The following is a 72,089-nucleotide window of genomic DNA, read 5'->3' on the forward strand; positions in this document are numbered from 1 at the left end:
CTATGAATTAGCAGTGAAGGGATACCTTAGACTTCCAAGTCCAATGTTTAATCATATATTGCACAAATAATGAATGCCAACATTGGTGCACGTGTAGAAACCAAACAACGTGAAAGATGTTTAATAAAAATCTAAAAAGTTCCAACAACCAGAATTATGAATGGTAGAACCTTGACATAATTCAAGATTCTGGATTTTTGCCGCCTATCCTTATAAACATAATACAAAGAAACATGTACACAGAAAAGTGTAGGACTGGAAGAGATGCCTGCTTATGCATTCAAGGAATGCATCCAATATACATTAGTTTGAATACAGATGCCAGTCCAAAGGTGTATTTCCCTGGCCAGTACACTGCCATTCAATGAAACGTAGCAGTTTTCTGCTACGATGTATCAGAACAGATTTTTAGGTCAGCCATAATCAGATATTCCTCTTGTCCTTAAACGGAAAGAAGCAACAGCTAGAAACACTAATCCCTGGAAGACTCATCATGGTTCCCTGCCATGCTGCTGTCTAATCTAACAAATCCAACCTCTTTCTATTCAGTAGGGAAACTTTGACTATTTAAAGAAGGCAATTCCCTAAGCTGCAAGAGGCTAAGCTATTCCTTCATCTACTTCTGAAGCCACTATAAGAAGTTTACATAATGTTCTGCCAAGTAAGCCTATATGAACCAAGGCCCATAAAACAAGCAAACCAAAAAATACAATTAGATTTTTAATGTAACAAATAGTGAAAAAGATGTAAATTTCAACAGGAGTCACTAGAAATCTTGTAGACAGATAGTAGCCTATTGCTGTTTTTTCATAGGTGCCATTTACTTTTAAGAATGAGAGACCTACTTCTGTGAGAGGAGGTTTAACATTTTTTTATTTTTACAGCCACTACAGCCATATTGGAAATACCGCATTTCAATTAAAAAGCTAAGCCAAAATAGTTTACAGCAGAAACAAAAGCTACACATTTAAATACAATATGCTTGGGTAGGGGTGGAGAAGAAAAAGGCCCCTAGTCCCTTTTTGGATGGTGTTTCTGAAAGAATGTAAACAATGTTCTATTTTCTCTCAATGTTTCCTGGATTGGTTGTGGAGACAACCTTACACCAGGTGTAACCTGTATCTTGTAAGTCAAAAATACTGAAGGTCCCAAATCATGAGGTCTTTGCCAGATACCAATTCAGGAGTTTTCCTGTAAGTTTGCCTTTAGTATTTGTCTTCTGTTTGTGTTCTAGTACCATCATTCACAGGGTGCAAAAATCAAAACTACCCAATTGCCACCAAACATTATACATATCTATGCCATCTAAAGAAATGAGCAAGACTAACTCTCTCCGTTCAAGATTCATAATCAGTTCTTGAAAGCAGCTACTGCTACCCTTCCAAGAAGACAGTCTCTCACAAATCCTGCAAACTGTATAAATTATGCAAAATATCTAAATTGACGCATTTGCTTATTTTGCATAAATTCATCTGCTTCTGTTAGTAATGGGAAGTGTAAAAGAGCACATCCCTGAAACTTAGCCTCTGGATATACTGCAAAATCCCATGCATTGCACTCACAGTCTGAAAGTTTTCTGTGCAGCTGCAAGAGCTAGGAATTTCCTTTAAAACATGATTCACAGGAAGATGAAGTTTGAAATTCTGCAACCATAGGACAAGATTCAGCAAACTGCTCTTCGATATCTTTGAAATTACATTGTTATAGCTTATTTTAAGAGCATTTATTGTGGTTATTCTTTTAATTTTTTTTCAGAATCTTATTACAATAGCAAAGTTATCAACACAAGGCAAAGAGCATGTCACAACTTTTTAAAGCAAAGGGATTTATTGCTTTTGGCATGCACACATAGCATGTAAGCCCACATCTCATGTGCGGAACCAGTGTGTTGATTAGAGATGCAGGTACTCCTGAGGCATAAACACACATGATCTGAAACAGAAAGGACCTAGTCTCAATTTTTGGTGCCTGTGATAGGATCTGGCTGTGCTAATTTCACCCTTGTAGTCTTTACATTGTAGCCTTATACTTTGGCAACTAGATACCTTCTACTCTTTATTATGTTAAAATTGACTGGTCTATTACCATATTATATTTACAAATTTAGAAATGTAATTTTAAGCACGATAGCAGCTGTTTTTTGAAAAATCAAGTAACTGGATACATAGAAATGAATAATGTCTTTAAACTAAAATTAGTTTTGAGCAGGCCTGAATCAGCCCCATCCGTACATGCTGCAAGCCTTAGCATTTTGGGATGAATTAGTACTTTAAGAGAGCAATCCTATGTCCTAGACAGCTCTGGGGACCATCAGATTTTTCAGTTTCTGGGCTCCCTCCCCCCTTCCTCACCTCCTCATAGCCAGCGCAGTCCTCTCTGTGCTGGCTACATCTCCACCCTTGGAAACAGAGCACAGAAACAGGGAAAGGAGAGTGGTCCCAGGGGTAGGGAGGGAAGGAGAACACAAAAGCTGCATTATGCAGCTTCCTATGCGCTGTGCAGCCTCCCCCCTCCCACTCCAAAGCTCTCCAGCTAGACAGGCGACATCACCTGTCTAGCCAAAAATGCACAGTGGCTGGATCATGGACGCAAAGATCGCCTCCATGCTCTGGCCACCCTGCATTGGTTAACCGTCAGCCTCCGAGTTTAGAGACTGGTGACTATCTCCACAGGATTGCACCATAAGTGAAACTTTGCAAGCAAAACAAACAAAAATACTGAATCTAAGCTCATGTACATATATCAAACTGTACACCACTCAGTGAACTGCATAGTATCCATTGAATTCAAGATGACATTTTAGAGTTGTTTTTAAAAAAATTACCCTGAATGTATGAATTGGCTAGGATCTATAGCTCACTTTTAGAAGTTTACCATGATAAAGAATATTTTAACCTCAAAATGCATTGAGCATATCTATCTTTGATTGTGGATATTAAAATATCAATGCACTTTCAACAGTTTTCCACACCCAATTGCTCTCTTCTACCAAACCTCCACAATATTCCCACCAATACTTCTGATTCCTGCTGATCTACATGGCTTTAGTCCAGGACAGGCAGTTGCATAAGTCAATGTTTTCTACTTTTATTATATAGGCATACACAAACAGCTTGCCATGTGTATTTCAGTACATAAATACCTAGTTTGGCAGAAGTGGCCTTTAAGGGTTATTAAGATTTAAGTACTTTTTTCCTGTCTATACTTGGTGTATTGTCTTCCCATCTCATTTACTCAGATGAATAGAATACACACACTCCCTTATACCACCACCATTTTGGAAAACACATGTGAAGTCACCTCCATTCTTCTAACTTTCTCAATTAGTGAAGAAAAAGGCAGGGAAACCATACTTAATCCTTAAAAAAAATGAGCCCCTAAAAGTACATAATATAGCAAGCCTCTGTGCCAGTTCCCAGTATATTGTGGGTTCAGTATGCATAGGAAGCTGCTTTACACCAAGTCAGGCCATTGGTCCATCTAATTTCAGTATTGTCTACACGGAGAGGAAGCAGCTCTCCAGGGTTTCAGACATGTCTTTTCCAGCCCTACCTGAATATGACATCAGCTGAACCTGAGACCTTTGACATGCAAAGCAGGTGACCTGCCACTGAGCTTCACCCTCTCGCGTAATACGTTCCTGACCTTAGGTATTGAACACATGACCATGGCACTGTCCTCAGCAGAAAGACCAGAATTTTGGCTGATATTTTCCCCCTCCCCCCAGCCTTACAGTGTCAAGGTGGCAGGGAATACATGGAGCTTTGCATTTAAAGTTTCAAATTCTGCATGCTCAGCATTTGAAGTACAAGTACAGAAAAAAAACTGAATTGGTGGCACTATGGTGTGGAAGATAAAATCACTTTTTATGTTAGTTAGGGAGGAGCTAGCTCAACCCACCTTTGGCATCACAGATCAAAAAGTTCTTCTGACACCTAATAAAAGAGCATGCTTTTATGTTTAACACAGTTATTCCTATACATGGCATGGACCTGCTTCCTGTTAGATAATGGCAACAACACAAATTGTTTAAACACCTGCACCAACTTTGTACCAAGACTGAATTTAAAGAATCAAGTGCTGTTTTGGCTATCGCTGCTGCTAAGGCAGGGGTCGGCAACTTGTGGCTCTCCAGATACTTTGGCCTACAACTCCCATCATTTCTCATCATTGACTATGCTGTTTAAGGCTGATGGGAGTTGTAAGCCAAAACATCTGGAGGGCCACAAATTGTTCACCCTTGTGCTAATATAATCATTTATTCCAAGATCTTCAAAGAGTAGCAGCATGAAAACTGCATGTCCAGAGAGAGCATCTCTCCAGACATGCTTCCTAGCTCTAACGAACTCCTCAGACAGTAATTAAGACAAACACTAGTGTTACCTATTACTTTGTCTTCTTCCTATTGTCCTGGGCAGCAGCATCTGTACTCTGCACGCTTCTGGGTTTTAATCCAAAATCAAATTCCTCTTAAATTTTCATGGAACTCTCTGATATAAGATCTATTTACTATTAACTCCTTCTGCTTTCCAACCAAAGTGAACCATATAAACCTGTAATGCTGAGGCAAAACAGGACACCAAGAGGATATGGAACAGATCATTCAGTCTTAGGATTCCTTCCCCACCAATGATAGTTCAGTTGGAATCTGAGCAAGAGAGCACCTCCAGTACAGGCTACCTAAATTCAACTTGAGCCTCTGTCTCAAGTTGGCCAAAAGCAATAGCACCAAACCTATTGTAATGCTGCGTAATAAAGTACTGAAAAACAAAGGAGCGAAGAGTTAACATTCGAAGTTAGGGTTCACTAACCTCTTGCACTTAAGTATCCACTCAAAGTTGTATCCAATAAAAGTAGTCATCATCACATTGTACCTCATCCCTTTGTCCTACAATACCATCAAAATTGCAGAGCACTAATTTTTAAAGTGTCATTCTGGGTACCACTCATGAAAATAACTTTAATCTCAGCCACATACATTTTTCAAATACTTAAGATCTGCCTATTTATAGATTTAATGCAACAGAAGTTAATAAATTTCTTAAAAATATTTTATATTGTTAAAAGCTAAAATCTAAGTACCAACAGCAATTAAGACAAAGATATGCAATAATCTGCATAACATTTACAAAATATACTTAAGTCTTTAAAAAAATACCTTAAAGGTTTTTAATCTATAATACCTTTTTGGTGTCTCATCATTTCTCTGTATAAAGTAAAAACTATCCAAACCCTGTTTTCTTGTGCACAAGCAAAATGTTTAAAAACTGAAAGGATTAAGAACTTGCTTGCACTTCCTCAGTCTTTTCTAAGAATTCTCCTTTGTTGGCATCTTGTGTATGTTACTTTGGTGTTGAAAATAAATTCTGAAGCCAAGTGCTCATGCTCACATAGAAAAATAAATGAAGCGGGTAGATGACAACTGACTCAGGCACCTAGCATGATCACGATGCATGGGTATATTTACAACAGCAAGCATAATATAAAATATGGTCACAGACTAGGCTGTCTTAGTGACAATCTGCATCTATATTCATTAAACCGAATATACATCAGCAAAAGTGTTTAAGTGATCAATGAGTATGAATCTAAGAGAAGATGGATTAATTTGTCTACTAAAGGAAAGAGTTAGTTATTATGAACACTGTAAAAAAAAACATGATTGTAAAACAAAAATAAACCCACTTATAAATAACATTGAATTTTAGCATCTGACAATAACTTTAGTTTCACAAGCCATTTGGTGAATAAAGCAGTTTAACACAAGGTAACAGATAGCTCAAAAGTCCCATCACATCACATTTCATAAACACACATAACCACTCATAAATATTCCGGTGTAAAATAAAAGCCTGTCACAGAACAATATAGAAATACAAAGCAAGGTCATCATAAAAAAGCAGGTTCTGTTGTTTTAAGCAATGATTTTTCACAAGTGAGAACATCCTACATGCTAAGCCTCACTGCAAGGCTCTGTATTGTAAGGCTCTCTTGGGCTACTTCACCATGATCCCAAACACAATGAGTTACATTACATAATTCTCTGAAGAAGTAATACTTATTCTAATGGGTTGAAATGTTGGCTCGTCAAAGCAGCCTCCTAGGGAAAGTTCAAGATATTGCTTTTACTTTTAGTAAAAAGGTAACATATACAGGAAAGTCTACAGTACATCTGTCTAAGACAAGACAACTGCAACACAAGTATAAACATTAAGCAAAAAGGTGTCAGTAACATGGCTCAGTGCTGGTTGCTTCTTAAGTATTGAAAATTCTGCTCATGTTGAGAAGACTGACAAGTTTATTAGGATAAGGATTAGTGTCTTCTCCTAAATAAGAAAAAACTGATCAGATGAAACAATCACTTTAGTTTTACAAAAAAAAACCCTTTTTTTCAAGTATTTTTCTTCTTATCACAGTGAAAATGTAAGACCAAATGTATAAGTGAATGACTGGAAAGTTCCTTAGATGAGTAAAGGCAAAGTAGTAAATCAAAACATTTATAAAAATGCTTCAACGCATTTCCTTCATGTGGTATGAATAGAAAGGTTATTTGTAAAAAGTTAGAAAAATTAAAATAAATTACATATTTAAGTACACTTTCCCTTCAACATTTTGTATAAAACTTGGAATAGCATACCATTATCTGAATATACACAGAATAAAAATGCATTGGGTCCTGGCACCTCTATACAATGTTTTCTTGGTATAATGTTTCCTCCAGCTAGTCTAGGTTGGTGCTTACACCGGTCTTCAAAAGAATACCCAGTATACCCAGTCAGTATACCCAGCTAATTGGGACCCACTGTGGTTCTGTCCTCAGCTTCTCTGTAGCAGTTTGCAACTTTTCAAAGGCTTTGTCTAGATTGTCATTCACAATGATCAGATCAAAATAGTGGCTGTATGCTCTCTGGATCCGTGCACTCTCATCAACTGTTTTCTTCAAATCAGTGTCCTGTTAGAAGATTGACACACAAGTAAAACCATGATATAAAAAGTGAAGAAAACAGGATTTTCAAAACTTGGGTTATGTTTAAAATCTGGCTCTCTATGTTATAACTTAATTATGCAGAAGTCCCTAATGAGCTCAACCAGACCTACTTGCTAGCAAAATGTGCTAAAGACTTCAGCCTTATACATGCAACTATATAAGTACCAGAAAAAGTGCAAATAATTTTATCAGATGCAGCAAACAATGTTCTGTATTAGGTGAAGGTCTAAATCTTCATGATGCCCATAATTAGTATAAGCACTTGTTTACCATAGCCCTAAGCCAACAACCTTTGACATCTTTCTTTCAGGCAACACAACTGTCTTCAGATTACTGCAATCTGTTGTATGTAGAGTGCATTGGAAAACTCCAGAAACTTTAGTTAGTAATGTAGTAGCTGCATTTTGTACTTTCTGGGACCAGCTATATGGACCATATTACACCAATTCTTAAAACAGTTACATTGGCTGCTGGTCTGTTTCTAAGTACATTTTAAAGTGCTAGTGATAACTAAATCTGGATCCAACCCACTGTTTTTATTGCAGGGGTGGGCAACCTGTGGCCCTCTAGCACAAGTTGCCCGCCCCTGCTTTGCTGCATGCTACCCTGAGGGATTTTACTGAAGGGTGACACAGAAATTTGCAAACTGAATAAATAAGACAACCCAGAAAAGTCTCCGAGCTGTGTTATGATAAATTATTATTTATTATTGTTTAAAATATCTCTTGGCCACCTTTCAGGGTAGGAGCCCTCCCAGGGCTGTGTACAACAATAAAACACAAACAAAAAACAATGCGGTATTAAAAACAATAAAAGCAGTCAAAACAGCAACAAAACAGCAACAACTGCACATATATTGGGGGAAGTTGAGAGTAAAATAGTATATTTTCAGAGCCTTTTTAAAAGCCTGCAAGGATGGGGCTGTCAGACCCCTGATGGCAACTCATTGCAGAGGTGTGGGGTAACTGTGGAAAAGGCCCTCTCTTCTGTGGATGCCCACCTAACTGCTCTCACATGTGGGCAAACGAGAATGTGGGCCCCTTTTGCTGGTCTTAAAGTGTGGGCAGGGTGATATGGGTGAACTGGTAACAGAATGCATCTGTAAGTTTATATCCCTTTACAGTGACAAATGTATATACACCTTTCAGTTTCTTGTGAATGTAATTTGAGTTAAAATGGTGGTTTCACAGGTTATTCATTGCATTAAGTATATCCACACATTTTAAAAACATATTGGAAGGCAAACAAAAAAGAACTCTTAGCATCACGTAGGAAAGCCACCACCCACCTACCCCAAACTTCTAGAAGACAGGAGGCAGCTATAAAGGAAGAGTGTGAAATAAGGACCTGTAACAATGCCTGAAAAGATTAGAAAAGTGCAAGGTGTATAAAAACACAAACAAGGAAAGAAGAAAAAGTTATGAAAGTGGCCACTAGTATACAAGGTAGCATTAAATACAAATGTTCGTGTTGATGCAATGGGTCAGGTTTGGTCATAAATATTTTCCTTACTGTTAGAAGTTTGGTTGTTATTCCTGCATCCACCACCGCTTTGTGCATTGCACGCAGTGTCTCTAGTTCTGGAGCAGCAATAAATACAACATAGGGCATAAACTCTGATGTCCGCAATATTTTAAGTGCCTGGAGATAATAGAGAATTGGTTAGATTGCTCAACGTTTCGAATGTTAGGTAGAAAGCAACATTAGTGCAAACAACGTCATAACACTAAAAATAGGAAGCCTTTGCTAATATATAATAATTTCCGCCATTTAAAATATAAATTCATTCTTACTCAGCTCAAATGGATTAATGAGAAGCAACTGTTTCTGTAACGATAGCAAACTCCACAATGTACATTAAAAAGTATCTTATTTATTAAAAATATTTCTGCCCTTCCTTTCCATTAAACATACTTAAGGTGGCTTATAATGTAACACCTTTTAAAGAGACATATTAAAACAGTAATACACAAATGAAAGAGAGGAGCCAGCATTTAATTAACTAAAATGTCAGAGATATAATATCTCTCAATTCTGTCAGAGGAGGAAGGTCTCTGCACAGCAGTGGAATGCTATCAGAAAAGGAATGAGGTGGGCTTCTCTTGGATGAGAGCTCCAGTGCCCAGGCTTCCTCTAAGAACTCCATAAGACCTCCATGGAGGAAACACCCTCTAATAAATAACACACCAAATTCATTTGACCCCAGGGTTATTATGGCACATGCATGGCACCCACCAAATACCTGGAGATCACAAGAGGTATTGGCAAAGAAAGGCGGACAAAAATGCAGCATAGCTGTAGCAGTAAGGAAGGTTGGTTCTGGTGACAGGACCTCCTGTCACAATGGAGGTATAGGTACAAATCTAGCCAATCTGGTTTTCAACAGTCAATTTGGTTTTTCATCCAACGTTAGGATTCAGCGTGCAGCTCAAAGGTTCAGCATTAGTTGCAGCCCTCTAATAAAACCTCTCTAGTCCTGTTTTAATGAGATACAGGTTTTGCTACATTCTGGAGTCTGTTGTTCAGGAAATCTCTTCACTGTTCAAAATGGGATCATATTCACTCAATCTGTAAACTAAAGGCTCTCTCAAAGGTAATTTACCCTGTTTTGGTCAGCTGTACAATCTTTCCCCTTTGATGCTTTTATTGGGCTAAAGTATTACTGCAGCATACCTGTGGATTCACATCCAAGATGCACGTCCTTCCAGTCTGAACCACTTCAAGGATGGAATCTATTTTGGTGCCATAAAGGTTTCCTTCATATTCCCCATGCTCTAAGTATCTTCCACCTTTAATATCTGCTTCCATTTCAGCTCGTGACACAAACCCATATGCTTGTCCATCTTTTTCATCATCCCTTGGCTTCCGCGATGTAACTAAAGCCAATTTGATACACACACAAGTAACAAAAGACAGGTACTGCCATATGTGTATTTATATAATGGCATCTTAGAGAAAGACACAGCACGGAAAAGCACTTCATCCAATGGTGGTGGGGTATGGGTCAGTTCTCCAGTTTCCAAGCTACTGTACTTCTGGAAAACAGATTCTGGAGACAACCATTATGGTGGCAAATATTCCAAACGTATTTCCTTCTTACCCTACATCTATATTTTCCTGCCACCTATTCTAATCCCATCGTCATGCCAAAACAGAGGGTAGCATTGAATATTAGTCCTGCATAGAGTAGACCCAATGAAATGCAGTGACTAACATTGGATACTACTCAGAGTGAAAACTGCTCTTAAAAACCAGAAAGTGAACAGCAGTAAGAGTTTTGCAGTTTCAGAGCAGAAAAAGATAACAGAAGGGAGAAATTATCAGAGGAAGCAGGGCTGCAGTGAAAGTGAATTTAAAGCAAAGTTGCCATGAACTGACATTAAGACCTCACTTTATGGTTTCTAAAACCAATACTGTATACTCCATCATATCATTCTCAAGTTTAAAGCAAAGGCTGACACATCAAAAATCATCCAAAATGTTTTTCTAAGTACCCATTATTAAAACGTGTAAATCAACTTTTAAGCAGATAATTTTAAATTGGAACTACATTCATCCTTACGTAATATACAGCCCAATGTTTATTTAGAACTAATCCCACCGAGTTCAATGGGGCTTACTGCCAAGTGAGTGTGCTTTGGAGTGCAGCTGTTCATGTGCTTGCTGGCACTCTCTTACTGCAAAAACTAGTGCCACTCAGCAGTAGAAAAATGTTCTAGTTACAAAACATCAGGCAAGTTTATTCCTGGAATTTTAACTTGCAGTCACTTCAGCTTTCTTTTTGTATCACAATATGCAATATCTACCTGAGCCTCACAATGTCACAGAGGAGGAAAGGAAAATACCAGAACCCAAGAAGGAAGTTTAGGTTTAATGAATCAATGTCCATCCCCCAGAGAACAAACTGCTATAAAGAGAACAATGGCAACTTACATGGCACTGTGGTTCCAAACTTTGTGGGATTCAGTACAATAAATCTGTTTTTCAAACTTCTCCGACCCACTCCCTGGGCCCCTATTAACACCAGTGTTTTTCTTTGAAATGGAGGCATTTTGGCTACTTCTTCATATATCTGAATTTCATGACGGTCAAATTCTAGACACAAGAGTACAACATATTAAAAGCAAGGCAATGTAAGAATAATACAACATTTCAAAGCTGTATAGCACTGTCATCGTACTGGAGAATAAGGATACAGCTTTTTCCCCCTGTGAAAAACTTCCTTAAGGAAGCTAACAGTCTTGCTAGGCTCTTGGGGTATGCTGAGGCTCTTGAGGTATGCTGATGTTTCCCACTATGCATATGTTGAGCCAATATCTATGCATTCAGGGTCAGTGTGAAAGGGTCTCACTCCTCCACAAAAATTAGGAACTCTGATCACTCTAGGGTTTCAAATTGCATGGAGGAACCTATGCATGTAAGGGTCCTTTAAACTAATGCTGAATGCACAGACCCTGGGAGAAAGGGCGAGTGGGGGCAGCCCCACCCCCTCCATGTGTTTCACATACATGGGAGGAGGGGATACCTGCACATTGCTACAATAAGCGGATACTGACAAATACACTGTGTGGAATTACTAGTCTAGTCTTTACTGGAGTTTTTACTTTTATTCTTCATTCTATTCTTAGTGCACATATGCTAACACAATGGCTTTCAACTGCTGAGTTGGGATCTACAGATAGAATGCATGCTAAGTCCTAAGATGGATCAACCAAGTACCATCATTAGTTATACAGAAGAATTGTAGCAGCTGCAGTTTGTTAAATGGGGGTGAGGCTCCTGCCAGAATAAAAGTTACAGGAGCCCTGCCTTCCCTTTACATTACATCCAGGAGAGAAAGCAGATAGAAACACAGGAATAAAAAAAATTATGATTGGGTCCCCTCTGGAAATTCTAATATAAATTATAAATAAAAATTGGAAACAAAATGAAAATAAGGCAAAATTCAGAATGTCTGACTGTTCTGTTGTGATGTAACATTTAAGGCTGAAATTCAAATACCTGCATTTCTAGTTGTGAGATACATCATCTTTTTCTTCTTTTTACTACTTATTGTTCCACAAAAAGGACCTGAAGACAGATGAAACAATTTAGAAACGCCAGGTCCTAAGCATTCCATGGCAATTTTGTTAAATGTTAGTTCAGAATTTGTTTTCCACTTAATACTGCAGAATGGTGGTTTTCCACTTAACATTGCCCATTTACCAGCAGGTGGCAGAAAGGTCTCAAATTTGCAAGAGAGTAAACATTTTAATTCTTACTCTTTCTATCTTGGGTCAAATAATTTGTAACTGACAACACTGTTGAATCAACTCCATTCTTATAGACACAAAAGTGATGCAAAGAACTACGTTGTTGTGCACCTTACCTGAACTTTCCCAGTCCCGTCTAACAAATGCTTTCCTCTTTTCTTCTAAGAACTGGCTAGGAATAAGTCCTGCACTTCCTCCTTCTTTGACATGGCTAGCCTGTAATCAAATTAAACATGTATCATTTTGGCATCGACCCATGGTAAGAATCTAATTTAGCAAAGGACTTATTTAACATGCTATGGTTTGACTACATTAACATGTTTGGATGCAAAGCACTACAACACACTGCTAGTAGGTGACACCTGGAACATTCAAATTCAGTGCAGGTGTTAGAATAGCTGGGTTTCCCTAAAACAGTGACTGGATGTGTGCCCACCCCCACCCCCACCCCGCAAATAAGACTCACTCTTCAGTGAACATCCCCAGAGTATAGTGTTGATTCTCTATCACCAGTTCAGATATTTAAATTTTCATTTCATGGACTTATGTCTAGCATGAAGTGTGCACTTAAGTAGACTCAAGAGATTCATGAAGAGTTTTGCATCTTTTCAGCCAAATATAGACTGAATAGATTCTACATAGCTAAGATTTCCGATTACCTCTTAAATGCCCTAAGCAGCCTCCCTGAAGCAACTGCAATTGTTGTTATTTTGCAAACCAGAATGTCATCCTGCTGGATCAGACCAATGGTCCATCTAGTCCAGCATCCTGTTTTCCAAGAGACGCCTCTGGGAAGCCCACAAGGAGGGCATGAAAGCAATAGCCCTCTCCTACTGTACCCATTCAATGCCATACTGCCTTTGAACCTGGAGGCTGCACACAGACTCATCTTTCATGAATGTCTCTAATCCCCTTTTAAAGCCATCTAAGCTAGAGGCCATCACCACATCTTATGGTGGCAATTTTGTCTGTCTTGAATCTCTTTCCAATCATTGGATGATTCCAAGTGTGAGTATTATAAGAGAGGGAGAAGAACCTCTCTATTCATTTTCTCCACCCCATCTACCACAAGTCCAGATACTCCCATAGACTAACATGATTCAACTGTTGCATCCAAGTCAACGTAGATGTGTGCAATTTTATCCTCAAAGCACTTTGCAAATATGTCACAGCAGGCCTTCACGTGTTCTTTTAACATCACTATAGACAGGCCAGGCTGCAGAAGGCCTTAAACCACTCAGAAAAGCTCTACTGGAATGCACTGTGAGGATGCAATAGCGTTAAAAGAATCTGTATCTTTGCCAACATCACAGCCAGTGAGCAGACTTGATAATGAGCTCTGACTAGTGTTCAGTTGATTAACTGCAAGTCTTCATCTACTTGAACTCTAGCCATCTTCCTACTTCTTTCACCGTCCTCAGCTCCTGAAAACACCAAGGAGCTGACATGGCTCTGCTCAGTGGAAGAGGGTGCTTAGGAGTGATTGTGTGAACTAGCTGGGTCATGTTTGCATTCTACAGAGTGACCACTGAAACGAGTGCCAGCCATGCAATTAGAAACTCACCAAGAGCTCTCTGAAATCCTATGGAATCCAATGGTATTTGCCCACTCACCTAGTCTAGAGAGATTTGTTTTGAGTACTTTGGAGAACTCCTTTTTGGTTTTTACCACCCTGAATAGTTTGGTGTCATCTGCAAATTTGGTCACCTCAATGGTCACCCTAACTCCAAATAATTTATAACTAGTTGAAAAGCACTGGTCCCAGTACAGGTCCCTTGGGGTACCGCACATCTTAACTCTCTCCATTGTAAGAACTATCCATTTACTCCTATACTCTGCTTTCCATTTTTCAATCAGTTAATGATTTATAAGACCTGTTCGCTTATCTCATGACTGCTAAGTTTGCTTAGGAGTCTTTGATGAAGGACTCTATCAAAAGCTTTTTGGAAGTCCAAATATACAGTGTCTACCCCATCACCCCTATCCACAGGTTTGTTGCCACTCTCAAACAGCTCTAAAAGATTAGTGAAGCAGGACTTACCTTTGCAGAAGCCATGCTGATTCCTTTTCAGTAAGACTCGTTCCATATGCTTGACAAAATTATATTTAAAAGTGCTTTCCACCAATTTACCCGGAACAGAAAGCAACACAAAAGCATGACCATTTTCTCCAACTTCACTAAACTGTGCTCTTAAAAGATCACAGGTTTGATTTTTAAAACCCAGAAGTTAGATTCTATGACCCTACACTTTTCTCATATTGGCTGTATAAACTGGTGCCCAATTCAAATTCAGGGACTTATGTATGTTGCCAAAAGCCCATAAATAATGTCAAAATATGCAAATTACATAACTGCTGTAACCCAAGTAAATAAAATAAAGTCACAACATGAAACTCAGGTTATCTTGGTGTATTGTGGCAAGGGAAGGGGAGGAGGTGAGGAGAAATGGAGCAAAGTTGCAAATATTCCTGAACTACATGCAAATAAGGAGCAGAATTCCATGGAGAAATGGCTCTGCCACTTCCATTCCTCCTGAAATATCACTCAGCAGGATCCCCAGGCCAGTTCTACTGGAACATACAGGACAGAAAGCTAGGCATATTCCTATAAAAATAATCTAGCCATTCCTTTCCTATCCCACCTGTTGTGGCATGACCAGCAGGGAACCTAGAGGCATGAAATGTTTCCTGCCACAGGGCCAAGCTGTGGAGCTGGAATTTGGTGGGAACAAAGTTCTGCAAGAGATTTAGTTGACAATACATATTCCAGTATGACAAGGATGCATATTGTCGCCCTGCTTATTTAACTTATATGCAGAGTACATCATGAGAAACGCCGGGTTGGATGAATCACAGGTCGGAATTAAGATTGCCAGGAGAATTATCAACAACCTCAGATATGCAGACGATACCACCCTAATGGCAGAAAGCGAAGAGGATCGAAAGAGCCTCTTGTTGAGGGTGAAAGTGGAGAGTACAAAAGCTGGTTTGAAACTCAACATTAAAAAAACAAAGATCATGGCATCTGGCCCCATCACTTCCTGGCATATAGAAGGGGAAGAAATGGAAGCAGTGACAGATTTTACTTTCTTGGGCTCCAAGATCACCGCAGACGGTGACTGTAACCATGAAATTAAAAGACGCTTGCTCCTTGGGAGGAAAGCTATGGCAAACCTAGACAGCATAGTAAGAAGCAGAGACATCACCTTGCCAACAAAGGTCCGCATAATCAAAGCTATGGTTTTCCCAGTAGTAATGTATGGCTGTGAGACCTGGACTATAAGGAAGGCTGAGCACCGAAGAATTGATGCTTTCGAACTGTGGTGCTGGAGAAGACTCTTACGAGTCCCCTGGACTGCAAGGAGGTCAAATCAGTCCATCCTAAAGGAAATCAACCCTGAGTGCTCATTGGAAGGACAGATCCTGAAGCTGAAGCTCAAATATTTTGGCCACCTAATGCGAAGAGAAAACTCCCTGGAAAAGACCCTGATGCTGGGAAAGATTGAAGGCAAAAGGAGACAGCAGAGGATGAGATGGCTAGGTAGCATCACCAATGCAATGAATATAAACTTGAGCACACTCTGGGAGAGACTGGACAGGAAGGCCTGGCGTGCTATGGTCCATGGTGTCACGAGGAGTTGGACACGACTTAACAACTGAACAACATATTCCAGTATATGACAATACATATTCCAAAAAACTTGGAATCTTTTTTATTTGCCCTAATCTCTCCCAACAACCTTAGAGTACAGTTATATAGCAATTAAACCAGCCTAACTCGTGTGTACCAGTAGATTTTCTATTATGTTTTCATCCTACATTCAGACTGAACATCACAGCCCCAGCTTAGCTGGGGACACAAGGAATTAATTGGGAACAAATGTAAGATTCCTGCACTTACTATTCGGTTATTTTTCTTGAATTTAAAGTTCACTGTGACCATCTGGAATGGATGAATGGCTTGATCCAGTATGGCAATTTAAATTTTATGTAACAGTTCTGAACACTTAGGAATGTATACAGAAAATAACTTCCTCCAACTGAAGTCTGAAAATAATTCCTTATGACACCCAAACATAGGCAGATCAAGTTTTAAAAATATTGCAGTGAATATTTGAATAGGAAGATATTGTACAATGAGAAATAAGCAGTACATTAAGGCTTAGAAACTATGTCAGGTCAACACAGCTCCTGAAAATTTATGAAAAAGATTAATACTAGAGAGAGTATTTAAACTTTAAATTAAGTTTAACATTTTCTAACCTGCCACCAGTTCGGGTCTTCCCGATTTACAATCTGAAGAATTTCTCCTTTGGAAAACTTGAGCCCTGCTTCTTTGCATGGAATTAGGTTGTCATTATATGGATTATAGTCAAAGTGACACTTTACAAATACCTGAAACAGATAGTAAAAATAGCTTCAAATATTAGAATTCTAACAGTCTTACAAATGCTTAGTAAATTCACAAGCTGCTTACAGCTTAACCCCTTTACTTCACTAAAAAACAGACTATAGAGAATTTTTTTAAAAAAAGACAATTAAGATTCTGGCGGAGGTGAAAGTAGTGAGCACAACTGGGCCTGAATTATTGACATTAGTTTAGTACTGGTATAACAGTATTACCATAAAGTATGTTTTAAATATCTCAAAAAATTGGGGGGACTATGCTCTCAGAATGTTGTCAAGGACAGTGGAAACTGCTTAATTTTTATACAAGAAGAGTGCCAGGACTCAGGCCTGTGTGGGAGTTCATGCCATCTGCTATGAAAATAAATCATGCTCCTTAATTCTACATGTGGAAGAAAAGTTTGCAGGTGATCAGTTGCACTAGGAAATGTTCTATTTACATGCTCAGCTGAACTGACCTTACACTCTTTGCTCCACCTGTTCAGTCTCAGCAATTAATAGAGCTCAAGCAAAATGGTTTTTAGAAAAAGGTACAAAGTAGTCTTAGAGACCATTTGTAAATATAGTTAGATTTTTTTGAGTTTATGCAATTTGATTTATCCTAGTTTTACCAGAGCATATATGGCTGGCTCTATATTTTATGCTATATGTTTGTACTGTGTTTTATAAATGGAAGTTGACAGGAGCCTTTTGGACAAGTCATTGGGGTGAAAATCAGAACAAACAATTTTAAGCACCAGCCAAACAAACTTCACTGAAGAACTGTGAACACTTCAAATCTCTACCAACAGCTCACTTTTGCTTTAAAATCAATGACAAAGCTAATGCTTCCTAAATATTTAATCAATATACTTTATTCTGTGTGATTTAGAAGAAAATGTTCCTTCTGACTAAACAAGCAGATTCAGAAAATCCTCTTTTGGGAAAGAAAGACTCACTTTTTATGCAATGGGCTTTTCTTCTCTACTCTGCGTATTTGGGAACTAGACCAAAACTCAGTCAACCGCACAGTACTGGCTTGCAAACATTTTGTTAATACTGCGCAGACTTCAAATATTTTTCTACATCATGAGCTTATAAAACAAGAAGAAAATGTAATCCCAGACACAAAATACTAAATGAAGAATGTAGAAAAAAAAAATAAACCAAAAAAAAAAGAGGCACATATTTCCAGCTATAAAGTTCACATAGGTTATGTACATACTTGGAAAGCGGATATAAATTAGATACCAGTAAACAAAATGCTACTGCTAGTTGGACAGCCAAAACAAAACAAAACAAAACAATCTCTTCAGGAACTTAATGTAAAGCCCTCTTCTAGCCAGTAATGTGCAACTGCTGTAACACAGCTTCACAACATGGGAAGATTCTGAGTGAAAGAAAACCCTGACCGGGTTCACATGACACAACAACCCATCGTGGGTGACAAGCCACGGTAGGTTGTCATGTCGTCCAAACTCAGACCAATACCCGCAGGGCGGCTTGTGTGGGCAACAAGCCAACCCAACAACCCATGGCTTATTCTTGGGGTTGTACCCACGACAGGTTGGTATGTCACCCGAACCTGGACAAGCCAACCTATTGTGGGTTGTGGGCACTGGGCAGTGAGCCACTTGGCAAGGGCAGCAGAAACTGCTGAGCCTCTTGCAGTGCCCCTGGCCAGTGACGGCCCTTCCAACTGTGCCGAAACAGCATTTTGGAGGGGCTGTCATTGGCTCCCCTGGCTCCTGCCAGCCCCCCAGCCCCACTCTGATTGTGACGCTGGTCGTGGTTAGAGCCTTTTAAGAAAAAATCTTTTATTTGCACACTTTGCTAAAATAATTGTTTTGCATTTTTCTGGCCCAAGGGAATGTGTGCAAATGGCCCCCCTTTTCTTTTCTTTTTTTTAATTGGGTGTTCGGAGTTGCTCAAGTGTGCAACTTCAACTGCCAAAAATATACAGGCTTGCCTTGCCTAGAACCTTGTATGTTTGACAGGTAGTGGAAAGTGCTCATGATTACCCACTTAGCAAGGAGATCCCCAGGATTTAAAGGGTTGCCCCGAGCCTTGGGGGTGCCCTCCTCACAGTCCACTCCTCCCAGAGTTGGCAGCAACTCTTTTTCATAGAAAAGTGGGAGTGAAAAAGTGGGGTGCAATCACAGTAACTACATCTAGTTTGACAGCTGTCAAATCCCCAAGGATCAGGGCATGATTCTTTGAACCTTGCTAAGGGGGTGATCTATACCTCACTTCCCTACCTGTCAACTGTCAAACCAGCCTATATACAGTCTTGTCTGTTACCTTGTTTGACAGCTCAAACATACCAAGGCTCCAGGCAAGGCAAGCCTGTATATTTTTGATAGGGAGTTACATAATTGTGCAACTCTGAAAACCGATTAAAAAAAAATAATAAAAGAGGGCGTTTGCGCACAGTCCCAGGGGCCAGAAAAATGCACACACAAAAAAGTATTTTGGTCCCATTTTGTGCAAATAAAAGAAAAAAAAATTAAAGGCTCCAGTTGTGCCCAGGGTCACAACTGGAGCAGGGATGGGGGACTTGGCAGCAGACAAGACAGGTTCTGCAACCAAGTCCCCTGGAATACTGGACAGAGCCAGCTGGAGGATCGAGGGGGAAGGAGGAGGGGAACAACCCACTATCAGCCCAATCGTCAGTTGGGCTCACCACGGGTTGTTCCAATGACAACCCATGGTATGTGGCTTATTCCACAGCATGGGTTGTTGCGTCATGCAAACTCAGCCCATGTGTTATTGCGGGATGCAATCATGGCATCTTAAAATCTACACAGGATTCATGTTAATCCTATACGACGTACATTCTACATGAAGACTGCATAGCCTGTAGAGTGGCTGCTGGTGAAACATCAAGTGGTTAGTAGACAAATGGTTATTATAGGTATGAGCATAATTTTGTTAGTTAACATAATTTGTTAGATTGAGGAAATGGAAACAAGTGAGTAACATGTTTCTAAGTAGCTTCAAATCAAGCATAGTGCTACTGACCTGTTGGGGAATAATATTATCTCTGTAGCTTGGAAGAATCTTCAGAGTGACACTACCACTAATACTCTTCAGAAGTTCTTGCAACTCTTTTGGATTGTTTCCAACTTCATGACCATTAACCTCTTTAATGATATCACCCACATGTAGAAGACCTTGTCGATCTATCATTCCTCCATGAAGGATTCTTGCAATTACCAGATCATTATTCTCCACCCTAAATGTCACACCCTAAATGAACATTTGAAGAGCATCAGAGCTAGTCTCTGAAACATTTATCCCTATTTCAAAACTAAAATATGAATACTGTGATTTCTTATTTTTTTCAGTCGACACAACATAAAAGCTGTTTAAACTTGAACATTCTTATGATACTGAACTTCAAAAGGAAAGAGTATTCCAAATAAGGAAATAACATGCATTTGTCAGACCTTCAGTTTACTGGTCACAATAATTTCAGTCATTTTTGAACATAGATTAATAAACCTAACATAGGTTTGAATTCATCTATTCAATAGTAATGGAAGTGTGGAGAAGTGCTAATTATTTATTTTCGCTACTATTGTTCAAAATGTATGTGAAGAACTGAATATACCCAGTTAACATACATAAATCAGCCTTAATATTACCTAGCCTCCTGGGGGATGTTAAAAACTAACATACCCTTCCCCCCCACCCCCACTCCTCTCTCTCAACACACATGAACACTAAAGGTTTGCACACCCTTGAAAAGCTCTGGACTGCTCAGTGAGTGTCTAGAGCTGGAGTCTCCAATATGTTGCCCATGTATACCTCTCTTGGCACCTACCAGGTTCTCTACCCTTCCTGATCTTTATTTTACTTTTAAAGATTTTTAAAAAATATTATTATTATTATTATTTACTAGGAGTGCCAGTCTCCAGTGCCATCTTTATTTCTGACAATGCCTCTGGGTCCCACCTGGCATTCTTGGCCAAGTTACTTGTATCCAATCCTCATCCGTCTGTACAGAAAACTGTGGGTTCAAAAGAGTGGTTTTGTGTTTCAGAGCTCAGACCCCACCTTTGCCTTGTACTCGTTCTTGAGTAAGTTACTTTTCTTTTAGCAGCCTCACCAGTTTGCATTCTACAAAAGGGGCATTTTGTGAGTGGCCATGCTCACCATGGCAGCCATTTTGGGAATGGCCAACCCCCTCATGGTGGCCATTTTGTGAGAATGCCCATGACACTCCCAAAATTCCAAATGTATCCACCAAAATGGTTGGGGACCCCTGCTCTAGGGGTTTTTCCTACCCCACTTCTCCTCTGCCTTTAGGTTGTAGTTTCAACACAGAATGCCTATCTTCTTAAAACTTGAAGGTTGAAAGAAATGCAACAGAGCCAGTATGCACAAGTATGTAAAATATTCCTCCCTCTGTATTTTAGATGTGGTGGAAAACACAACTGTCTTTCTTTAAATACTCACCAGTGGTTCTCCTGATCTTTTGTGAATGCCAAGTATACGAATGGCATCTACTGGTACTATCTGATTGTTCACTGAAGAATTATTCATTTCTGGGCTAGAAGGAGGAGACTCAAAACACTTTGATGCCACAATATCATGGGCTTCCAAGAGTGACTGCAAATAAAGAGATACAGAGTGGATGAAGTGATAAAATTAATGTTGTTGCATTTGTTTGTACTTAAGCTATGATTCACCCAATAGTAAGAGACAATGGTTTATATGCCTCTCCTCAGCAATCCAGTGTGGTTCTTCAATGTTAGGAAGGAAAGGCTAATATTTCTGTGAACAAGTGGAGACTGCAAAATTTAATAACCTTAGTTCATATGATAACCTCAATGAACGTCTAGTTAATCTTTCTCACTAATTTTCATTTTAAGCTCCATTTCAGAAAAGTCCATCATGTTCAAATCTGAAGTTCCATTGATTCAATGTATCTTAAGCATAAGTAACTTTATCTGGATGAGGGCCACAGTGTTTTATCTTTAGACAGAAGAACAATGTTTTTGATACATTACAGTGAAGGGAACAGAAGTACTCTTTTAAATTATTGACTGGAAAGTATCGTTACCAGAAAGTGTGGCTCCTTCAGTATACCAACCAACTCTGCAATGCTTTCATCTTTGTTTATTAATGGACTGATGTCTTCAAGTATCTCATTTACCAGTTCCAGATTGTTGTCACTTACAGCCTCAAGTTTAGCATCTTCCAGTCGTTCATGAGCCTAAGAAGATTACAGAATAAACCTTATACTAACAGGAAAAGTGCCTATGATTTACCATTTACAGTGGTGAGAAAAAGTTTGTGAACCCTAATGATAATTACAGAAATTCCATAGCTTTACCATGTTAGCCTTCGAGAATCAAAACCAGCCCTTTTATAAATATCTAATAGGGTTTATATTCACTAATTCCATGTTTGGTGAAATGTCATGTTTTAGAATGGCCTAGTCAAAGTCCAGACCTAAACCCCACCGAAATGTTGTGGTAGGACCTGGAGCACGTTGTTCATGCAAGGAAACCCTCAAATGTCACTGAGCTGAAGCAGTTCTATAAGGAGGAATGGGCCAAAACTCCTCAAAACCGATGTGAAAGACTGACCAACTGTTACAGGAAATGCTTAGTTGAAGTCATTGCTGCTCAAGGGGGTGCCACCAGGTACTGAATCTAAAGGTTCACATACTTTTTCACACATGGATATTGAATGTTGAATCAGTTGTGGATGGATAAATAAACGCTGAAAAGCATCATGTTTGGGTGTCATTTGTTTAATCAGGTTATCTACTGTTCTTTATCTAGGACTAGCTGATATACCCGGCATTGCCCGGGACGTAATTTTGTCATAGGCACTATTTGTTAGAAACACATTAAGGTAGGTTTATGCTTCTCGGAAAGGCCCCATAAAAAAGGTGAAAAGTTGAATCCACCAGACTTGATCAAAAAAGCACAACAATTATAATGAGCAGATTGAATAAAAAACACTACGAAAAATGCAGGAGACTGAATCTGTAAGCACGACTACAATATAATCCACACTGAATCTCATACCACTATTAAAATGTTCAACAGAGGCTTCCTTGCTGGATATTGCAGGAACAGGGGAGAGAAACTAAATGCTCTCCACAGTCAGAAAAGAAACTATGAGTAAAGGGGAGGGAACAAATGGCAGCCAGCCAATCCAAAGTGAAGGAAGTCAGAGTGAATGGGAGAGAGACCAATAGAATGAAAAATGGCCAATAGGATGAAAGATGGTAGCTGAAATCAGAAAGCTGGCCTGTACCATGATTGAGAGGGTGTACTTGTTAGTAAGGGAAAGTATAAACAAAGTAATAATGTAACCTAGTGACTCCTGTCATACACTCTGGCAAGTGAGAATGTGAACTAAAAGCGGCAGGAACTCTAGGGCCCAAATGGCAGGCTCAGTGGCCCCTGCAGTGTGATTAGGCCCAGGGCAGCTACCCTTATGCCCTGTCTTACAGACGGCCCTGCAGCCAGCCACAAACACACAAACCCAAAAATCTTCAATTCAGCTACACGTAAAACTTCGCTATTTTGCCCTTCATTTTGCAATTGCCTTCTCAATTCCCCCCAGTTCACTCTTTTATGAATAAAGCCCTAAGTCTCCACTCCACTGTGTCATCCCAGCCCCTCAGACAGGTGAGCACACACCGCACCACATTTCACATTAGTGTTAATCATACACTACTAACACATACATCTGGCATTGAAAGGGGTAAAGATATTTAACACTAACTTGCTTTCTCGCTGGATTTTGCAGGAAGAGGGGAGAGAAACTAAATGCTCTGAAACAGTCAGAAAAGAAACCATGAGTAAAGGGGAGGGAAAAAATGGCGGCCAGCCAATCCAAGGTGAAGGAAGTCAGAGTGAATGGGAGAGAGCGCAAAAGAATGAAAGATGGCCAATAGGATGACTCATAGCTGAAATCAGAAACCTGGCCTGTACCATAATTGAGAGGGTGTACTTGTTAGTAAGGGAAAGTATAAACCAAGTAATTATGTAACCCAGTGACTCCTGTCATACATTCTGGCAAGTGAGAATGTGAAGTAAAAGGGGCAGCAACTGTAGGGCCCAAATGACAGGCTCAGTGGGCCCCTACAGCGTGATTACACCCAGGGCTGCTTCCCTGCATTACAGATAGCCCTGCAGCCAGCCACAAATACACAAACCCACACACAATTTTTGACTTCTATATATAGAGAAGATTATGGGGTTAGATTAAGGTCTACTAACATTGTTGGTTGAAAATATGAAACAATCCTATGGGGTTCACAAAGCATCTGCTGCAAATTGCTCTTTCAGATAGTCATAACCTGTATCTTTGCCACAGGACGCAATGAAACGGCAGTTCACTGAAACAAAACAGACAGGTGTACCTTCTGAATAGTCAACCCCCCCTTCTTCTAGTGGAAGCAGTTAAGATATATCTGTATGTTTCAGAAACTGTTTTGATAGTTATTTGCTCACCCCAGACAACCCTGGGAACAGTAATAGTTGCTACTGATCTCTTACAAAAAATGCTATGCACTATCAATAAATACGCCAGTTAAATTGGTGTAAATGCTGATAATATATATTAGCACAGATATGTCCATAAAGTTGGCAACTGAAGTCAATATTATTTTACACCTCCTTACTAATTACGAATTCCAAGCCCTGCTATACAAGTCAGAACACTTATCTTCTGTTTTTAAAAGTCTGCATAGGTCTGCTATTTCCCCAAGACTGCTCTCTGTACTCTAGACCTTGATACAAGAAAAGTGATACTAGGAAAGAATACACCATGTATATCCAGATTTCCAACATGTACACATTAGCACAGCAGCAATATCCAATACCGCTGCGGCTTTTCTGCTGGTTCCATTGCACTGTGAGCGCAACAGCAACTAACACTTCCTAAAAGAACCTTGGAAACAAGTGGAAACACTCATTTCCAGAATGGGACAGGTCAATGGAGCTCTCTTCCTGTAATGAACATTTTTGCTCATTTCCATTTACTTCAGGAACTGCTAGGTTCTCATTCCACTAGCAGTACATCCCACTAATGTGGGGGCAGTATTGGGTAATGTCCATATTTTCATTAAAAAAAAAAAAGCCTGCCACTCTTCCCTTAACAGAGAACACAAGAATTCTGAAATGGAAACTTCCATTCATAATCTCATCTGCTCCATTTCCTTCATAAGCAACTATAGGATCCTCTTAATTTCCTTGCATGAAGTAGAGGTTTCCCATTTCCACATCTCCTCAAATGTTACAAGTTTTGGAAAAACAAATCAATGTGCATTTAATGAAATCAAGTACAAAATACTGTGAGCCTACCATTTGATAATCTGGTAATTGAACCAACAGTTAAGAGATTATATCTAATGAAGTCAGAGTTACCTGAATTTGGGAGGGGCCATGGTTTAGGGGAAATTTCAGGCACCAAGTAGATGGGACCACACAAAATCCCCTACACACACACACACACACAATCTAAAAGGCTCAGGCCTTCCCAAAGGCTTCTAATTCGAATGGTACTACTGTTTACACAAAGGGACTAGAGGAGTATTCACCTACTGGAATAAGTCAAGTTTTCTGCACCCACTTCTCCTCAAGGTCTAGCAGTGGGCTGGAGAGGAATACACAATCCACACCAAGAGAACAGACAGACATCTAGGCCCCGTCATATACTTAATGAAGTCCAGCAGTCCTCTATATTCTAACTGAATCCTCCTCAGCCTCACTTCAATATTCATTAACAAAAAATTTGTTACCTTAGCAAGCGATCTTACAATAGGATTCTCCATAATTCCTTTCAGGAAAATAAGATCTATTTCTTCAGCTGCTGCTGATGGGGGCAACTCCGTGAGGTTATCCAAAACTTGCTGCATTGCTGCTGAAAAAACAGATGTAAGGGAAGAAATTGAGCAAGAGCTTAGTTTTAAAATGATAGGTTTAATTATAGTAAATTTAATATTCCCATTCACATTAAAATGATCATGTGACCAGTTTAAAGCCAAACACACCATCCTCACCTCATTCAATTATCTGTTCTCGAGAAACATTTCAACAGTAGTTCAGGCACATATTAATGCAACTACAGAAGTCATCAGTAATGCTAACGATATAATTCAAGAACATTTATTGCATATGTTTGTGTAAGTGCTTCTATGAAGTGATTTATACGTAACACAGATACTAAACAGAAATGTAACAAACTATTGACCCTCATTAATAACTGAAGGAACATTCATATACAATAATACTAGCATTAAATTTGAACTATGACCAAAATAATCCCAACACCACTAAACTGAACAGAAGTGAATGATATTGAGGAGAAAAGATATGCCTGGGACTTCATTCTGCAGTAAGCCGAGAGAAGGCAGCTGCCTCCTTCAACAACCTAAGCATATTGAACAAGAATCCTTTCAAGAGTGCAAAAGAGTGCAAAGAGAGCCAGTGTGGTGTAGTGGCAAGAGTGTTGGACTAGGAGCTGGGAGATCCGGGTTCTAGTCCCCACTCGGCCATGGACGCTCACTGGGTGACTTTGGGCCAGTCACAGACTCTCAGCCCAACCCACCTCACAGGGTTGTTGTTGTGAGGATAAAATGGAGAGGAGGAGGATAATGTAAGCCGCCTTGGGTTCCTTGCAAGAGGAAAAAAGGCGGGGTATAAATGCAATAAATAAATAAATAAATAAATAAAATTCCCTTTGTGAAAACTAGACGGTTCTGCACTGTTGCTTGTAAAAGAACAATCCCAAAACATGGCATTTCAGGAGGCCATAATGAACAACTTGCATTACACACTATTCTTCACAATAGCTTCACAATGAAAGGTTTTAACACAAGCTGTGGTATTTAACATTCTTAGTATTTCCTTCCTCAAAAATCCATTTCATTTTCTCGCCACTTTCACTAGGTAGAAAGCTTTAAACATTTAGTGCCATTCTCAAAATGAAAATGTGGGTCTCAGTGGAGGTATTCTTAAACTATTTTAAAAAATTAAGTTGCTGTAACTATACTTTGCAATAAATGTATTCCTATTTCCTCCTAACAAACACATTCTCCTTGAAAAGCATGTGTAGGAAGCTAATGACAATAACATTATGTTTTCAGAGATTCTGAAAGCAGAATACATTTTTTTTCCCTTCAGTGAATAAACCAAAGTTGTTGCCAACCACACTAAGGTTTCTAGAACATAATGGAAACATAAGCAACAAAGACTACAGAGCAATGGGGGGGGGGGTGACATAACATTTACGTTAATAATTTGGATAATAAAAAAAGGACAAGGCTAAAAAGTCTAAGCTGATGTGGCTCCTAAAGGAAGGGATGTTTGCATCCAGGCATCTGAAATATTTTCCCAGCTCTCCCTATGATAATGAAGACAACCCATGTAAAGTGCCACCATGCTTCAACTTAGTCTAAAAAGGTCTCACATTTAATTTGTCTGTGTGACATCCACAATTTTCCCCATAGCTTTTTGAGGCAACAGGCAAATGTGAAAGCAGCATCCCAAATTTTACTATATTGGAAGCTAAATGCTGCTCACTGGGGCAGGGGAAGCTTCAGTACTCAAACGATACAAGTTTAGTTTGCAACAGGTAGGAATTTTATTCACATGGCTAAAAGTTTATTCTATCCTGTGGCAAATATATAAAAATCGATCCAAAGAAGTGTTGTCAATCTACCCCACCCCCAGATGCAAACACATGCAAACACAAAATTCAGAAAAATAGATATCCAAAAACCCTAATGTGATAGCACCCAACAGCTCTTCCTTCTACCACAAACCATTCAAACAAAACTGTATGTATGCACATCTGCAAACAGGATATGCAGCCTTCCCACCCACACCATCTCTATGGTAATCTTGGATTACTGTTGCCTATTGGCCACATCTTAGATCTCATCATTCCCTTCTAAAACTCTCCCTAAGAGACAGGGTATTTTATGTTCAATATGTTCTTGCTCTTGTGAATAGTCTGCAGCTAATCAACCCTACCATCTTGGGAGCAAAGAAGAGGTCAGAGGAGAGGAGAACTGAAACTTGTGTGTTCCGTGATATTTTCCACTGCTTTGCCAATGATGCATGAACTAAGAGGTATGGGCAGGCATCTCTGTATCTTTCTATACTGGGATACATGTTATGGCACTGAACGGCCCAACTTGTGAAGCCATTAGACAGGAAGGAACCTCTTTCTAAATGTGTAAGGATGCAGGAGCTCTAACTGAGGAGCAGCATAGTTGTAGAGTATTTAAAATACAAACATAACATTTATAAGTGTGGAAAAAGAACAACACGGTTTAATATACTTCTATTGAGAGGTCACTGCAAAATGTAAGCACCTGGGAAGAAAAATAAAAACCTGAAGTAATGACTGTCCTAACTGTCACTAATCAGTATCTCAGAAAAAACTATCTACCACCAATAAATGTTGCACAGATGTCAAACATCTGCCATGTAGAATCTGGACTCTGAGTCAGAACACAGTATCCAGATAACAACCTGGCAATACCATTAGGAGTAGTGCTGTGAGCAGGGCCTCCGGAGGGCTCAGTAAGTGGGTGGGGGGAGATTGAGCTTTCCCATGCTTCCTGTAACACTGTGGCGCCAAACCATAGACCTTTTCTACCACCATTTCATTGTATTATTGTTTTTGCCCTGCCTCATTAGCAGCAAAAATTACTTAAGTCCAAAATTGCTATAGATATTGATGAGTATGACAGTTCTACATACAAACAACAATAATTTCAATAGCAACTTTACATGGTCAGTGACGTTCTTCCAACAACTGAAGTTGTCATTCTCGTAGGAGACTTGGGACATTTTTGTAAAGTTTATTACTGGAATAAGGTTTGTAAACAGATGTATTCCATAAAGTAAACTCATCCCACAAAATTGTATCTAACTAAACCCATACCTTGCATCCTAAACACTTTTTTTTTTTTAAGGTAGCTCTTGCAAATGTATTCTGTGCTGGTAATACAGTACTGACCAGTCCCAGTATTTTATTTTTATTTCACAAGACCCATTTCAGGTATTTGCAATATTAACCAACAGCATAATTGTTATAAAAGGAAAGAACGGTTGGATCCAGATTAAGTTAGTTGAACTTGGGTCCCATGGAAATCAGTGAGAAAATTTAGTCATGACTTAAGTCCCATTGAATTAAAATGGGAATTAAATTCAGCAAATGCAGGCTAGATGCGACTATTATATACATATAGTTATGTTGGAATCCCACCCAAGATCACTCAGTGAATTTTACATCTCAAAAAGGAAGCTAAAGAAAGAACATTGTAAGAGTACAAAGAGCTGTCACACCATTTCTAACCCAATACTGTTGAACTGGCAGTAGCTCATCAAAGCTTCAGGCAGAAATCTTCCCAACACTTCCATAACACATACTTCTAAATGGAGTTGGGAGAAACTAAAACTGGAGTTTTACACACTCATGCCATGTTCTCCACCACTGAACCACCCCACCCCCAACCCATGCGCTGTTTTGGGGTTGGGGTGGTTTGTTAACCATGCCAAAAAACCTACCCTGTACCAGGTTCAGATGCCACAATAAGCCATGGCAACTGCCCACTGCAACTTGAATATTCACAATGGCCGCCAGCACATGCTGCAACCCACCATGGCTTAAATAAGTTTGTTAAATAAGCCATGGTGGGCTGCCGCAATCATGTGAGCCAGGCCCATATTTTGAATTTGGCAAGGACTGTAGGACCAAGCAACAGTGACATCATTCACTCCTGGATAAATCTAGTTCATAGGTAGGCAACATGATGCCCCCCAGATGGTTTGGACTACTACTCCAACGAGCCTCAGCCAGCATAGGAAATGTTTAAAGATTATGGGAGCTGCCATCCAAAACATCTGGAGGGCACCAGGTTGCCTATCTCATATCCTACTCCAAAGAGCTTCTTAAGAGTTTACATGCTTTAGGCATGTAAACTTGTTTTTATACAAGTTATTCTCCTGTGGAAAAGCCAAGGCAACCAAGGTTTAAAATATGTCAGTATCCTTTAAGGAAGATTGTTTTGTATACCATTTTGAACTTTATCCAAGAGTACCAGCCAATATCTTGAACAGAGTTCAGAAACACAGCAGGAATCAACATAATTTTGCTAATAGAGGGGTAATAAGCATTCTGCAGCCCACACCTATTAATAGACAAATTGCATTATTACAAAGTGATCTCATTTTGTATCGCTATTAAAACCAACTAGATTGAGTCAAATAGTTTAATAGTTAGGAATAATCTACACAGGCAGTATGAAGTATTCCCAAAGCTACAAATGACTTGGAAACCTATGCAATTATTTACAAAGACCACTCAACAGCTTTCGAACATGCACACACACACACAGAGCTTTGTGGATTTCACATTAAAAAATTCAAATTCAAGTTCACCTGGTTTTTCTAGTTTTTAAAAAGCCAGAAGACACCTGTCCCCCCCATGAATTCTTGATAAAGTGCAGCAAATGGCCTCAGGCAAGTAATCTCTCAGCTAGCCCACTCAACATGTTTAAAGGATGCCTTACGTCATGTGTAGGCGAACTGGTGCCCTCCAGATATTTTGGACTACAACTCCCATAGTCTGACTACTGGTCATGCTAGCTATGTTTATGAGAACTGGTAGTACAAAACACCTGGACACCACCATGTTGCCTACCCCTGCCTTCTGTAGTCATCATTACATACCATCCTGAGCTGTTTAGAGGAATGGTAGGATACAAAATATTTCAATCAAATTTCTACAACTTAAGGTACAAGGTATCATGTTGAAGGCAACTGTTACTCATTTCAGAGTGTTAGGTTAAGTCTTGCAGACTCTCTCTTACACAAGATTCAATTATTCTACAATTTTATGGGAAGAATACATACTTGAGGTACATTAAAGCAGAACCGACCTATTCAGTAAGTACTAGACAATTGAAGGCTCACTATTCTACTGTGACTAGAATAGTGTAAAGAACAGTGGGTACATTAAAAGTCTTAAATATTGTGTCATGGGTATTAATACATGTCTGGCCACTAATGATTCAGGAACTGCCATACTTTTTAAACATTTGCTTCCCTAAATTAGACATCCATTGATTATTCCAGGTTTGCATAATCCACAGAGGCTATATGGTTTTAAACGAACTCGTAGTGCAATCCCACACATTTTTACTATAAAATGCCACTGATTTCAAAGAGACTTGCTTTGAGTAGGGGTGCTTAGGAGTGAAACTTTTGAACAGCTTTGTTTTTCTACCTGCCTGCCCCAGCTATACAACTACATTCTATAAAGATCAGGACTCAGTGGTATTTAGAATATGCTTAAGATCAGTATTATGCCATTACCATTCATCATGCATTCAGCCTTCCCAAGCAGAAGACTCGGTTATCACAGCCACAATTCCACAATAACTGTGCAGTCTATGGCTTTTGTACGCTACTGAAGAAAACTGAACAGATATGAGGGTGGGCCAGAATCCTATAATTTAACGTAAGACGTTACCATTTGAAAAGCAACACAGGGAACATTTTTGTTATTGATCGTATACCGCTTGTAGAATGATGTAAACTATGTACACACAATCAAGCAGGTACAATTACCAAGGCCTCCTTAAACAGTGCTGCTCATCCTCTGAGCCTTTGCTATATTTCAGATGGAACAGCTGTTTCACAACCAGGACATGGCAATTTTGCCCTTATAATTCCCCCAAATGTTTCTGCTTCTATGAGCAAGCCTTAAAACTTAACCCTAGATCTGATCTTTCTCCATGTTCTGATCTATTTTGGGACATGCTGCATAGGGCTTGAACAGCAATCTACATGAAAGAGTGGCCTACAGAGAGAATTAGATCTTGAGAAGGGAAGGATTGAAATAACACAGGAGCAAACTACATTACATACTCCCATGATTCAAAGACATGAAACATGAAAACATGTGAATATGCAGGTGAATTCCACACAGGCAGGAGAATAGACAGATAAATTAAATAGGCATATGTATGCACAGCACCAAAGCTGATTCAACATGTGAGAGGTGGGGCAAATCTGACCCAAGACTTGCTCCTGCACCCCATGGTGTACAGTTTATATGCTAGGACAGATGGGAAGCCAGCCCTTAGTCTGGATGGAAGACATACAATTGAATAATGACCCAGAATCACATTTGAGTTTCTAAGTTGGGGTAGGAAAGGGTTGCGTTCATTTCTGTGTAGCTCTCTAGGAGCTGGATACCAAAAGTGTGTGCAGCCAAAGCCATATTCTCTCTCCCCACACTTCTCTCCTGCCAGACTTATATAGTTCTCAGCCCTACTCCATGCATCAAACCTTTCTCCCATCCTTTTCCTCTAGGAGCATGGAGAAATGGTCCATCCCTTTCTCTGGGCACAAAGAGGAAAAAAGTAATCTTGCAATGGAAAAAGAGACCTAGTCACAGTGGGAAAGGGACATTTGGGGGGGGCATGGACTGGCAGGCAAGATGTTAGGCTGGCGGGCTTGAGCTTCCCCACCACTGGTGACTATGTTCATAGTTTGATTCAAGTTCGGAAGAACAGAGTAAGCTGCCTTATACCAAATCAGACTATTGGCCCATCTAGCTCAGTATTGTCTACCTTGACTGGCAGAGGCTCTCCAAAGTGTCAGACAGTCTTTCCCAGCCTTACCTTGAAGACACCAGGGATTGAATTTGGGACATTTTCCTAGCAAAGCATGTGCTCTTCCACTGAGCTATGTTTCTTCCCCTAAGGTTTAGCTATCTATGTTAGAGTTCGTGTTATAGCATGATTAGAGCCTCTAGTATTTTTGAGGAATATAGCCATAGATGGAGATTTTTGGGATAAATATATGAATTTCAGGAAAGAAGCAAAGCTGATGCTATCTGAAGCCTAGGGGTTACAATATTCCAAGTAATTGTCTCAAGGGTTTCTCATTACTTCTGTGAACATTAATGAATCTTCTGGCACCTTAAAGGGTAAGAGATTTGTGGTAGCCTTAAGGTTTCATGAACTACAGCCCATTTTGTCAGATGCATGAAGTGTTCTCAGTAGGCAGATATATACGCACACATGAATACAGAAAAAGAGGGCCAACACAGTAGGGCCAAAAGGCCATGACATGCAAAAATATTGGAAACCTTTAATAAAGGCTGCAGTTATCAACTTCTATGGAATGGAAAGCCAGATCCCTCCTGAACAAGCAGCTCACTAGGAGTACAGCCCTCACCCATGACATCATTGTGAAGGCACTCAAGTGTGTGTTCAACTAAGCCAGTGATAGGCAACATGTTGCCCATGGTCAGTGCACCCACAGATATCTTTCTTGGCCCCACCAAGGTGCCCTATCCCTCCCGCTTTAAAAAAAAATAACTACTTTTCTTACCAGCAGCTGTGACAGCTTCGAAGCAAAATAAAGGCCTCCAGCCACTGCCATCTTCATTTCCCATTAATGCCTCTGGGCCTCATATGTGGCTCAAGATGCATTTTGAAGACATGAAGATGGTGGACAGGTGCAGACCAGTGCTTTTCTCTGCAGCACCTTCAGGCACCAAGAAAAAGGGGGAAAAGAAAAAGAGACTCCTGTCACTTCTGCCTGATAAGCTGGGGAAAGTGGTCACTAAGGAGAGTGGTGGAGGCTAGGGAGAGTAGTGGCAATGCAGCTGCAGGTCAGGGAAGTCAGAGGGAGAACAGGAGGAAACCAGCAGGAAAAAACCTGTGGGGCTTGGGAGGCTTGTGTGCTTGTATTCCTGAATGGATGGGAGCTGCCTGTGTTGGAGAAAGAAGGGAGGAAGAGCAAAGGAGTCTGTGGAGGTTGGAGAGATCTTGAAAAAGGGTGGGGTTTTGTGTGCTTGTAGTCAGCAGAAGAGAAGAATGTGCATGTATGCATGCACATGCATGACAGATATATGGAGAGACAGAGAGGGAGAGAGAGAGACTGAACATATGGTGGGGTGTATGCATAGGAGAGTGCACATGCATGTCTATGGGTGGTGATCTGAGAGGAAAAGAGTCAGGGAGGATGAGTTGGCTGGTGGGGGGAAAGAGAAAAGAGTTTGCCTTCTGTGAAATAGGTTTCTGTTGGTGCTGAAAATGGTGAGTTCAAAGGAGTAATGTGTTGTGGCCCAGGTCCCATCCCTGCCTTGCACTCAGTCCTTGGGGCAGGTTACTTGTCCTTTGTGATTAGTCACACTTCCTATGGCAGCCATTTTGTGGTGGGGTCCAGGACAATGTCTCAATTTGCCAGATCTGCCCACATGCCCCAAAAGGTTGCCTATCCCTGAACTAAGAGCATGTTATTTGGCACATTCACAAGTTCGGCATTTGTTAAAAATTCATGACAATTTTAAGATTTATGAATTGTCCTCAAGAACAAAAGTGTGATACATAGAAAATTAAGCCTTGCTTTCAGTTTTTAAAATTACAATATTCCCAACTAATTTCATCATCTGGTTTCCTGTCACCTACTGCCATTTTTCATCCCTCCAACTTCTCGATCTATTGATTTAATGCATGATCCAATAATATATTAACATGTTAAAAACTGCCTGAAACTACAAAAGTTTCTCTATGTCTTAGAAAGTGGAAGGGGTATGATTACGAAGTAAGAGCAAGAGGAGCAACTAAGCACTGTAGGCGATTTCTATCACTTAAAATGTTTTTAAAGAACAGTCTGGATAAGATGGAAGTACCAGAAAAGGAGGATTGCATTGCTACCAGAATTCCACCTTTAGTCAGTTAAAGTCAAGTCTACTGAAGGTTACTAAAAAGATATCAAAGTTGTGCCACTATCCCAACAGAAATCTAACACAGCACAAAGTTAAGCCAGTTTTGAATAATTCAACACGAATAACTTGAAAATATTAGTTTGCACTTTGGTATGTCAGTTGCATAAGTGTGACATCTTAGCAATCAATATGGTAGGCACAGCTAAAGTGACAGGAAAGGAAGTATAACTATATCCAGACATTGTGAATGATTTTGCTTCCATTAGTAAGGAAGCTAAATTAAAGGGTTTGAGAATCCCTAATAGAGCCTTTCCCAATCTGGTGCCCTCCAGATATTTTTGACTACAACTCCCAGCATTCCTAATCATTGGCCTTGCTGGTTGGGGTTGACAGGAGTTGACATCCAAACCATCTGGAGAGCACCAGCTTGAGGAAGGAGCACAAAGGAGCTTATGACAGATGGAAGACAGGGGATAATACAATCGCAGTGGAGGCTGTATTCTATTTCTAATTATAATTAAATAATTATAATTTTTATGACCAAACCAAGTTATACTTTACATTTTAGATTCTGAAAGTAACAGAGTGACTTCAGATCTGTAAAGATAAAAACAAGTATTGAAATTTCCCCAAAATTTCCATTTCCCCCTGAGAAAGCAGAAAAACATTCCCCAACCCACTCCTTGACTTCAAAATTTCCAGAAATTTTACATCTCTACCAGTTACACAACCTGTGTTTGATTATTAATTATTATTCTTAATAATCTGTCATTAATCTTTGTAAGCTATTCTGGGAACCTCTTTTGGCTAAAGAGCAGGGTAAAACTGCTCTAAATAAAGAAATACCTTTGCAAGATTTGGGCCAGAAAAGGAACAGAACTGTAAATTCCTCTGTTTCTGGCAGGGAACATTTTTTGGCGTACAAAGGAATAAGTTCATAGATTCTGAATTTCTGAATTCTGAATTTCATAGATTCAGAACCAGAATCTATGAAAGACAGGACAAGAAAGGAAAGCTTATAATGATGTTCACTCTAGGAAACACCATAAAGTGGAGTTCTAGAGTTACAAGTTCAGCAGGCACAAATTGGCAAATTCCTTCAATAACTGAGAACATCAGTTAGGGAAGTTACCCAAGACAAGCTCTTTACCTTGCCAGTTATGAGAGAGAGTTATATAAAAACCCATACTGCAATACAATATGTGATTAGGACCACATGTGATTCAGATGCACTTTTTCAGGTCAATGTACTCTCCCACACATACAGTCCAATTTTTTTTCCTAGAAAGTTCAAGTCCTATATTCAGAATTGCATAACGTTTGCATATGCTTTGTGCAGTTTTCACTTCCCACATTTTGGTTTTCAAAGAATTTATCATTTCCTGGCAATACTTTGGTGGCCAGCGAGGCAAAGAAGGGAACAGTTAGGTACAATGGGAGAGGGATCTGGAACTGTGCAGGAATCACAAGACTATTAGTACAAGGACAGCATGGGACCCAAATGAAGTTGAAACAGTGAGAGAGCATCTGGATGCACCCAGGTAAAAGTCAGCTGCAGCTTCCTCCTAATTCATGCAAGCTTTTCCTCTGGTGGAAATATGTACTGTTCCCATAATTTCTATCCCATTTTTCTAAAACCATATTTGAAAAGGCTTACAATAAAAAATACACAACCACAAAAATTAAAACTAAAGATAACAGCAATCAAAACCACAACAAGAACAGTATTTTTTTAAAGCTTGCTGAAGTAAAATGGCTTTGTGGTCTACCTAAAAGCAAGCACTGGTGGGGCCAAGCAGACTTTTCTAGGAGGCTATTCAGACTGTGAACCGAAAAGGCCTGAAAAACCTACTGCTTCAGAGGGAGAACCCGAGTACCTTCCCACCACACAAATGACAGTGGAGGGGCACAAAGCAAAGTTTTGGAGGTAGAGTGAATTTCTTGGGCAAGCTTGTATAGGGGAAAAGTAAATCTTAATAGCTTGGAACCAAACAGTTTATGACTTTAAAAGTCAAGACTTGCACCTTAAATTGAGCCCAGAAGCAATTTATTATGCCACTTATTTATAGTCACTTTTCAGGAATATAATCCTTCGAATGCAGCTTGCAAGTAACATACATGAAAAGACATTAATAAAATATAATAAAAAATAATACTTATGTCATCAGGGTCCTTCCCATAAAGCAGTTGGAAGTAGATGGCCGGGGGTGGGGGGAGACACAGGCACCTGTTGTTATCCATGTCTGCCTTTCTCTCTCTCCCCTCCACCCATAATCCTTCCCACAAGGCAGCTGGTATCAGCTGATCTTGTGAGGGGTGGGGGAGTACTCCAGCTAGAGCAGGCATGATTCTTTCCCTGCTTCATTTGTTCTCTTGATAATCAGTAAAGCTGGTTCATAATCAATATAATGCGATCTGAACTACTAGCTCCATTCAAAAATCTGGTGGCACGCTGAACCAATTGAAACTTCCAGTTTCCAGACTTGTCTTCAAGAGCACATTGTAGAGCACACTGAAGTAAAATAACCTTCAGGTATCTAGGATATGAATGGCAGAGATCAGGTTCTCCAAGAAAGGATGTAGTTGGTAAAACATATTCCTGGCAGCTGCTGCTGCTAGGGGGAATATCCAGAACAGGCTGCACACCAACAATACGTCATGTTGTCTGGACTGAACTTCAGTTTGTTCACCCTCATCCACTACAAAACTGCTGCCAAATGACAGTTCACAAATGACACTGGCTGTCCTCCACATATTGACATAGCCCAAATCTCCAGATGACCTTCTCCAGCAAGTCCGTTGGAGCCCCGTAGCACTGACACGCAGAGCAGCCATGTCCCAGCACTAACTTCTGGGACATACCCAACAAGAAAGATCAGAACCACCTGAAAAACAGCACCTACTAATCCTATCCCATCTAGGCAGCTTCAAAAGATACCATTGTATCTGAAGCTGCTAAGAGGCCCAGGAAAATCAACAGTCACACTCTGGTGTCCATCTCCTGGCTTGGGTCATCTACCAAGGCAACTTTAGTTTCAAGAAAATTTGTAGTTCTCCACCACTTAAAATACACCCTTCTAGCCAAACCCAAGACATGGAATAATAAAGTTTCCTATGGGGACAGAGTAGGTATGCCATCTACTATTCAAGGGTTACTAAATTACCCTTGTTCCATTCAACAGATCCTAGGTGATTCCCAAGCCCCTATTTAGGGGTTATTTAAAGTAGATACCTCAACACTTGAGTGAGGGTGGGGCTGCACTGAGTAGCTCTGCCTCCTGAGGTTGTACATGTCATATAGCCCCTACCCTTGGCATACAGTTGCACATGTGGAGGCAAGAACTATCAGGGTTCTTGCTTATGTGGAACCTTATGCCCATACAGCTGTACATGTGAAGCCCCCCCCCCCCGCAAATGTTCACATTAAACATGTGGATGCTTGGGGAAGGGGCTAAATGGTGCACACAATGTTGGGAGTGGAGCTATGTGACATGTCCCCATCCCCATGTTAAGGTAATTGCTTTTAAAAGATGCCTTAATAGGGCTCCTTACCCTAATTGCCTCACTACTGAATAGCATGCAATGTCCAAAACTGATGTGGCATATTAGTTCTTGCTGAAAATATCAAAAATGTTCAAAATCCATTTGAACTTATCCAAAAGAATATAAACCCTTTGTTAGAAGTGACCAGGATTAAGAAGGAACTGGATTTTTTTTTAAGTTGCTACTCATCCAGGATAAATCAAGACATATAAACGGATTGCAATATTCAAGGAGGTATGTCTCATCTCAGCATTCCTGCCAAAAATGTTCAAACACGGCTGTTTTTTAATTAGTAACTTCTAGTCATGCTTAACATAGCTGTACAGTCAGAAAGGCTGCACAAAAGAGGTAATTACAGTTGTATTAGGGACTGAAGTATCTATACAGAGAACACCTCACAGGAGTTTCAATGGCCACACTTCCCAGTATATCAAAAGCCTCACCAAACCTCTAACATTCCTGCTTATGTTGTATGTGGCCAGGAAGCAACTAGAAGAATAGGGAGACTTTCAGGAAGTATGTCACTCCCAACTTTCAGCTCAGCAGCCCAGGCTTTTAACCACCGGTACAGAAAGAAGTGCTATGTCACCACCCAGTGGCTAAACTTAGCTAAGAGTTGAGACATCTTATCTCTCCATTTTTCAGATAGATAAACAGGTTTATTTATTTTTTATGTTCTGAAGTCAGCAGCAAGTAAACAAATTTTAGCTTATTATGGAAGAAATTAAATTGGAGAGAATGAAGCTTCTGCTATGTTTGCTTTCAAAAAGCTGCCAACTAAGGAAGTGAACATACTGAAGGAAGTAGAAGTACTTCTGAAAACGAAGATATCTTGACAATTTGTTTATAAATCCCGATTCCTTTAAATTACTACAATGAGAAAAGTGGTTTGTGTCATCTGATGTCAAGGTAACCTGAACAGCTGGGAATAAAGACATGAATATATACACACACACACTGACTGTTTCTTGCATTTAGCCATATGAGTTAGCCTTGGGTCCTACTAGAAAGGCTAAACTGTGATATTCCTTCTGAAGACAATAGCTCAAAGCTATGCATATTCAATAGGACTTATTCTATACATTCAATAGGGCTTATTCTCACGTTTGCATAGGATTGCATTATTAAGCTACCCTGTGCTGGAAAACAGACCTCTACATTTAGCTTGTTAAAAAGTGGGCTGAAATGCCAAATTGGCATTCTGAAATTTGAGAATTTGAAAAATGCTGAAATGTGCCAGACCATTTACACATCTCATGTACCAGACATCTCAGTGGGAGGCAGCCAGTGTTCTATTGTGGGCTCAGTGTCCAATTTAAGTGAGGGAATCCCAGGTTTGAATCCCTGTTCAGCTGTGAAGTTCTCAGAGCAGCTTTGGGCACATCAGGCTCTAACAGTGCCATGAGCTCCTTAAAGAGGAAAGAATGAAACAAGAAGCCACACTGTTGCAATGATACTGTGTTATATGGCAAGGGTTGACAAAGCTACTATGGAAGACTGATTAGCCACATCCTGTTTTGTGTTAATTTACAGTCTTATATATTTTCATATTGCTTTTGAATGACACCACCCTTCTGAATTTAAGGCTGGGATTTTTAGAGCTCTTACCTGGAAATAAGTCCTACTATAACAGTGAGACTTACTTTCCATAAGTGCATTTAGGATTGGGGTACAAGGTCATACAGAGCCATTCCAAATGTTTGTGTATTTGGTTGCTTTCTTGCATTCTGTTCCAGGCTTTCTACCTTCACAGAAATTAGTCCATTTGCTTAAGTCATCTGCTCTTCAAACATCTGCTAACTGGCATCTTGTTCACTCTTGCTTGAGGCACCTTGTGATCTAGTCCAGAGGTGACCAACCTTTTTAGCAAGAGTTCCAGAAGTGCAAAAGATGAGTGCAGTAGACATGCAGAACTCCTGTACCCCGAGATGGTTTTGGCTCTCATTTCCTGAGCTAGAGAGTACACAGCAGCACAGTACAGGTCTAGCTGTGATCTCTTCACGCCTGTCCAGGCATGTAAAAAATATTTGCTGCCTGTGCCATTTGTGCTGCAGGATGGCCACCCATGGTCAAGACTAGGTGGATTAACTGGGAAAATGGGGGTGGATGAGGTGTCCATGTGTGGAGGATCCTGCATTATGACAGGTTTTAGAGTAGATGCCCTTCTGATCATATTGCATGGGCCTCAGACAGGAGGAAAGTATGTTGATGGCAGGAAAGAAGTGAGCTGTTAAGGCCAGGAAAGGAAGAGAAAGACAATTTCACATTTCATATAGAATAAGATTTAGCTACAACTTTATAACCAACAATATACTCTCAAGAAATTGAGTAAAATTGGTAACAGTGGTCTTCAAACAGAAACAAATCGTAAAGCAACAAAAACAGAGAAAGTAATAGATTTCAGACTGACTAAGTGAAGTAGCAACTCAGGCCATGACAAACCCAATGATGAAGCCAACCCAAGGCAGAGGGAACTCAAGAAATGCTGAGGATTTGCGAAACAGCTAACAGCCCAAACCTAATCATACTTACTCAGAAATATGTCAGTGGTACTTACTTCCAAGGAAATAAGCAGGTTTAGGATTGCATTTAAGTCTCCTAGCAACAACAGCAATACTATTTAGTTCAGCATATATGTGGGCAGGGTATCAGTCATTTAATTTCAAAGAGAATAGCATAAGAAAGAGAGAAGTGATTAAAAGGAATTTAAATACATATAGTTGAGAATCAGATTGCTGTAGGTAGCATGTAGTAAATATACTACAAGTGGTTGAAATAGAAGATTTGACACAAAGCAAGAGACAAATACATGTGCCCAATCCAACTATGCAGACTTCTAGACATGAGTCAGACACTCCAGGCAAACCTGCACCCCATCCCCATGCAAATAATCTGCATTTTTAAAACACACACAACTTGAATTGGATCAGGACAAATGCCAAGATATGCCACTATAGTAAAAACAGAGCCAAGGAAGATATACAAAGCAAAAATACTTTTTAGAAGCAAAGCCCTTGTTCAAATTAATGAAACAGAATTTAAGTACACAATAAAAATAGCAAGAAAGCACTTTAAAAGCCAATAGTAGCAGAATTACCTGAGACACAGAAAGGATTAGATAAGGTCAAAAAAGCAGCCCTCAAGAAGTTGAATTTAAAAATCCTATCGATCTTCACTATAGTCAATACTGGACAAAAATATCCATCTCTCAGCTCGTTCCAGTCAATACAACAGAAGTACTCAAACAGAGGGAATAAAAAAGGGTTTCAGAACAAAACCACCTAAGCAGTAAGAAATCATAGGGATCAGATTGTCATTTAAGTTTGAAATTGTAATGCCTTTAACCCATAAAAAAGTTAGCCTTCATCAGGCAATGGAAGGTAGCTATCTAGAAAAAAAAGTGACTTTTCAGAAGGATCCAGGCAGGTAACAGCATGCAGGAGGACATCATCCAAACCTCTGACAACCATATTGATGAAAGTCACCAAGGCTAAAATTGTTAAACACATAAATGACCATGTTATGAATAGAAAAATCAAACCATAGCTTCTGCAAGCTGAAGTTACATCTCACAAATTTATCTGAATTCCTTGAGGTTTTCAACAACCACAGAACAAGGAACTCAATGGATCCAGTGTACTTGGATTTTCAGAATATGTTCATCAAATTCCTTCAACAAATGCATCCAAGGAAATTTGGCTGAAGCCTCACCAATACATTTTTATTACAATCCCTAATATTTCTCTAACATACTGGGGTGGATTTCTTCCCATGAAACATGTTCTTGAAGCTTTGTGCAGTTTACTTTGCTTACAATACATATAACCTTCCTCATACTTTTCCTGGGCTGTTCTTTGCATATGGAGAACTTTTAAAAAATAATCAGTCAAATGTCTCCTCCCATTAGACACTGCTGAGTGTGCAAAAAAAATGAGGAAAAGGGGAAAAGTGACCAATATTTCCCTTTCCCACTGCAGATACTTATGCCCTCACCCCAAAACCTGCTCCTGAAAGTTGGAGCCTCCACAGCAGGACTGAACATAGGGAAGGGGAAAAAACTGGTAACCCCCTCCTCCCTTGTAGAGAAGTATTTTCCTCTCATGCATAGATGTATTTTGCTCCTCGCAACTGGGGGGAAAAAATCAAACAATTGCAAAGCAAACAAGTGTCCCAAGTGTGGAAAAATAAATATATTTAGGGCACAATCCTATGCTGACTGGGGAATGTTGGGAGTTGTAGGGACTTTTTTCTGTCTAAACATATGTAGGATCATGCCATAAAGTTCTTTCAACCAAAGAAAGCAAAGGTCATCACCCCTGCGGTCTCAGTATCATTGTGCTCTTTGATCAATTTCTGTTCCTGGTAATCAAGGCCTTCTGTAAAACAACTCAGGAAGTTTGATTCTCCTGGAAATGTGTTTCAACAAAACCTTTCTTTGTACCATAAGATTTATCTGTGATACCAACCACTGAATAAAATAGGTCTTCTGCACAAGCTTTAATTACCAGCCCTTATATCAAAGGCTCTTTGAGAAACTGTTCCTTCCTACCATTTGATGCATTCATTCTTGGAAACTGTGTCTCACAGAACTAGCATTTATCTGAAATTTATCTGACCCAGTCATATATAATTATTATAAATCCTGTCTGTCAGCCTTCCTCAACCTCATGCCCTTCAGATGTTTTGGAATCTCCCATCAACCCCAGCCAGTGTGGCCAATGGTCAGGGATGCTATGAGTTGTAGTCTGCTACATCTGGAGGGCAGCAGGTGGGGAAGCCTGATTTTATGTAAAGACAACACCTGTCTTTACATAAAATCAGACTTCCCTGCCTGCTGCCCTCCAGATGTAGCAGACTACAACTCATAGTCCTAAGTAGGTTGGTTACCTGCTTTGTCTTAAATCATCTGGAACTAGACTGAGTGGATGAACATATGGATTGCCATACGTTAACCAGATCTGGACTCACTGAACATTTGTAGGCATCTTCAGTCACCAGTATTTAATTAACCCCGATGCTACAACCCAGCCTTCCGAAACCTGGCAGTCCCCAAATGTGCTGGACTACAACTCCCATCAGCCTCAGCTATGATGGCTGGGGCTGATGGAAGCTCTTGTTCAGCACATCTGCAGATCGCAAGTTGAGGAAAGGCTGCTGAAACTTTTTTTTTAAAGGCTATAGAATTCCCAAGGCTAAGTAACAGCATCCATAAAGGGATTCTGAACTGCAGTAGTTGTTGGTTTTACAGCCTCTCCTATTATAAGCTTAGCAATCATTACAAAGTTATGTTATAAAGTGAATGGTGGCAGGTGGTATAGCATGGGAGGAGAGTAACACACTCTCTATCATAAAGGAAACTATAACACAGGCATACCTACCTCACTAATACTCCAGATCTGCAACACTTTATTAACAATGTAAAACTAGCTTATTGAAACAAAACAAAAAGGCCCATCTGACCAGATGCCCCTGGGAAGTTCACTAACAAGACATGATGTAAACAGCCATCCTCTTATTATTGTACAGTTCAACTTGGTATTCATAATCTTTTTTCCTTATCTAGAACTGATGATTAACGTACCCCCCAAAATCAAGCTAAGACGTAATCTAAGATTACGTTCCTAAGCATACATATTTGAAGTACTATTGAAACTAAAGAGAATTTTCAAGTAAATATGTTTAGAATTGATACAAAACTTTTAGTGAGATTTTATGAAAGGTTTATAAAAACCCAGATTTATTAGGTTGGATCCAGATTTAGGCAGCACAAACAGATCTTCCCACTCCCTCCTCCTCCTCATGGCAGTCCCTCCAGCCCCCTAAAAATGTTACACACAGGGTTGAGGAGCCCCACTCATGGATAATGCCTCTACCTCATTTTCAAGGTTATTCCCTCCCCACACACACAGCCTACCCCATTCAGCAGGGTCCCATGACCCTATGTTTATTATATTCAGTAAACTGGAAGGGCTCCGTGGTGAGAAGGGTGTGGGGAAGTCTGCTTCCCCTAGCCGAATTGCACATGCATAAATCTGGAGCCATCCCACTGTATCTGTTAATTAACAGCAACATCCTAAAGTGATGTTTCCAAGACCTATGGTGATTTCTCCACTATGACATTTACAGATTTAAAGCCTCTATGTTACCATGTCTGCACAAAACATGTATGCCTGTCATACCCAGAATAACATATTTAAAAGGATGTTATGTGGTTTAAAACTGAATCAGAGGACCATACATGTCACACTGTAGACCTGTGCATTTGATAGAGAGATAAAGACTGGCAAAAAATATTGTATGGAATTGTGTATTACTTGCAGTGCCAATGTGTAGTTCCACATCCTGCCTACAGAGGCACTAGCCTTTACTAACATCCCTTTTCATAAGTAGCATATTGCACTATGGCTGTAGTAATTGAATTCCCTGTCTAAGTTTAAGATGCAAACACTAATATAAAGAAAGAATTCTGGGGATAAAAATATGTTCTACCTAGTATTTCAGTTTCCACTGCAACACCTAATCATTACAAAACTCATTTCACCAGTATTTCACCAATATCCTATTTCTCAGTTCACAGCAATGTTTAGAACCGTTCTTACCTTTGGGATTCTGGATTCTGCTATCTCTTTTTCTCAAAACCCTAAAGTACAGATTACAAAGCCCCCTTCACGTACTACTCATGTGACAGGGCAACATGGGTAGGAAGTGGCCAAGCCTCTGGCCCCAACAACATTTGAATCCCGCAGCGCGGTCCAGTATGAGTGTGGCCATCTAAGATAGGAAAGCCTATGCAAGTTCCACAATCTGGAAAAACCTATACACTTAGAGATATACACAAGTAGGCTTCCTCACTTCAGATATCCATGATAACTTACTTGTGGACAGTGGGGATGGAGAGGTGTCAGGATGAGCTAAATAATAAATGCCATCAGGAGTGGGACCAGAGGGTCAGACCCAGATCCGAATTCTCCCTGCCTGCTCCTTCATGAGAGGAAAAGGGATACCATATTCACCTGTTTTCACATAGCATCATAAGTACATGGAACACACTTCCCAAGAGATAGACACTAAGCAAGATCAGAGAATTCTGAGAACTAATATCGCTGTATCCATTGGCCCACTGAATAAGTCAAATTCCATATTTGCTATCTGAAACTATTTTCCTTCCATATATAATCTTCACTTGTCCTTTTTGTAGAATCAACAGCTGCATACTAATGATGTACCAGGAACTACAAGTATTCTGATAGGTACATTTGGCTAACATTTAAATTACTTGAGAATACAATGAACTCTAGATACCACTGAGAAGAAAATTCTCATCCCTGTCCATGCACAGATTGCTTATGAATGAAACTGACCAATTCTCTAGATGGCAGTACTCATCATGTCATTGAGAACAATTACTCCTTACTCTCATAAGGTTTTGTTACAGAGAATTATTTCCAACAAGCTCTTAACTAAGGTTAAAAATTAGAGTTAAAATTCTTCTATAAATACATATCTAACACTACGATACATTTGCAAAACTTCCAACACACCTGCTTAGACACGTCTTCATCTGGATTTTAGGCTAACACATGAGACATCATTTTTTCTTCCACACAGCCGTTCCCTTTAATGAAAGGGAACAGGAAATTAATGAATACATGAGATAAATTTATTGCCATTTGTAAAGACAGCTGCTTCATTTAGAAGAAACTCTACTGTACAAACTGCAGGCACATCATAAGGATTTTTTGGTCATATAGAATTTGTCCAAGTACAGCAACAGAACATATAGAACAAAATCACTGCTTCAGAGTTCTATCAGTCTTTATGTTAAGTAGTTACTGACAGCATAGTCAGAGCAACAACCCCAGTGCAAATCTACAGATATGACAATGATCAAGGTGCAGATGAGTTGATATTCAGTGAGATATCGTAATATTAATACAAAGCACAGGGAACATTTAAAAAAATAAACTAAAGTATATATTCCAAAATGATCTCCATTATTATTCAAGGCACAAAGGCCTGCTGCTGTAAACATCTTGCATAAATTGATAATTTTACGTAACCCATGAGCCGTAAACAAATTAAAGATTGAATATTCTAGAGTTCCACCAGTTTATATGCAGAGTTCAAGGTTACTAGAATGTATGAATTTACAGTCAATATCCCCCAATTATGTCAGTACTTGCTTCTGTATGAAACTTATTCTCTATGGGACTTTCATGCAGAAATTGATAAACATTGACTAGTCCTTTAAAAACACTTATACACACATACAAGATAGAACCCATCATCCATAATAGGACTATGACGGTCATCCACCCAACCAGTCTGAATGGACACTGGCAGCTCAAATACAATATACCAGAATTTGCTCAAAGATTGCTCTAGTCCAAAGGTCTATTTATAGCTACCCTGCCTCTTTTCAGTTCCCCATGGCCCCTCCTCTTCCAAATAAAATGAAGTTTAATGGGTGGATGTAATCCTGGGCTCTTTGCAGCAGAATTGGTGAGAAGCTCTGCAGCAGCAGTCATCCAGATCTCGCCACCTAGCTCAGAAAGGTGAGAAGAGAAAAAAGGACAGATTCTGCTAAAGTAGGAACTACATAACCAGATTACCACCTCTGACTCTGCTATGAACCAAACATGGTCTTATATTGCTGTGCCTTCAGAGCAGTACTTTAAATGATGTCTGCCCCTCCTGCTGTCAGCAATAGTCACAACCAATTGGCTGAAAGCCAGAAAGAAGTCCACTCCATTCAGAGCTGACCCTAGCTAATAATAAATGACATCCATGCAGTTTTTCATTCACATTTTCTATTTAAGTAAACTATCTGGACTGTTCTGGGGTGAGGGGGAGGCATCAAGGCATTTTTGGCAGTTTGAATCCAAAAAAAAAAGGTACGCTCTACAGTTTTGTAAGGAGGGACGTGAATTCGCGGGGGGGGGGAAGCATGATGCGAGAAGAACTGATCCTTTTCCCTTTCCTTGGTAGCAACACCCTGAACACAGAATTACTACTGTGGGGCAAGGCGCGGCGGCACGTTTTCCCCTGCATCTGGCAAAATGCAACATTCACCTACCGTCTCCCCCAGCCAATGTCCCTTCCTGCAGCCAATCCATGCGCTTGTCCTGCCTCCCGCCCTACTAGCTCCAAATCTAGCGAGGTGACAGCACCACCACCGTGGCAATTACAACCCACCCACCTCTTCGATCAGCCCCGCCACCCTCTTCCCCCTCCCCTTGCCCAATGCGGATTGCGGCCACTGGCAAAAGAAAAAGAACAAACAAACCAAGCAAACAGGAGACGTGCTTTTCATCCGAGAATAGGAAGAAGCGAACGATCGAGGCGGAGGGGAGGGGAGGGAGGGAGAGACCGCGCAATAACCCCCGAGGGAAAGGGGGGAGGAGAGAGATTTGTCCCGCACCGCCCCTAGGATTTGCAGGAGGAGGCGGGGTGAACAGGGCAGAATAATCCCGCAGAGGGCGGGGAGATAATCCAGGGCGGGAGGGAAAGATTATCTCCTTTTCCCTCCCTAAGTATTTTCTCTTCCACGGGAGATAATCCCGGGGCAGCAAAAGAGGCTGGCTAAGGAGTTTGGAGCAGAAGGGGCCCCGACGGAGTGACCGGGGGGGGGGGAGAAAAAGGCAGCGCAGGCTGAATTCCCCATTACTGAGTGGGCACAAGCCGCCGCCCCCTCCCGGAAGATACCTGCGTGAGCCCGAGAGCCCCAGCACCAGGGGCCGCCGCTTGGGTCGCTCGCGCAGCACAGGGGAAGCCGCGAGTCACGGGGCAGCCGCCGCACCGGGAAGCCGAGAAGCAGCCCCCGTCCCACACGAGCCTCCCTTCTTTCCCTCCCCGCCTCCCCCTATATAAAAGAGCGGGGCCGGCGAAGCGCCAAACTCCGTTCCCGCTCAGCACAGGGCGGGCGCGCAACAGGACCTTCTGCCCGCCCCCGCGAAGCGACGCAGGCACACGCCGGCCCCGAAAGCGCTCACGCCGGAGTGAGGAGGCTGTGGCTGTTACCGGCGAGGCGGGGGCCGTTCGGCTGGCCGGCCGGCCTCGTCTCCCCTCCGCTCGCTCAGTCACACGCCCGCCGGCCCGCCGCTTTCTCCTCAGTGGGCGCCGCTGCGCCTCAGCCCCATCTAGAGACCTGGAAGGCTCGGGGGAGCTTCACGAAGCCGCCGCCGCCGCCAGCAGCGCGCGCGCTGAGCGCTCTCGCCTTCTGCCTCTCTCGAGAGGCGCACACCCGTTTGCGCGCGCGATTGTCAGCACCGTGCTGCTCTTAGAACAGGGCGCGCGCGAGCGCCGCCGCTTTCCCCCGGCCAGTCTCGTTGGTTGGCGGGCGGGCGCGCGCGCGCGCGCTGGGGTGGAGAGAGGGAAACTCCTCCTCTTTTCTCCGAAGGCCCGCCCCCTTTCCCCTCTTTCTCTCCCTCCCTCCTCTCTAGAAGGAGCTCGGTGCTCGGTCCCGCCTCGCTCGCTTGGGGACCGGGGGTTCACCATTCATTCTGACACAAAGGAAAAGAAAAGAAGGGGATGACACGTGCGCGTTCCGTGCGTGCCCCAGAGGTTCTGTTCACCTGCGTTTATGTGTCTGGTCTGTAACGACAAGGACACACACACCGAAACCCCAAACCCATACCAGCAGCCAAGCTCATCCACGTTGCGCTGGTTGGAGGAGGAGGAAGGGGTGTGTGTGAACGACTGGCATTCCAGCTCCCATCAGCCCCTCAGCTAGTGTGATCAATGGTCAGGAATGATGGGAATTGTGGTCCAACATCGGCAGGGCCACAGGTTCCTCCACCCCTGTCTTAGAGAGAGGGGCGGTGGATAGGGTAAGACATCAAGGCTGCATTTCTCTACGCAGATAGCTGGGAGTAAGTCCCATTGAATTCAGCAGCTTTTACTTCTGAGTACGCATGAATAAGATTGTACTGAGAATAAGATTGACAGCCAGTGTAGTGTAGTGGTGAGAGTGACGGACTGGGAGCCGGGAGATCCAGGTTCTAGTCCCCACTCGGCCATGGAAGCTCACTGGGTGACTTTGGGCCAGTCACAGACTCTCAGCCCAACCTACCTCACAGGGTTGTTGTTGTGAGGATACAACGGTGAGGAGTAGGAGAATGTAAGCCGCCTTGAGTTCCTTGCGAGAGGGAGAAAGGCGGGGTATAAATGCAATAAATAAATAAATAAAAAATACTGTCAGCCTGACTTAGGAAGCAATCCTGATTGAACACGGTGGAACTCTTACTACTGCCTAAGCATTCAGGGAATTATGTTGTAAACGTATCTTCGTCGTACTTATTTCAGGGTGTGGGGCAGGAAAGAAGGTAGTTCGAAATTAGCCTGGATGTCGACTGACTTTTATTCGTTTCCTCCTGGCTGAAGTGAGAGCTCCCCACTGTTGTTCTTAAGGTAATTTTTTTATATCCCAGGCCCACTTGTAGTTAGCAATAAGCTCTATTGATTTCATTGGAGTTTACCTGCAATGGATTGTCACCATTGCTGATATTTCTAGAGTTCTGTGTTCTGTTCATAACAAGTGAACAGTTTACCCATTTTTTTTTAAAAAAAGAGTTTTATTAGTATTAATATTATATTATTAGCAGTAATAATAATAATATAGCACCATCCATGTTGTTGTTCAGTCGTGTCCGACTCTTCGTGACTCCATGGACCATAGCACGCCAGGCCTTCCTGTCCTCCGCTCTCTCCCAGAGTGTGCTCAAGTCCATATTCATTGAATCGGTGATGCTATCTAGCCATCTCATCCTCTGCCATCCCCTTCTCCTTTTGCCTTCAATCTTTCCCAGCATCAGAGTCTTTTCCAGTGACTTTTCTCTTCACATTAGGTGGCCAAAATATTTGAGCTTCAGCTTCAGTATCTGTCCTTCCAATGAGCAGTGACAGGTCCCTACACCAAGGGGCTTTAGCATCTAAAATAGCCACAGGAAAACCACAGAGAAAGGAAGAAATGAAGGCATAGGTAAGCAGGGGAAGAATATGTGATCACTGCAGTTACACAAACTGGCTTAAGGAGCAATCTTATGTATATTTGGATAGAAGAAATTCCTACAATTCCCAGCATTCTCCAAGCAGCATGGCTGGCTAGGGCATGCTGGGAGTTGTAGGACTTCTGTCTAAACATGCTTAGGATTGCGCCCTTAGTTACACTAAGGTATAGGGACAAAGAGGATGATCCAAAGGCTTCCTGGGAAAGTTGAGTTTTTAGGTGGGACTTAAAGGAAATATGATCTTATAACAAGCAATATTCAAATAGGAAAAAACACCTGCACACCTTCTCACGTAAATTATGAATTACACATTTGAACCTTTGTTTTCAAGGGCCTCATTTGTGGATCCAGGAGAATTTCCATGGGCTAGACTAGGGACAGCAGTGGGGAACCTGTGCCCTTCCAGATGTTGGACTCCAACTTCCATCAGGCTCAGCCAGCATGGCCAATAGTCAGGAATGATGGAGGGCTGTAGATTCCTCCTCACGTCTGGGCTACAGAAATTTTGGTAGAAGCACAGAATGAAACAGTTCTTATAACAAGGAGTAAACAATAAGGAGGAAGCAGCCTCCTTTTGTCAATTTCAATATACAGTAGCTGCATTTCCTGTTCCTACATCTACAGACTGGCTCCAACATGTCTGACTACCTCCAGTGACAATGCATTATACTCCCCTTTCCTCTTGCTCACAGAAACACACACACCATGCCTACGTGCTGCTAACCTCAGATTGACACTTCTACTGAAAGGATGAACAGGGCCCCATCTACATGGCACTGCTTTGGCCCCCCACCCCGTCCAACTGTGCAGTAATGCACCTTCGAATCACCATGCCCTGCGATACACTCACGATGTACTGCACGCTTCCCTAAGAGGCTCGCTGTGCCCTTTTTTTTTGGCCATTGTACTGAAACGCACAGCTGTGCAGTCCCATGAGTGTGGGGGCACGAAACTTCAGTGGCTGTTTTATATTTGAGGGGCTCTGCTGTGTCTTTCTGACCCTGTTTTAGGTAAAAATTGGGTGTTTTGTGAGCCTTCATTTCCACAGCATCAGTTTGTCAGTTCCCCAGCCCAAGACTCTCGCGATGGTTTGCACTCACAAGTATGAGCACTACATGCCTAGCCATCACTCTGAAATGGTGGCCGGAGCGATGTTGTTCCTCCCTGAAGACCCCCCCCCCCAGCTCTTGGGTACTAAGTCCAAAAGCAACCGTTGCGAAGATACGAAGCTGCAAAAATGTGCAAAAGTGTGATTAAATAAATGAAAATAGAGTAAAAAATGCGGGAGTAAAGGGGCGTCACAGAGTGATGCAGGCACTACTCATGCCTACAACACACCCACTGTAAGATGCGAAGTCAGTTCGGGGAAGGAACAGGTGGCCCACAACTGCAGAGAACCCACAGCAAACCCAAAAAATCTCAGGAAAAAGAGCCCTTGGAACTCCGCTTTTTCCAGGCGAAAACTACGGATGGCTGCAAAGTCGCAACTGCATCATCTATCATGAGGGACCTCGACTCGCACCCGCCCCGGAGAAAGAGCCCGGTGTAGATGGGGCCCAGGTGTGTGCTTCACTCTGTGGTGAAAGATTGATGCTTTGACTTAGATTCCTGCACTGAGCAGGGGGTTGGACTCAATGGTCTTGTAGGCCCTTTCCAACCCTACTATTCTACGATTCTATGATTGCACCAGTCCTTTTTGTACCTAAGGTGTGTATGTTTTAATACATCATGTATCCTCACCATAAGTCTGCAGAGAAATAGTGAAGCATGTGGAGGGAAATTTGATGAAGATGATCAGCTTTTGTGCCATGAGCCTTAGAGCCCTGGTTTAAAGAAAGGAGACAGCAGCCTAACTCTATGCATGGTTCTTTGGGAAGTCCCACTGATTTCAGCGGTGCTTATTCCCACGTAAGTCTGCATAGGGTTATAGCACAAGGTTCATGTGGGAAGCAAAATGATAGGTATACTGGTATACTGTGCAAAATGATAGGTGTACTGGTATACTGTGCAAAATGACAGGTGTACTAGCTTATGAATGACCTGTATGTATGCATAGTTAAACTATGACATTTGCTATCACGAGCTGTAGTGATGGCCACCAATTTGGATGGCCTTAAGAGGGGGTTAGAAAAATTCATGGACCATAAGTCTATCAATGGCTACTAGTCATGATGGCTAGATACTACCTCCAGTATCAGAGCCAGTATGCCTCTATACACCAGTTGCTGGGAAACACAAGCTATTTGATGCTATTGTGCTAGTGTCTTACTTCCAATAGGCAGCTGGTTGGCCACTGTGGGAACATAATGCTGGACTAGAAGGACTCTTGGTCTGATTCAGCAGGGCTCTCATGTATTTATCAATAGAAATATTGACACATGACTACTGTAGTCACTAGAATCTCTTTGATGACCTCATTTATGTCCGGCTACATAAGCAATCCACATGGCTGCTTGGCATTGCAATGTTTCAAGAGCATCAATGAAGCCACATGCAGTGCAAGAGGTGAGCCCTATCATCCCTTCTGAATTGCAAGGGATCCTGGTGTCCACCTCTCAGATGACACAGCACAGTCTCTTGGGTTAGAAAAATACCTTGGACCAGCACCAGTCCTACTCATCTTGTTCAGCTGGTGCATCTTTGCATGTGTGTGTGTGTGTGTGTGTGTGTTGAAAAGGTTGCCTGGATGCCTATGTTGAGACTTGTAGATGGCAATGAATCACGCATAGCAGCTGCAACTCATATGTCCTGTGACTAGGTGCTCATTAGAGATCAGTGAGTGAATATCTGAGAAAACATGCTTCCATCTAGGTGCTTTCCTGGTGGCTCAGCCTAGCTTCCCAATCTCCCATTGGCAGTGTCCCAGATGTCTACATTTGGGAGGGGACTCACCTATTGAGTGAGGCAATGTAATCATCAATACAGGGAGCCGGGTGTGTTGTAATGGTTAGAGTGTTGGACTGGGACTTGGAAGCCCTAGGTTCTAGTCCCCACTTGTCCATGAAGTTCACCGGGTGACGTTGGGTGAGTCACTGACACGCAGCCTAATCTACCTCACAGGGTTGTTGTGAGGATAAAATGGAGAGGAGGAAGAGGATCATGGATGCCACGCTGGGCTCCAGAAGGCAAGGTGGGATATAAATGTAATCAATATAGTACAATACAACACTTATCCACCCGCTGCAGGGAGTTGCACTGGAATTTGGCCTCTGTTTTCTGCTAGCTCTGCCCATGTGCCCTCAAGGAAAACCAAGTCGTGAATGCTTGTCCTGCAATGGCAACAGGTGAAGTGGAAGGCCAGGTGTTTCCAACAGGGGTGGGCATGGGCCCCCTTGTCTTGATTGGTGCATGGTGGGAGCTTAGCTCCATTTGGGGGTTCATTGGCAACAGAGGCCTCCTTACTGCAAACTGCCTACTTAGCCCATGCCCTCAGTATGGAGGACACTGCTCCAGCCTTTCAGGCAATGGAAGGTTATTTAGATTGTTGGGTGGAGGAGATACTTTACGACCTTGGATTTTTTAATTGTCTTGCCCACCTATCTCTTTCCTTGGGTGGTGTGTGTGTGTGTGTGCTTAGAAGAAGGATGCAAGATATGCAAATGTTATACTTTGGAACATGATCTCCCCCAGCTGTGGAGTCCCCTCCTTGCTTCCCTGAATGGAGCAGCCCCAGTTGCAAGGCTGGAGCTCTGGTTCAAATGGAGTCCTGAGGCAGAGGACCTGTAAAGGGCTCTGAAAAGACATGTGTCCTCTCTGGCGCCTGTTGTTTGTACACTGTAGCCCATCACCAGTTCCCATTTGTGTGCCTTAGTTCTCTAGACAGGAGGGCAGAGTGAAGTGCTGTTAGGAGCGCCCTAGTGGCCTCTTTCAGTAGACTCCAATAGCCAACTCAAGACACAGATGAACGGATTCTTTTTAAGGCTTTAATCCTTTTACAACTTAATGACTCTTTCAGATGCTATCACCAGCGACTAAGCAATGAACAGTGGAGTAGCCTATGCCCCGGGTAGGCAGTTGGTCCCCGTTTGAAGGAGAATCACTTGAAGACCCTGAACTTATGGGCTAGGGAGAGATCCTCCCTCTTTCCCTTGGGTCCACGGGATGTGGCCGTTGCTTGCGCGTCAAATGGGCACTATGCCTCCTTTCCACGCCCTCCATCGCTCGTCACTCCCTGCATCTGCGTCGAGTGTCTAGCAAGCACCCCTCCCACACTCTCTCACTGCCCGGGTCACTATCTAAGGAATGCCGGCAGGAGGAATCTCTGCCAGTTGCTGTGCCTGTGAAGGATGAGCTGGCTTCTCTCCCAGGGATTGCTGATCCTCCTCAGAATTGCTCTAGGGTTCTATCGGCTCAGTTTCCACCCTGACAAGTGGCCCCAATCTGGCCTGGTGTCTGTACCCGGCATGGTGGGCCAAATGACGGGGCCCACAGCTTCCCTCTTTTTTCCTTTAATGTTTACTTTTCGTTTTAATGGCCCTGTACTGTAAGGCGCAGTGTTGGGCCAGGTGGCTGCAGCCACTGCTGTCGTCCTTGTGTGCAATGCCCCATGTCCTGCTGCCCCCCCATGTACACATCGGGGGGGGGCACAAGCATTTGGGGATAAGGAAGTTGACAGTGGCAGCTGGAGCTTTTTAACCTTCTGCTAGTACAGGGCTGAGGGAGCATCAGCCAGCCGGAGCTGCATTGCTTTCAGTGCCGCTGATCATCCCCTCTGCTGCCCATCACAACCTCTTGTCCCCACCCACCCCTTTTTAAGCTTGGGGGGGCACAAAGGTGGGAGTCCACTGGGGGGGGCATGCCTAGGGCCCCATTAAACCTAGCACCAACCCTGGTCTGAAGGTGATGGTCATTATGCATGTGAGCTGTGTTCCTTCTCAGGGCTCCTAGTAGAGTCAGTTATTCATTCCTGAGTTAGAATCCCGCCCTCAACCATGGCTGCTAAGGAAAAGGAAGAGAAGATGAGTCTCAGTCTCTTGACTCCAATCGACTCCAGTAGGAGTGTTTTTCTGCAGGCATAACTTCATGTAATGTCATTAGGGGATAGGACTGACCCCTGAGTGAAGATATGATTCTGGCTAACTCCCACTCCTCTTCTGTCATGTCTCCAGCTCTGTCTGCCTTTGCTTCCTCCAGAAGTTGCAGTGGTAGAGTCCTACCACCACAAGGGTTATGCCACCAGTAACATTCTCCCGGTGCCAGGGTGATACTACTATACCAATGTACATTTTTCTTTTTCCTGGCGAAAAAAATGTCCCTGATTGGCACACAGGGATTAGGGGAGCAATCTGATCTCACCCACCAGCCACAAGTAAGCTAGGATGATGCTGACATCTTTTGAAGAATCAAACAAGTCTTACCTATTTTTGTATTCCAGGAGAGCAATATTACTATCCAGTAGTACCCATTTCCTGCCAACCTAGCAGCTCGAAAGCAAGAAATTGCAAGTAGATAAATAGGTACCGCCTCGGCGGGAAAGGTGACAGCGTTCCGTGCACCTCGGTGTTCAGTCATGCCGGCCACATGACCACGGAAGCGTCTTCGGACAGCGCTGGCTCTTCGGCTTAGAAACGGGGATGAGCACCGCACCCTAGAGTCGGACACGACTGGTTGGGGACACCTTTACCTTTTTTTTTTTTTTAGTACCCATTACATAATACTTTTGCAAAATGTTTTGAGATATGAACATGCCCATTACATATAAGATGCCTTTGCAAATAGCCAGGGCTCTGGAGCCTTTTTTAATTATTCAGTTACTCTAGTCATGATTATATTTGTCTTAATAAGGCTACTCTGGAGTAATTAGCTAATGGACTGTAGTCATATGTACATATTTGCATTTTCTCTCTCTTGTATTCCTCTGAGAAATTTGGCAGCATACAAGAATGCACGTGTGCCCTACCACGTAGTTTATGCTGACACTAAAAGCAGTATCGATACACTGTACTGGAGAAGATGTGGAATCAATGGCCAACAGTAGGTACCAAGGAAATTATCCAAGCAGGAAGGAGGACCTAATCATCTAAATAATAAATCACTATGGCATAAAATATCTATATTTTAGCAAAGAATTTGATCCACTAAAAGAAAATCTAAACTGTTAAGCCATAAAAATAAAATCCAATAGTTTAATATTTCTCTTCCCATGCCAAAACTGAACTTTTGTTGGCTTCTGTATGAGAGCATTTAAGAACACATATACACTTGGAAATGAGCTATATTAAGAAAACAAGTGCATGATAAACATATGGGGTTCAGCCTATGGAAATGTAAGAAATTTTACCAACTCCCATTCATTTTAACAGCAGAGATCAAACTTACTCATGTGTTCTCCCATTGAAAACTGTGGGGCTTAAATGACTGTAGCTTTAGCCAAGGCCGGTGTCAGGGGTCGGCATGGTTGGGCAGCTGGTGAAGTTCCAGGGGTGAAGAAGAGCCCGCACCAACCTCAATGGATTCTACAGAGAACAAAAAAGCTTCTCTGGTGCAGCAGGTGGTAGTGCTTTTTGGAAGGAGCTGAGCTGCTCGGCTCCCATCTACGGTAGCCACTGGCCAGATTAGATTGCTCCAAATGTAACCCCTGATGCAACATTTGGGATGGGTCAGGCATTGCATTGACCAGTGGCCACTGTGGGTCAGAGCTGAACACTGGTTCGGCTCCCGTTCAGAAATGCCACTGCCGCCACCTGCCCAGGAAAATGCATCCAGGTGACGGTGAGGTTGGTTTCTCAGTGAGTGACCAGCAATGACAGAGGGGCAGCTGGGTGCCACGACGGAAGTTTGCCTGCTGTGAGCAACTCAGGCATTTGGTGGAGCAGAAGGGGGCATCAGTAGTGCCATGCCCAAGGGCCCACTAAAGTCTATCTTTGGCCCTAATTTTAACAGGACTTTGTTCATGGCAACTTTCACATTGCAGTCAAAGAGGAAGCTACTTAATTACTGACTGGAATACTGAAAGAGGGGGGGGAGGAATAATAAGGTGCAGAATCTGAGTGTGTATGTATAGCCCATCTTTCTTCCATGGAATTCAAAGTGGCATACATAGGGTCCCTCCCTTCCTAACACTGACTCTAGGGTGGCCGGGTGGCCTACTTTACAAAGGACAGTCCTCTATTTTGGAGAACTGGCAGAGGGCATTCCTCTATTTAAAAGTGTCCTCTGTTTGAAGAGGAGTCCAGTCCAAGTCTGGTTTAAAGTCAAAGAACCATAAGGAAGGGGAACAGGGGAGAGCCCTTGAAGTTGCCCATCAACACTTAGCACCTGGACAGCAGACTGAGAAGGCACACAGGTCACCTAGTCCATCTTCTCTGTTATGGTGCAATCTATTGTATTTCTATTTAAATTATCATCATTTCCAAATTTGCACCCATACATATATATTTGCAAAGGTTATGCAAATTGGTGTCTTCTTTTTGAGGATGCATGTCCTCTCTTTTGGTGATGTGTAAGTGGTCACCCTCTACTAGACCAAGACCTGCTTAGCTTCAGCAAGACTGCTGTATCTTGTGCTTTCAGGGCATACCCTTGGACCATGCTCACATGCCAGTACAAAACATTTCAGACCAGCCTGAAAAGGACTGGGATAAAGATGCAGTGACTACTGCTCCAGGGGCCTCCTCCAAAGAAAGTCTGGAGGATGGCAACAAGGGAGAGGGCCTTTTTGGTGGTGGCCCTCTGATTATGGAATACTCTCCCCAGTGAGGTCCATGTGGCACCAACATTATCATCCTTTCAGCACTAGAGTAAGACTTTCCTCTGCTCTCAGACATTTGACAATATACAGTATGATCAGGTTTTAAGTGGTCCTGGGATTTTTATTGTTAATTGTTTAAAATAGTTTTTGTATGTAAATGGTTTTTCTATTATGTTCTTTAATTGTATTTTTAAAGTTTTAATCTTTTATAAGCTGTCCAGGGAGCTTTGGCTATTGGGCAGTATAGAAATGTAATAAATAAAACAAAATAGGGGCGCAATCCTATCGGGATAGGCGGCCGCCTCCAAACTCGGAGGCAACCGCCTATCCAATGCAGGGCAGGAGAAGTGCAGAGGGGATTGTCCCCTCCAGCCGCCCTCCATTTATGGCTAGACAGACCATTTCAGCTCTTTAGCCATGGGACCTCGGAGTGCAGGAAGCGGCAGCTGGATGACATGTAGGATGTGTCGTACAGGCATTTCCGACTCCCCCGCCCCCAGAAATGCCCTGTTTTTGTTGGTCCATGCTCTTCTTCCAAGCGTGGAGTGCGGGGCAGTTCTGGGGGGGCAGGGGGAGGTCAGTTCTCAGGGAACTGACCTATTCTATGGCTGTCTAACCACTGACTAGCAGCCATAGGATTGCGCCCTTAATCTCTCCCCCCGCATTTTTTTTTTTCTTTAAGGCCAATTCAAAGGAAAGCCCAATATTTTCCTAAGGGGTCAGTTCAGAGAAATCACACAGGGGGAAAACTACAACTAACCTCTAAAACTGACCTATAGTGTCTGAAGCAAAAGCCACTTTTACCAGTCAGTTGCTAATTGAAATATCTCATCACCAAACAGAATTTCCATGCCCATGCCAAAGGAAGCATTCGCAAACACCTCCATTCACGACTTCATAACAACGTGGCTGTCAGAACCCCTTCCACTCTTTGGGTGTGTGAATCTCATGCAGCTACTACCGCATGCACCCTGGAATAGTATTTCATCCATACGGCGCCAAGGCTGGTTGCAAACATGAATTAAAGCCTGTGATTGACATTTTTGCAGGCACCCTGCCAGCATTATGCTTCCTATGTCTCAGTATAGCAGAGCACAGAAGCCAGATTCTTCTTTCAGAGTCAGGCATTAAGATCCTGCTACTTTGGCTTGATTTGATTACTCTTGTACAAAGTCCTGGGAAATATGATTTTCAATCATTTGCAAACTTTCATTGTGTCAGAAGAATTCACAGATGTTTTCACATCTGAAAATGACACCAGGACAGACCAGCCCTGCAACCCATTTTGTTCATCGAATGGATATTAAAATAATATTAAAGTAGAAGGAACCTATAAGCATGTACAGAATGCATTCCCCTTCACCACAGAGGAAAAGTACAGCCAATACCATGCAACTGGGGCATAAGGCAGGCCTGCACATTTTGTGACCCACCAGCTCCAAGGCAACCTACTAGCCAAATATGGCACTGGCAACCTAGTCAACATTCAGTTTTTGCTGCCTGCATGGGACTGCAAAAATGGACCGGGTGCAAGTGAGCTCCTGCCATATACAACCGAGAGGCTGTGCATTTAGCTTGGTGGGTCCTAAGTTGGGCAGGCCTTGTGTAAGTTTTACCAGATAGTGAGCATCTCTACACCAGCCTAAAATCGTGCATTTAAAACAGGGCTTTCTGCTTCCATTTTAAATGTAGGATCACAACAGACTCCCTTGACAGGTGCTTCCTTTCCCCCCTCCCCTTATTCCCCCCCCCCCGTCTCCCTCTTATCTGAGTCTTTCATGTCTTTCATTGATCCAGCTCCTCTTCTTGTGGCTTTTCCTTCATGGAGGGAACTCAAGTGGGGTAATTTGATAGCTCATTATCTCTGATCTATTTAAAAATGGAATAAGGATCATTTAGTGCAGGAGACACCCTGGAGGTTCACGACATCATCTAAAGGGCCCACAAACTTCCATGAGTGAGCAATCTCAATAGCAGGATAAAAGCTGTGTGCAATTTCTAGAATAGGGGTGTAGAACCGAGGGCCAAATCCAGCACTCATGGGGTCCCAACCCAATGCTCCAGGGTTCCCCAGACAGCCATGGCCCTTTCCCCTGGCCCCACCCCCATTCCTGCAGCCACTGATCATTTGGTGGTTTCCTGTATTTTCTGAAGTTCACTCTCCGTTCTAGAAGGTTGAAATGCCTCTCTGAAAGCAGATTTACTGGCAGCAAGAGCTTTAAGCTAAAATATGCTGGTATTCTGGGCCCATCCCCTTTGCCTTTGGCCCCACCCACCACTGGAATGCAGTTTCCAAGAGATTATCTGCAATGGAATTCAGTCTTCCAGATGAAAGAGGTTCTGCACCACCCCTGTTCTAGAAAACCTAGACACATTGTTCTTTTAATTTAGAGATTAAACACTGCATGAGTACTACTAATCCGTATAGAATAAGATTTGTACAGAGCTATTTCTCAAAAGTAAATATGCACATAAATCTACTCTCCCTTTTTAAACTATGAGATTAATGTGTAGCATCAGTCCTAAAACCAAATGGTATCCCAGCCAAGAGTATATTTGGCACCTCCCTCCATTTTTTCAACCTTGGAGTAATTTCTTTTAAAAATTGCATTAGTAGCCCATAGAGGAAGCTGGTGGCTCTGATGTCACTGGGGTGGTGAATCCACTCTGAGTATCAGTCAGAACTCTAACGGAGCTCTCCAAGGTGCTTCCACACCTTGGATTACTCCTTTAGAGTTCTGAATGGTTCTGACTGAAATCCAGAGCAGATTCACTGCCCCACTTACATTGGAGCCACCACCACCCCACTGGTAGCCCATTTCATGACTTTGAGGCACAATTTACAGGCATGATTTATTCCTATCATATAGATTTATTCCTGTCATATACATTTGCATGTGTGGATTTGATGACAATGGCTTACAACACACCCCACTTGTTGAATGAGCACTGAGGCTGTAAATTGTCATGTAAATAAAGAAAAAACTAGTATCAACACAATGTCAGTTGCCCTAGTTTTGCAAGTGAAGATGAAATGTTTGTACTGTTTCTTTCGGCTCCTGAGGGGATAGTTGAGTACATAACATGTGACAGGTACATTCATCCACCCCAAAACTGGTGCCCCTTCAAGACCAGCACCACAGGCAGACATCTACCCCTAAATCTGAACCTGCACACTTGGGAATAGGACCAGCCCGAGATACTTTGCTGCCTGCAGCAAAAGACAAGATGGTGCTCCCTGCTTCCATTTAACAATGCTGACCATACTGATAGCTAAATCTCATTTCAAGGTGGTGATGGGACTGTGTCTTCCATTGTAACTCAGGGCAGCAGACTAGCTTAGGCAGGGCAGGGCAGGCCACATAGTATATATAGCTCCAACACCTTACTGCCTCTGCCCACTCCAGTACTTGCCAACTGAGGTGGCTGCCTCACTTTGCCTAATGGTAGGGCTGAGCCCTACATTGAAACTTAAGCCATATTAAAATATAACTAATCTCCTACACAGACAGCATTTCCATATAGGAAATTCCATTCAAACAATGTGTAGATCATGACATGTGACTATCATGTGTACAGAGGTTTTGTGCAAACAACATTGTAGGTAGGGATGTGTGATGCTGGGAATTCTGTTCCATTTAAGCCCAATAGGATTCCACAGGATTTCTGTTCCAGCAAGTGGTAGTGGGCTGTAGAGGTGTTTTGTTTCCCCCCCCCCCAATTCCGGAAATATTTTGCACAGTTTCGGAGGGTTCCCCCATTTGCACAAACTTGGGGAGGGAAATCTTGAAATTTGCACAAATGGTGTAATATTTTAAAAATATTTTCTTATTGGCAAACTTATGCAAGTGCTCACTATCACAAGTCTGCCTTTCTACTATGTAGCCCTGCAGTGGCATATTCCCCTCTTGTCAATATCCTTGTCAGTTTCATCCTTCCTACACACTACTTGTTTAGCCCAGCAGAGTCATATTCTGTACTTGTCAAAGAGCTTGTCAATTTCATCCTCCACTTCAGTACTTCCCAAGCCCAGAGGAACTGACAAATTCTTCAACAAGTAGGGAATATGGCTGTGCTGGGCTAAAAGAAGTCGTTTGTGGAGAGGATGAGACTGACAAGGATATTGACAAGAGAGGACTGTGTGCTTGTGCAAGATTGCCAATAAAAAGGTTTTTTTAAAAAAATTACAACACCATCTGCACACATTTCAAGATCCCCCCCCCCCAATTATGCAGGTTGCCACCATTAAAAAAAAAAAAATGGAATCTGCCTATTGGCTCGACTCACTACAGATCAAGTCAACACCAACGGGGGAAACAGAATGAAATCCACAGGGCCAAACCACAAACATCTGTGGAGTTTTCACCCCTCAATTGAAATGCTCATACATCCCTAATTGCAGGATGAATGAGTGTGTGGCGGGAGTAGGGGCAGTGGAGATATCACATCTGCACACTCTGCCCACAACTTCTGAGCACTTGGCTCTGCATATTCATCCTAACTGAAGTCTGCACAGGAGATAGCCACTGCCAGCCAGACATTCCCTGCATGACAACAACAAGATGAGATGTGTGTAAATGTAGTCATTTTATACTAAAGTGGCTTCTAGAAGAAGCTGACGTTGTTAGATCTGCATATTTTAATCCTATTCACAGGGGATGATGCAGGTCACATTGGGCACAACCAAGCGGAAACTTCTTCTGCACACACACCTCCCTGACATGCTTCTCCTTAAGCAAGATTGTGTTTTTTAACAGTCTTTATTAAAGTGTCTATATCAGTTTCCTCAACGTGGTGCCCTTCAGGTGTTTTGGACTGCAACTTCCAACAGCCTCAGCCAGCATGGCCAATGGTCAGGAATGCTGGGAGTTGTAGTCCAAAACATCTGGAGGGCACCAGGTTAGTGAAGGCTGGTCTATAGCCACTTAACATAATGTATCTATGTTATCTATCAAATTCAATAGCCTTAACCAATTATAGTTTTTAACTGAAAATGGAAATGATACTTAAGTTTGAGGGGATTCACCTTCTTGAAATGTTCTTAGTTTCCCAGTTCTAGGTCATTGTGTTCAGAATATCAAAACATATTTTATGATTACACCAAATGATTTTATAGCTTTTTGAATTATCATGTTTTCCATCACTTTGCTTTTGAGCTGTTCTTTTATCGGTTCTTCATTTTGTTTTAAAACTGTGTGTGTGAGAGAGAGGGAGAGAGCTTGCTCTTTCCCCAGTCATGGATGGCTTTTTAATTTTGTTTTTAATTCATTTTACCAACTGCAGAGCCACTTTTAAACCTTTGGGTGAAAAATAAAAGACAACTTGTGGGGAGGTATTTAAAGTGTAAGGATTTGATTCCTTTCAAAAGACTAAAAAGGTAGCACTTAAAAGCTGCAGAGTAAAGGTAGGGGAATGTTTTCTGAAAGCCACATTTGACCTAATGGCTTCAAAAGAAGTCAAAAGAAAAACAGAGACTGCCAGTAGCTTTTTAGCTGGGATTCATCTATGCCTGTGTCAAATGGGATTTTTATTCTCGTTAGAGGCAAGCCTCTATAAGTCTAAAGAATTAAACTCTTTAATTTAGGTTTGGTTTTTTAAAAACAGAAATAGGAAGTTAACAGGGGTGTCCTATTATAAGCACACCAAATGTGAAGTTCAATAATGCTGATAATAATAGCAGTGTACCTAAATGATTCAAAGTGTTTGATGGTAAATGTGTGTCTTGCAGAGAGATGCACAATTGAAACCATCTTTGGAATTAGAAGGGTCTGTATGTTAACATAACGTGTGTGTGTGTGTGTGTGTGTGTGTAAGGGAGAAGTCATCTAGCATTTTTCATTTAAATTTCAAATTTAACAAAACAGAGGTCCACATACTGTGATCACAAAAAATGCTACAAAGGTATATTATATTTCAATACACTTGTGTACTTTGCACAATCCGTCTAAAAAGTTAATTGGTTTGTGTAAGAGAGAAGTCATTTAGTATTGTTCATAATGAAAGTGTGTGTGTGTGTGTGTGTTTAATGGAAGAGACTGGATGATTGATGAAGATGGAAGGAGGAGGCGACATGAGCTATTAAAAGACACCCTTATGGCTTTGATGTGCATCCTGAGCAGCCCCCGCCCCCCATCTGTGTGTGCTTTGCTATTCAACTGAAAAACATGGCAGCCTGCACAGGCAAAATAAAATGAATGGGGAGTTCAATGTGTGCATCACAGTAGGCCAGGACCTTCAGATATGAGAAAATAATGTGCATTTGAATAGCAGTCAGAAGGATTATCCAATTGCTAGCTCTGCTAGCACAAAACTTCTACCACTTGCAGAAATCCTGTTTTTATCATTGCACAAATGTCAAATCCAATACTTTGATTCTGCTTACACAACTTGTTGTTCAAGCTGTTGTGCACACATTTCACAAGCCATTGTGCAAGCTGTTACATAACCCATTGCACAATGCATTGCACAGTGCAACAGCTTGTGCAGACAGAATCAAAGTAATGGATTTGACATTTGTGCAGGGATAAAAACAGGGTTTCCGCAAACTGTAGGAATGTTTAGAAATGTTCAGCTAGCAGAATTCCACCTCTAGATACAACCCAAGACTGTGCATTCTTGGATCTTCTCCACGTCCATAACTTGGAATGGAGATGATCCTAGTTTCTTAGAGTGTTCTAAAGGTATGAGAAACACGTTTTGAGCTAGGGCTATAATGTCATAACACTAGCTGAGTGATTCCCATAGTCTTTCTACATTAGGAAGTCAATGTGGATAGTTCTTCAATAGAAACTATGCTTATTTTTCTAACTGTACTTATTTTCTTCAAATGTATGTGTAAAGAATCTGTCAGCAGGCACATACGCCACAGAAAGTTTAGGCTTAATAATAAATGCCACACATGCTACGCTCGTATTGCATATATTTGTGATGGGCAGCTGCTATGAAAGATAAAAATGGATACTCTTTTCCATCTTTGGCAGTGACTTGGCCATGGTGGTGCCGTCTGTCTCTGCTGCTCTGGAAACAGAAGGGAGCATTATAAGGTACTCAGTGTCTTGAAAATGAGGGGCACTGTGGCATGGGAAAGCCAGCATTTAAATAGCTGCTGGCATGCAGTCCCCTGCAGTGTGATCACACCAATGAGGACATTGTACTGTTTCTGCTTGGCAAAGGTATGGTTTGAGGTGAATGTCACAGAATCGTTGTGCACCTCTCTGAATCTGATCCATGTTACCCCATGCAAAAAATACCAGTGTGCATTTACTCTTAAGACTGCTGCCACAGTATCTTCCACTTCTGCCAGATCAAAGCCTATGCACCAATGGCTCTAGAATAATGAACCAAAAAGGGATGGATGAATTGGTCAAATACAGTTTCTCTCGGTTTCTCATTTTTCCAGTCTTAAATTTGGTTCATTATGAACTTGGAGATTAAAAAAACAATTGCATGAAAATTCAAACATGTTTGTGTACATTTCTTCTAATGTATGCATTTTTGCACAACATTTTTCCTGATATACAGATTTTTTCCAAGCATTTTTCTTAATATAATGCATTTTTGAATGTTATTTTCATGAACATACACATTTTTTGTGCACTCCCCCCCACCCCGCAAATATGCATTTTTTCACACATTTCTGATTAGAGATCTAAAATTTGAAGGATAAATGAGTTTCAGTTCACATATTGGTTCAAAAGTGAGAAATTAGATATGTTCATCTTAAAATGCAAACCAAATGAATATCTCTCCCATCCCTAGCACTGAACCTCTCATTTATAAAAACAAAAAACAAAAATGTATTTTTCAAAAGATACTGAAATTCTCTTTATCTGACCAGAATGGAAGAGTGGAAGGTGGAAATGCTGAAATTAATCATGAAATTAATGATGAACAAGTTGATTCTCTGGATCTGAGCCAAAATACACCACAGGGTTTTGTCTGAATTAGAGATCTGAGAGCTATACAACATACATTGCTTTGTGAGTTCTAATTCTTGCAAAAGAGAAACTGTGAGAGGGCTCAGATGCAGAAAAATCTGCCAATATTCAGTACAGTTGATGGGAGTGCCTCTCTTCTATACTGCACTGCAAGCAAAATCAGTTGTCGCCCACCTACTGATGCCCTTGAAACCCTCCTTAGAAAGGATGGAATGTCACTTCTCTAAAGTGGAACTGCTATAAATTAATGCCGGCAGTGACGGAGAGGTGTGTCCGTAACATTACAGCAAGCTATAATGTTGGCATCCCTTCTTCATGCTTCCCTCCTTCGACCTCACACTGAATCCGTTTTCCTGCCTGGATCAGCAGTTTCCCGTCTTCCATTTTCAGTGGTTAAGGAGAGCATATGGCTTGACACATCCATTTTTTATTTCTCACTGTCCTTTCCTCATTGACAGTGACATAATTAAGAATAGCCTAAGTGAGTGTTAAAAACCCACGCCATCTTCCATTTGCTTTGCACTGCTCTAGGGACATGTTATCGACTTTGGGAATTTGTTTGAACACTCAACCAGTAAGTCGGTGTGATATGCCATGCACCACAATTTAAAGCACTGTCACAAAGAGTGAAAAAGAAAAAGAAAAAAAGAAGATCCATTTCTTAACATGAATTCATCATAATGGAAATTCCAATTGAATTGGAAATTCGATTTTTTAAAGTCTGTATTGACATTAGTTGGTGGGTGTAAAAAGGAGCTGCATTTTTATAGCACAGTTGGGCATATGCAAATAGGCAATTAGTGCATCACTCAGAGGGCTGAAGCTATATAGCCTATGCACAGAAGGATCATGTCAACAGTCCATTAATGTATGTCCTGTTGAGTTTCGTGGCTGGAGTACTGTACTGCAGAAATGTACTGCAAAATCGGAGCTGTGCTGGGACCACTGAGGGAGTAAACTAACCAATACCAAAAGCTCCATCATATGTACATAGAAAAGTGTGCTATAAGTTCCCACTGCCAGAGTACCACAATACGTACTTTTGTGCCAGGATGAGTAACAAACTTTGGTCATCGAGGCTTTGAGTAGCCATCAGAGACGCTGTGTAGACACAGATCTGCCACCTGTGATGCAGCATGCTGGTGATGCATGAGACCAGAAAGCAGGTAGGGCCCATAATTATCACTTTATGCAGCATCTGATGAGTGTTTTGGACCCTTTAGATCAGGGGTGGGCAACTTGAGGGGGGCAGGGGCTATTTTTGCATCCTAGACTGCCCCCCCCATGGGCCATAGTCTGCTGAGCAACCTCAAAACTAATAATAAAAAATAACAACCAAAAAAGATGTTTCAGAGCACTGTGGCATGCCAAAAGGATCAAATTTAGCTTATTTTCAAGCTAGATTTCACCATTTTGGTGCCCTGTAGCGCTCTGGATACCATTTTTCTTAGTTAAAAAAAAAATGGGGGTGCCAGTGCAAGCAGCCCACAAGCTGCATGTTGCCCACTCCTCCTTTAGATCTTGTGGTCTTCTTGATGTTGTTGGTCTCCAACATCAGCCCCAGGCAGTGTGGCCAATGGTCAGGGATAATGGGAGCTGTAGTCCAAGAACATCTGGAGGACCACAGGTGAGTGTCCCTCCAGGTGCTACTCCTGCTTTAGATCTACAGAGTCCATTGCAATCTCAGCTGAGCATAAGCTTCATGATGGAACTGGGATGTTGCAGCCACTGTGGCTCCAGAGGATTCAGGTGTAAATGGAAATAGGAAAGCTCACTCTGTTCCCCAATGGTTTTTCCCTTTAGAGTTCACAAAGTCTTGAGTGCTTTTCAACAAGAATCCTTGTCGTCATATGGGTCTCTCTGCTTCTGTGTAAATGGGATTTTTTTAAAAAAGTAGAGTATTGCTTAGACGTTTTAGCAGTGAACACTCACAGCAAAAGGTATGACATGCCTCATCCCGCTTCCGTGAGCAGCAAGACGTTTCAGGGGTGGTGCTAGAGCATTTAGTTTCCTCTGGATGAGAAAAGACTGCAAAGGTTACAGCAGCCTTTCCCAACTAGATGTGTTTGACTACAGATCCCATCATCCCCCAGCCAGCATGGCTAATGCTGGCTGGGAATGAAGGAAGTTGCAGTCGAACACACCTGGGCAGTGCCAGGTTGGGGAAGGCTGACCTACAGCATCTGCAATATTTATTTTGCACACAGAGAGCCCATTGGAAGCAAACAGGCTTCTAAAAAAGGCAGCAGATCCTCAGAGAGCAGCTTGGGTAGCTTTGCCCCAAGTTGCACAGCAACCGCCACCCCCCGTTTCAGCTAAATCCAGCTAGAAACTCTTTGCTCCCTCTGGGCCAACCTAGACAGGATGAGAATGGAGATGCGTGAATGAATGTCAGTCTCTTTACACTTTTCGAAACTAGCAGCGGTGGGTGGGATGCAGCTGGATTGGGACCATGACCCAGGGGAAGGAGATTCTCCCTGCACCTTTTTCCTGTTGGAAATTGTCTCCCTGCCCTGAACCAAAGCTGCTATTTGCCATAGTAGTAAACACACACGCGCACGCACATGTTTTTCCTACCAGGGGAAATGAATGTTGCAGGGGTGGGTTAAATTTAAAATGTATGCAAATCAGCATGCTCTTTTTTGGTGATGCATTTCCTCTTTTGGGAGATTCCTAAGCGGCCACCCTACTGGGAAGTGGGCACATACACTGAACCTGGAGCAGAAAGGCTATTGGCAGCTCAGTGTGCTTCTGCAACGGTCATAATGAGCAATAGGTCCATTGCAGCTCTTTCTTGTAACTGCCCTGTAGATTTCTGAATGGGAGCGAAAGCTGATTTTGAAATGAATGAGCACTGAGACATTTGCTGATGAGAGCCCTCGCCCACAGCCTAGATATAACTGGTTTCTACACTGCTGGGGAATATTCACTTCAAAGAATTCTCATGCAGGGTTTTTGTTTGTTTGCTTGTTTTGATTAAAGCTTGGAATAGTAAGTAGCACTGGTGTAACACACTCTCTGCCAGTATTCAATAGCATTTTGTCATACCACCACGCTTGTTAAGCATTGCTCCGTTCATATATGGGTTGCTCTTCTTGATGCTGGGACGTGTCTGGGGGCCTTTCACCCCCTGCCTCATGCAAGCAATTAAAATTAAGGTTAAGAAAACCTTAATTAAAACACAGTATAAAAATAAATACATTAAAAGCACAAATAAGTATTAGATTCTTATTTTGGTCCATTTTGTATGTCAGTGCAAAGGACTTCTTTTTATCACAGGGTTGCTTCCTGAATGCTCAGGAAGCTCTCTCTGCAGAGATGCAGTATTCACACAGTCAGGTAGAATGGACAAAGAAGAACTTTTACTGTTGCCTTCTTCAAACAATAAAAAACAGGGAACAATATGTGGCGAACGGTATACACCTGTCACAGCTTAAGGACGCAATCCTATGGGTTGCGCCCTGGGTACTCATAAGCCCCCCAAACTCAGAGGCCTCCTGCCTCCCACGCTGCATTTTACCTAGCAAGCGATTGCACCAGTCTAGCACAAGTTTTGGGGAGGGGGAGGGAAGGATGCTGGGGTGGTGATAGGAAAAGACGTAAGCCAGCTGCCCCAGCCTCTTCCCCTCCCCACCCCCAGGAACGCTTCCTTTCCCCCATCTCCATGCTCTGTTTACTGAGCATGGAGAGGCAGCCAGTGTGTTTCTCTCCATACCAGCTATGAGGGGGAGGGGGAGGGAGCGTAGTTTCCTGGTTCTGAGCTCGGAGCTCCGTCTTCAAGTGTGGAGCCACCGAGCCAGGAATTCAAAGAATCCTATGTCCCCAAGATGCTGTCTAGGGGACATAGGATTGGTCTCTAAGTTGGCTTATTCAGGATCTGTGGGAAACTCTGCATTTGACAAGGTATTTACTTCAGTGCTGTAAAAATATGACATGAAGTCTGGAAGTCAGAGAAATCTGCAATGGATTCAAATGAGTTCAGATTTCTATGAATACAACCTCCAAATTCCGCAGTACATGGGCTTTTTCCAAGTTCCATGGTTTCCATGGACTTGCAAACTGGATTTTTCCATGGGGGGGGGGGATTTGCGCAAATGTGCATTAGTGCAAGTGCACATTAGCATAAACACAAGTGCATTAACACAAATGTGAATTAGCACTAATGCGCACTTGCACAAGTGGAACAAAATTCTTGTACATCCCTAAAAAATCCGATTCTGTCAATAAGCAGATGGAACAAAAGACACCTCACAATCTGCAAAACACAGATGGAATGGATTTAATAAAATCCGTACATCCCTAACAGAAAGTGTATGTATGTGTGTGTTTCAGGAGAGGGAGAAGAGACTTACACCTATAAAATAAAAGGACAGAATCATTTATCATCATCCAGCTCTGCAGGAAATCAAACCGTTAACATCCAAACCATTATCTTTTATAATGGTATTATTTTTTGTAAACACCTACCCCCCACCCCCAAAAGCCTGCAAAAATGCATATCCCCATATGCATAATTAGCCATGCATAATTCACTGTCTTTTCCATACTGCTGGTTCTGGTGTCAAAAAAGGCAAAATGTGTGTCCATATTATAATTTGAACATTCACTAAATTTGGGGAATGATTTGGGAGCACAGTCAATTGCTAATAATAGATTGGGAGCACATTCAGTTAGTAATAATTGATCCCTCTATCCCCATAATAGCCAGGGCCTAACTTAAGCCAGAACTCAGTAACGTTCAACCTTGGAACCCATTTTCAATGCCAAGGTCCCTGTCAGAAGCTGAGCACATTTCAAGAAGAACTGAGGGCACTTGGCACAACTTACAACTCTACCTAAATGGCAATCATCCTTCATATTTATGGCTACATAAAATAACTTTCATTGTTTCTATTGTTCTTAGGATATTGTGTGGCTATATCTAATAGCTGGCAAAAAAAAAGAGAGAGCTAAACATAAAGACTTTCTCTTGAAACATAAAGGTGAAGACCTTAAAATGTGTAGGGTCAAATATAATAGGACAGAAGGCAAGGGCAACAACCAGGGGCCAGCATCTGCTGCTTAATATTTAGGGCATGGGTGGCAACTTGTGGCCCTCCAGATGTTTTGGCCTACAACTCCCATTAGCCCTAGCCAACATAGCCAATGGTGAGGGATTATGGGAGTTGTTGGCCAAAACATCTGGAGGGCCACAAGTTGCCCACCCCTGATTTAGAAGGTCAGGGAAAGAGAATTTGATGCTGTAGGAATAATAAGTAAATGCCTGGGCTTTTGAACCTGCCGTGGCAAGATACCAAGAAGAAAGATGGAAGCTGGAAATGAGCTACAGCCTTAGGCTGCTTAACTACAAGGAATTAGAACTCTGAAGCAAGCATGGAAATTGAAAACATGACAGATCCAGTGATTGACTCTCAGCTGTGACAGACAGGATGGACAAAGCTTATAAGAGACAGCATGGATATGATGCTCGGGGTGAGCATGAGGGCAGGCCCAATCACTGTCCATTTTCTGCTCCTGTGTTGCCATCAGACCAGCCCGCAGAGCAACTCCTAATCAGGGCTCTAAAACCAACCAAAATGTGCAGAAGCAACATGTGAGATTATATCATTCTTCCAGAGTGAAACCACTTCAGATCAGACCGGAGGAGTGAATGCTCCCCCATACAAATTAATCATTGCACTTGGAACACTGGTGTGTGTCAGGGAGAAGAGGTCTAGGGTAACCTTCTCCCTGCATCATAGCTTGCCAGATGTTTGGGAATCTTGTTTATGCGTGGGGGGCATTCAAACATGTGATTACCTACATGAAGTCTGAAGTGGTACAATCAAAGACCTATGCCACATACTGGCTGGGTTTGGATGATCAGTAGGGGAAATGACACAGCATCAGTTGTTTCCCTCGCCCCTGTGCATGCCGGTCGCATGACAGGGATTATCGTAATTACCCACGCTGTGGGTTGCTGTGTTATCCGAACACAGTATGTGGCATGGGCGTTGGGACTTGTCACACACCCTACAACCTAGCCATAGGTTGTAGGGTGGGTGCAAAGTCCCTACGTCCACGCTGTGTTTGGACGACATAGCAACCTGCAATGCGGTGTCGGTAATTAGGGTAATCCAGGCCATGCATCCAGCACACGTGGGGGTGGGGCAACAACTGACACTGCGTTGTTTCCCCCGCTGATCATCCGAACCCGGCCACTAACAGATTCTACAATGCTGCAAGACCAGATCATACACAAACATACCACTTAGTGCTCATTCTAAGATATGGAGCAACACCCTCAATGTGTTCGTCCCCCCTTTAAGAGTAGGTGAGAATGCTGAACACAAGCTCTTCATGATGGTCAAATGCAAGCTTAGAATCATAGAATAGTAGGGTTGGAAGGGGCCTACAAGACCATCAAGTCCAACCCCCTCTCAATGCTTCATGTATCCCTGCAGGAAATATACACATGCCTTTTTCAAAATGTTTGATGCTGAATTACTTTCACAACACAGTGGGGGTGTGGGGGCGAGGGCTTAACTTTTGTGGTGGCAAACCTAGTCTGGTTTA

General features: G+C 41.9%; 1 protein-coding gene across 5 annotated transcripts; it reads right to left on the bottom strand.

The window, feature by feature from the left end:
- Positions 1-4,943: 4,943 nt before the first annotated feature.
- Positions 4,944-48,291, bottom strand: PALS2 (protein associated with LIN7 2, MAGUK p55 family member). Of its 5 annotated transcripts, none has more exons than XM_084858532.1 (13): positions 47,920-48,291; positions 45,441-45,514; positions 25,397-25,515; positions 21,695-21,847; positions 21,088-21,240; positions 19,648-19,875; positions 16,504-16,635; positions 12,357-12,456; positions 11,990-12,058; positions 10,922-11,083; positions 9,662-9,864; positions 8,501-8,629; positions 4,944-6,952 (listed from the first exon to the last, which is right to left on the bottom strand). In XM_084858532.1, the coding sequence occupies exons 3-13, from the start codon at positions 25,511-25,513 to the stop codon at positions 6,776-6,778; spliced, it is 1,623 nt and encodes a 540-aa protein (XP_084714658.1). In that variant the 5' UTR covers positions 25,514-25,515; positions 45,441-45,514; positions 47,920-48,291; the 3' UTR covers positions 4,944-6,775. The 5 variants fall into 5 exon arrangements, with proteins under 5 accessions (XP_084714658.1, XP_084714659.1, XP_084714662.1 ...); XM_084858533.1 differs by having other exon boundaries at positions 25,397-25,518; positions 47,920-48,236; XM_084858536.1 differs by lacking the exon at positions 45,441-45,514 and having other exon boundaries at positions 25,397-25,518; positions 47,920-48,154.
- Between the last annotated feature and the right edge of the window lie 23,798 nt (positions 48,292-72,089).

Source organism: Heloderma suspectum, chromosome 5 (genome assembly GCF_057233095.1).
Source record: "Heloderma suspectum isolate Gila_16-S chromosome 5, 16-S_ref, whole genome shotgun sequence".
Taxonomy (NCBI): Eukaryota; Metazoa; Chordata; class Lepidosauria; order Squamata; family Helodermatidae; genus Heloderma; species Heloderma suspectum.

Excerpts from the sequence above, each read along its gene's own strand:
- PALS2 (XM_084858532.1), bottom strand. The coding sequence starts at position 25,513 with ATGCAGCAAGTTTTGGATAACCTCACGGAGTTGCCCCCATCAGCAGCA. Across the intron at positions 21,241-21,694 it reads TGAAGGAGCCACACTTTCTG|TCACTCTTGGAAGCCCATGA; the intron begins GTAACGATACTT and ends CTTTATTTGCAG. Across the intron at positions 12,457-16,503 it reads AAGACCCGAACTGGTGGCAG|GCTAGCCATGTCAAAGAAGG; the intron begins GTTAGAAAATGT and ends ATTTGATTACAG.